This window comes from Phyllobates terribilis, unplaced genomic scaffold (genome assembly GCF_046119375.1).
Source record: "Phyllobates terribilis strain yellow unplaced genomic scaffold, ASM4611937v1 Scaffold_1__5_contigs__length_1240528914, whole genome shotgun sequence".
NCBI lineage: Eukaryota > Metazoa > Chordata > Amphibia > Anura > Dendrobatidae > Phyllobates > Phyllobates terribilis.
This window is the reverse complement of record NW_027362761.1, coordinates 6,523,511-6,595,599: the sequence shown is the minus strand read 5'-3', so window position 1 is coordinate 6,595,599 and position 72,089 is coordinate 6,523,511. Positions and strand designations below refer to the sequence as shown.

Sequence of the window (72,089 nt, the reverse complement as noted above, 5' to 3'; positions counted from 1 at the left end):
ACACGGCTCAACAGACGGTATCACCCAGGATTAGATACACGGCTCAGCAGACGGTATCACCCAGGATTAGATACACGGCTCAGCATACGGTATCACCCAGGATTAGATACACAGGTCAGCAGTCAGTATCACACAGGATAGGATTAGATACATGGCTCACCAGACAGTATCACACAGGATAGGTTTAGATACACGGCTCAGCAGACAGTATCACAGGATTAGATACACGACTCAGCAGACAGTATCACACAGGATAAGATTAGATACACAACTCAGCAGACAGTATCACAGCATAGGATTAGATACACAGCTCAGCAGAAAGTATCACACAGGATACGATTAGATATACAGCTCAGCAGACAGTATCACACAGGATAGGATTAGATACATGGCTCAGCAGTCAGTATCACACAGGATTAGATACACAGCTCAGCAAACAGTATCACACAGGATAGGATTAGATACACAGCTCAGCAAACAGTATCACAGGATTAGATACACGGCTCAGTAGTCAGTATCACACAGGATTAGATACACGGCTCAGTAGTCAGTATCACACAGGATTAGATACACGGCTCAGCAGACAGTATCACACAGGATAGGATTAGATACACAGCTCAGCAAACAGTATCACAGGATTAGATACACGGCTCATCAGTCAGTATCATCCAGGACTAGATACACGGCTCAGTCAGTATCACACAGGATGAGATACACGGCTCAGCAGTCAGTATCACACAGGATTAGATACACAGCTCAGCAGACGGTATCACACAGGATTAGATACACAGCTCAGCAGACGGTATCACACAGGATTAGATACACAGCTCAGCAGACAGTATCATCCAGGATTAGATACACAGCTCAGCAGACGGCATCACCCAGGATGAGATAGACAGCTCAGCAGACGGTATCACCCAGGATTAGATACACGGCTCAGCAGACGGTATCACCCAGGATTAGATACACGGCTCAGCAGACGGTATCACCCAGGGTTAGATACACGGCTCAGCAGACGGTATCACCCAGGATTAGATACACGGCTCAGCAGACGGTATCACACAGGATTAGATACACGGCTCAGCAGTCGGTATCACACAGGATTAGATACACGGCTCAGCAGACAGTATCACCCAGGATTAGATACACGGCTCGGCTGTCAATATCACCCAGGATTAGATACACAGCTCAGCAGATGGTATCACACAGGATTAGATACACGGCTCAGCAGATGGTATCACACAGGATTAGATATACGGCTTAGCAGACAGTATCACCCAGGATTAGATACACGGATCAGCAGTCAGTATCACCCAGGATTAGATACACAGCTCAGCAGATGGTATCACACAAGATTATATACACGGCTCAGCAGACAGTGTCACACATGATTAGATACACGGCTCAGCAGACAGTATCACCCAGGATTAGATACACGGCTCAGCACTCAGTATCACCCAGGATTATATATACGGCTCAGCAGACAGTATCACACAGGATTTGATACACGGCTCAGCAGTCAGTATCACACAGGATTAGATACACAACTCAGCAGTCAGTATCACACAGGATTAGATATACGGCTCAGCAGACAGTATCACACAGGATAGGATTAGATACACAGCTCAGCAAACAGTATCACAGGATTAGATACATGGCTCAGCAGTCAGTATCACCCAGGATTAGATACACGGCTCAGTAGTCCGTATCACACAAGATTAGATACACGGCTCAGCAGACAGTATCACACAGGATAGGATTAGATACACAGCTCAGCAAACAGTATCACAGGATTAGATACACGGCTCAGTAGTCAGTATCACACAGGATTAGATGCAAGGCTCAGCAGTCAGGATCACACAGGATTAGATACACAGCTCAGCTGACGGTATCACACAGGATTAGATACACAGCTCAGCAGACAGCATCACACAGGATTAGATACACGGCTCAGCAGACGATATCACCCAGGATTAGATACACAGCTCAGCAGGCGGTATCACCCAGGATTAGATACAAGGCTCAGCAGACGGTATCACCCAGGATTAGATACACGGCTCAGCAGACGGTATAACCCAGGATTAGATACACGGCTCAGCAGACGGTATCACACAGGATTAGATACATGCCTCAGCAGACAGTATCACACAGGATTAGATACGCGGCTCAGCAGTCATTATCACCCAGGATTAGAAACACGGCTCAGCAGACAGTATCACACAGGATTAGATACACGGCTCAGCAGTCAGTATCACCCAGGATTAGATACACGGCTCAGCAGTCAGTATCACACAGGATTAGATACACAGCTCAGCAGTCAGTATCACACAGGATAGGATTAGATACATGGCTCAGCAGTCAGTATCACACAGGATAGGATTAGATACACGCCTCAGCCGACAGTATCACAGGATTAGATACACGGCTCAGCAGACAGTATCACACAGGATGAGATTAGATACACAACTCAGCAGTCAGTATCACACAGGATAGGATTAGATACACAGCTCAGCAGAAAGTATCACACATGATAAGATTAGATACACAACTCAGCAGACAGTATCACACAGGATAGGATTAGATACACAGCTCAGCAAACAGTATCACAGGATTAGATACACGGCTCAGCAGTCAGTATCACCCAGGATTAGATACACGGCTCAGCAGTCAGTATCACCCAGGATTAGATACACGGCTCATCAGTCAGTATCACCCAGGATTAGATACATGCCTCAGCAGACAGTATCATACAGGATTAGATACACGCCTCAGCAGACAGTATCACCCAGGATTAGATACACTGCTCAGCAGTCAGTATCACCCAGGATTAGATACACGGCTCAGCAGTCAGTATCACACAGGATTAGATACACGGCTCATCAGTCAGTATCACACAGGATTAGATATACGGCTCAGCAGACAGTATCACACAGAATAGGATTAGATACACAGCTCAGCAAACAGTATCACATGATTAGATACACGGCTCAGCAGTCAGTATCACCCAGGATTAGATACACGGCTCAGTCAGTATCATACAGGATTAGATACACGGCTCAGCAGTCAGTATCACAGGATTAGATACACGACTCAGCAGACAGTATCACACAGGATGAGATTAGATACACAACTCAGCAGACAGTATCATAGCATAGGATTAGATACACAGCTCAGCAGAAAGTATCACACAGGATAAGATTAGATATACAGCTCAGCAGACAGTATCACACAGGATAGGATTAGATACAGCTCAGCAGACGGTATCACAGAGGATTAGATACATGGTTCAGCAGTCAGTATCACCCTGGATTAGATACACGGCTCAGCAGTCAGTATCACACAGGATTAGATACACGGCTCAGCAGTCAGTATCACACAGGATTAGATACGCGGCTCAGCAGACAGTATCACACAAGATTAGATACGCGGCTCAGCAGTCATTATCACCCAGGATTAGAAACACGGCTCAGCAGACAGTATCACACAGGATTAGATACACGGCTCAGCAGTCAGTATCACCCAGGATTAGATACAAGGCTCAGCAGTCAGTATCACACAGGATTAGATACACGGCTCAGTAGTCAGTATCACACAGGATAGGATTAGATACATGGCTCAGCAGTCAGTATCACACAGGATTAGATACACGGCTCAGCAGTCAGTATCACCCAGGATTAGAAACATGCCTCAGCATACAGTATCACACAGGATTAGGTACGCGGCTCAGCAGTCATTATCACCCAGGATTAGAAACACGGCTCAGCAGACAGTATCACACAGGATTAGATACACGGCTCAGCAGTCAGTATCACCCAGGATTAGATACACGGCTCAGCAGTCAGTATCACACAGGATTAGATACACGGCTCAGCAGTCAGTATCACACAGGATAGGATTAGATACATGGCTCAGCAGTCAGTATCACACAGGATAGGATTAGATACACGCCTCAGCCGACAGTATCACAGGATTAGATACACGGCTCAGCAGACAGTATTACATGATTAGATACACGGCTCAGCAGACAGTATCACACAGGATGAGATTAGATACACAACTCAGCAGTCAGTATCACACAGGATAGGATTAGATACACAGCTCAGCAGAAAGTATCACACATGATAGGATTAGATACACAGCTCAGCAAACAGTATCACAGGATTAGATACACGGCTCAGCAGTCAGTATCACACAGGATTAGATACACGGCTCAGCAGTCAGTATCACCCAGGATTAGATACATGCCTCAGCAGACAGTATCATACAGGATTAGATACACGGCTCAGCAGACAGTATCACCCAGGATTAGATACACTGTTCAGCAGTCAGAATCACCCAGGATTAGATACACGGCTCATCAGTCAGTATCACACAGGATTAGATATACGGCTCAGCAGACAGTATCACACAGAATAGGATTAGATACACAGCTCAGCAAACAGTATCACAGGATTAGATACACGGCTCAGCAGTCAGTATCACCCAGGATTAGATACACGGCTCAGTCAGTATCACACAGGATTAGATACACAGCTCAGCAGACGGTATCACACAGGATTAGATGCACGGCTCAGCAGTCAGTATCACACAGGATTAGATATACGACTCAGCAGTCAGTATCACACAGGATAGGATTAGATACACAGCTCAGCAAACAGTACCACAGGATTAGATACACGGCTCAGCAGTCAGTATCACCCAGGATTAGATACACGGCTCAGCAGTCAGTATCACACAGGATTAGATACACGGCTCAGCAGTCAATATCACACAGGATTAGATACACGGCTCAGCAGTCAGTATCACACAGGATTAGATACACGGCTCAGCAGTCAGTATCACACAGGATTAGATACACAGCTCAGCAGACAGTATCACACAGGATTACATACACAGCTCAGCAGACAGTGTCACACAGGATTAGATACACGGCTCAGCAGACAGTATCACCCAGGATTAGATACACGGCTCAGCAGTCAGTAACACCCAGGATTAGATACACGGCTCAGCAGGTAGTATCACCCAGGATTAGATACACGGCTCAGCAGTCAGTATCACTCAGGATTAGATACACGGCTCAGCAGTCAGTATCACAGGATTAGATACACGGCTCAGCAGTCAGTATCACCCAGGATTAGATACACCGCTCAGCAGTCAGTATCACACAGGATTAGGTACACGGCTCAGCAGTCAGTATCACAGGATTAGATACACGACTCAGCAGTCAGTATCACACAGGATTAGATACACGGCTCAGCAGTCAGTATCACACAGGATTAGATGCACGGCTCAGCAGTCAGTATCACACAGGATTAGATACACAGTTCAGCAGACGGTATCACACAGGATTAGATACACAGCTCAGCAGATGGTATCACACAGGATTAGATACACAGCTCAGCAGTCAGTATCACACAGGATTAGATGCACGGCTCAGCAGACGGTATCACACAGGATTAGATACACGGCTCAGCAGTCAGTATCACACAGGATTAGATACACGGCTCAGCAGTCAGTATCACACAGGATTAGATGCACGGCTCTGCAGTCAGTATCACACAGGATTAGATATACGACTCAGCAGTCAGTATCACACAGGATAGGATTAGATACATGGCTCAGCAGTCAGTATCACACAGGATAGGATTAGATACACGCCTCAGCCAACAGTATCACAGGATTAGATACACGGCTCAGCAGACAGTATCACAGGATTAGATACACAGCTCAGCAGTCAGTATCACCCAGGATTAGATACACGGCTCAGCAGTCAGTATCACACAGGATTAGATACACGGCTCAGCAGTCAGTATCACACAGGATTAGATACACGGCTCAGCAGTCAGTATCACACAGGATTAGATACACGGCTCAGCAGTCAGTATCACCCAGGATTAGATACACGGCTCAGCAGTCAGTATCACACAGGATTAGATACACGGCTCAGCAGTCAGTATCACACAGGATAGGATTAGATACACGCCTCAGCCGACAGTATCACAGGATTAGATACACGGCTCAGCAGACAGTATTACATGATTAGATACACGGCTCAGCAGACAGTATCACACAGGATGAGATTAGATACACAACTCAGCAGTCAGTATCACACAGGATAGGATTAGATACACAGCTCAGCAGAAAGTATCACACATGATAAGATTAGATACACAGCTCAGCAGACAGTATCACACAGGATAGGATTAGATACACAGCTCAGCAAACAGTATCACAGGATTAGATACACGGCTCAGCAGTCAGTATCACCCAGGATTAGATACACGCCTCAGCATACAGTATCACACAGGATTAGATACGTGGCTCAGCAGACAGTAACACACAGGATTAGATATGCGGCTCAGCAGTCAGTATCACCCAGGATTAGATACACGGTTCAGCAGTCAGTATCACACAGGATTAGAAACACGGCTCAGCAGTCAGTATCACACAGGATTAGAAACACGGCTCAGCAGTCAGTATCACACAGGATTAGAAACACTGCTCAGCAGTCAGTATCACACAGGATTAGATATACAGCTCAGCAGACAGTATCACACAGGATTAGATACACAGCTCAGCAGACGGTATCACACAGGATTAGATATACAGCTCAGCAGACAGTATCACACAGGATTAGATACACGGCGCAGCAGACGGTATCACCCAGGATTAGATACACGACTCAGCAGACGGTATCACCCAGGATTAGATACACAGCTCAGCAGACAGGATTAGATACACGGCTCAGCAGTCAGTATCACACAGGATAGTATTAGATACATGGCTCAGCAGTCAGTATCACACAGGATTAGATACACAGCTCAGCAAACAGTATCACACAGGATAGGATTAGATACACAGCTCAGCAAACAGTATCACAGGATTAGATACACGGCTCAGTAGTCAGTATCACACAGGATTAGATACACGGCTCAGTAGTCAGTATCACACAGGATTAGATACACGGCTCAGCAGTCAGTATCACACAGGATTAGATGCACGGCTCAGCAGTCAGTATCACACAGGATTAGATACACAGTTCAGCAGATGGTATCACACAGGATTAGATACACAGCTCAGCAGATGGTATCACACAGGATTAGATACACAGCTCAGCAGTCAGTATCACACAGGATTAGATGCAGGGCTCAGCAGACGGTATCATCCAGGATTAGATACACAGCTCAGCAGACGGCATCACCCAGGATGAGATACACAGCTCAGCAGACGGCATCACCCAGGATTAGATACACGGCTCAGCAGACGGTATCACCCAGGATTAGATACACGGCTCAGCAGACGGTATCACCCAGGGTTAGATACACGGCTCAGCAGACGGTATCACCCAGGGTTAGATACACGGCTCAGCAGACGGTATCACCCAGGATTAGATACACGGCTCAGCAGACGGTATCACACAGGATTAGATACACGGCTCAGCAGTCGGTATCACACAGGATTAGATACACGGCTCAGCTGTCAGTATCACCCAGGATTAGATACACGGCTCAGCAGATGGTATCACACAGGATTAGATACACGGCTTAGCAGACAGTATCACCCAGGATTAGATACACGGATCAGCAGTCAGTATCACCCAGGATTAGATACACAGCTCAGCAGATGGTATCACACAAGATTAGATACACGGCTCAGCAGACAGTGTCACACATGATTAGATACACGGCTCAGCAGACAGTATCACCCAGGATTAGATACACGGCTCAGCACTCAGTATCACCCAGGATTATATATATGGCTCAGCAGACAGTATCACACAGGATTAGATACACGGCTCAGCAGTCAGTATCACACAGGATTAGATACACAACTCAGCAGTCAGTATCACACAGGATTAGATATACGGCTCAGCAGACAGTATCACACAGGATAGGATTAGATACACAGCTCAGCAAACAGTATCACAGGATTAGATACACGGCTCAGCAGTCAGTATCACACAGGATTAGATACACGGCTCAGTAGTCAGTATCACACAGGATTAGATACACGGCTCAGCAGACAGTATCACACAGGATAGGATTAGATACACAGCTCAGCAAACAGTATCACACAGGATAGGATTAGATACACAGCTCAGCAGACAGTATCACACAGTATAGGATTAGATACAGCTCAGCAGACGGTATCACAGAGGATTAGATACACGGCTCAGCAGTCAGTATCACCCAGGATTAGAAACATGCCTCAGCAGACAGTATCACATAGGATTAGATACGCGGCTCAGCAGTCATTATCACCCAGGATTAGAAACACGGCTCAGCAGACAGTATCACACAGGATTAGATACACGGCTCAGCAGTCAGTATCACCCAGGATTAGATACACGGCTCAGCAGTCAGTATCACACAGGATTAGATACACGGCTCAGCAGTCAGTATCACACAGGATAGGATTAGATACATGGCTCAGCAGTCAGTATCACACAGGATAGGATTAGATACACGCCTCAGCCGACAGTATCACAGGATTAGATACACGGCTCAGCAGACAGTATTACATGATTAGATACACGGCTCAGCAGACAGTATCACACAGGATGAAATTAGATACACAACTCAGCAGTCAGTATCACACAGGATAGGATTAGATACACAGCTCAGCAGAAAGTATCACACATGATAAGATTAGATACACAGCTCAGCAGACAGTATCACACAGGATAGGATTAGATACACAGCTCAGCAAACAGTATCACAGGATTAGATACACGGCTCAGCAGTCAGTATCACACAGGATTAGATACACGGCTCAGCAGTCAATATCACACAGGATTAGATACACGGCTCAGCAGTCAGTATCACCCAGGATTAGATACATGCCTCAGCAGACAGTATCATACAGGATTAGATACACGGCTCAGCAGACAGTATTACCCAGGATTAGATACACTGTTCAGCAGTCAGAATCACCCAGGATTAGATACACGGCTCATCAGTCAGTATCACACAGGATTAGATATACGGCTCAGCAGACAGTATCACACAGAATAGGATTAGATACACAGCTCAGCAAACAGTATCACAGGATTAGATACACGGCTCAGCAGTCAGTATCACCCAGGATTAGATACACGGCTCAGTCAGTATCACACAGGATTAGATACACGGCTCAGCAGTCAGTATCACACAGGATTAGATACACAGCTCAGCAGACGGTATCACACAGGATTAGATACACAGCTCAGCAGACGGTATCACACAGGATTAGATGCACGGCTCAGCAGTCAGTATCACACAGGATTAGATATACGACTCAGCAGTCAGTATCACACAGGATAGGATTAGATACACAGCTCAGCAAACAGTATCACAGGATTAGATACACGGCTCAGCAGTCAGTATCACCCAGGATTAGATACACGGCTCAGCAGTCAGTATCACACAGGATTAGATACACGGCTCAGCAGTCAATATCACACAGGATTAGATACACGGCTCAGCAGTCAGTATCACACAGGATTAGATACACGGCTCAGCAGTCAGTATCACACAGGATTAGATACACAGCTCAGCAGACAGTATCACACAGGATTAGATACACAGCTCAGCAGACAGTGTCACACAGGATTAGATACACGGCTCAGCAGACAGTGTCACCCAGGATTAGATACACGGCTCAGCAGACAGTATCACCCAGGATTATATACACGGCTCAGCAGTCAGTATTACCCAGGATTAGATACACGGCTCAGCAGTTAGTATCACCCAGGATTAGATACACGGCTCAGCAGTCAGTATCACTCAGGATTAGATACACGGCTCAGCAGTCAGTATCACAGGATTAGATACACGGCTCAGCAGTCAGTATCACCCAGGATTAGATACACGGCTCAGCAGTCAGGATTAGATACACGGCTCAGCAGTCAGTATCACAGGATTAGATACACGGCTCAGCAGTCAGTATCACCCAGGATTAGATACACAGTTCAGCAGACGGTATCACACAGGATTAGATACACAGCTCAGCAGACGGTATCACACAGGATTAGATACACAGCTCAGCAGTCAGTATCACACAGGATTAGATGCACGGCTCAGCAGACGGTATCACACAGGATTAGATACACGGCTCAGCAGTCAGTATCACACAGGATTAGATACACGGCTCAGCAGTCAGTATCACACAGGATTAGATGCACGGCTCAGCAGTCAGTATCACACAGGATTAGATATACGACTCAGCAGTCAGTATCACACAGGATAGGATTAGATACACAGCTCAGCAAACAGTATCACAGGATTAGATACACGGCTCAGCAGTCAGTATCACCCAGGATTAGATACACGGCTCAGCAGTCAGTATCACACAGGATTAGATACACGGCTCAGCAGTCAGTATCACACAGGATTAGATACACGGCTCAGCAGTCAGTATCACACAGGATTAGATACACGGCTCAGCAGTCAGTATCACCCAGGAATAGATACACGGCTCAGCAGTCAGTATCACCCAGGATTAGATACACGGCTCAGCAGTCAGTATCACCCAGGATTAGATACACGCCTCAGCATACAGTATCACACAGGATTAGATACGTGGCTCAGCAGACAGTAACACACAGGATTAGATACGCAGCTCAGCAGTCAGTATCACCCAGGATTAGATACACGGTTCAGCAGTCAGTATCACACAGGATTAGATACACGGCTCAGCAGTCAGTATCACAGGATTAGAAACACTGCTCAGCAGTCAGTATCACACAGGATTAGATATACAGTTCAGCAGACAGTATCACACAGGATTAGATACACAGCTCAGCAGACGGTATCACACAGGATTAGATACTCAGCTCAGCAGACGGTATCACCCAGGATTAGATACACGGCGCAGCAGACGGTATCACCCAGGATTAGATACACGACTCAGCAGACGGTATCACCCAGGATTAGATACACAGCTCAGCAGACAGGATTAGATACACGGCTCAGCAGTCAGTATCACACAGGATAGGATTAGATACATGGCTCAGCAGTCAGTATCACACAGGATTAGATACACAGCTCAGCAAACAGTATCACACAGGATAGGATTAGATACACAGCTCAGCAAACAGTATCACAGGATTAGATACACGGCTCAGTAGTCAGTATCACACAGGATTTGATACACGGCTCAGCAGTCAGTATCACACAGGATTAGATACACAACTCAGCAGTCAGTATCACACAGGATTAGATATACGGCTCAGCAGACAGTATCACACAGGATAGGATTAGATACACAGCTCAACAAACAGTATCACAGGATTAGATACATGGCTCAGCAGTCAGTATCACCCAGGATTAGATACACGGCTCAGTAGTCAGTATCACACAGGATTAGATACACGGCTCAGCAGACAGTATCACACAGGATAGGATTAGATACACAGCTCAGCAAACAGTATCACAGGATTAGATACACGGCTCAGTAGTCAGTATCACACAGGATTAGATGCAAGGCTCAGCAGTCAGTATGACACAGGATTAGATACACAGCTCAGCTGACGGTATCACACAGGATTAGATACACAGCTCAGCAGACAGTATCACACAGGATTAGATACACGGCTCAGCAGACGGTATCACCCAGGATTAGATACACAGCTCAACAGACGGTATCACCCAGGATTAGATACAAGGCTCAGCAGACGGTATCACCCAGGATTAGATACACGGCTCAGCAGACGGTATAACCCAGGATTAGATACACGGCTCAGCAGATGGTATCACCCAGGATTAGATACACGGCTCAGCAGACGGTATCACCCAGGATTAGATACACGGCTCAGCAGACGGTATCGCAGGATTAGATACAGGCTCAGCAGACGCTATCGCAGGATTAGATCCGAGGCTCAGCATACGCTATCGCAGGATTAGATACAGGCTCAGCAGACGGTATCACCCAGGATTAGATACATGGTTCAGCAGACGGTATCGCAGGATTAGATACACGGCTCAGCAGACGGTATCACCCAGGATTAGATACACGGCTCAACAGACGGTATCACCCAGGATTAGATACACGGCTCAGCAGACGGTATCACCCAGGATTAGATACACGGCTCAGCAGACGGTATCACCCAGGATTAGATACACAGGTCAGCAGTCAGTATCACACAGGATAGGATTAGATACATGGCTCACCAGACAGTATCACACAGGATAGGTTTAGATACACGGCTCAGCAGACAGTATCACAGGATTAGATACACGACTCAGCAGACAGTATCACACAGGATAAGATTAGATACACAACTCAGCAGACAGTATCACAGCATAGGATTAGATACACAGCTCAGCAGAAAGTATCACACAGGATACGATTAGATATACAGCTCAGCAGACAGTATCACACAGGATAGGATTAGATACATGGCTCAGCAGTCAGTATCACACAGGATTAGATACACAGCTCAGCAAACAGTATCACACAGGATAGGATTAGATACACAGCTCAGCAAACAGTATCACAGGATTAGATACACGGCTCAGTAGTCAGTATCACACAGGATTAGATACACGGCTCAGTAGTCAGTATCACACAGGATTAGATACACGGCTCAGCAGACAGTATCACACAGGATAGGATTAGATACACAGCTCAGCAAACAGTATCACAGGATTAGATACACGGCTCATCAGTCAGTATCACCCAGGACTAGATACACGGCTCAGTCAGTATCACACAGGATGAGATACACGGCTCAGCAGTCAGTATCACACAGGATTAGATACACAGCTCAGCAGACGGTATCACACAGGATTAGATACACAGCTCAGCAGACGGTATCACACAGGATTAGATACACAGCTCAGCAGACGGTATCACCCAGGATTAGATACACGGCTCAGCAGACGGTATCACCCAGGGTTAGATACACGGCTCAGCAGACGGTATCACCCAGGATTAGATACACGGCTCAGCAGACGGTATCACACAGGATTAGATACACGGCTCAGCAGTCGGTATCACACAGGATTAGATACACGGCTCAGCAGACAGTATCACCCAGGATTAGATACACGGCTCGGCTGTCAATATCACCCAGGATTAGATACACAGCTCAGCAGATGGTATCACACAGGATTAGATACACGGCTCAGCAGATGGTATCACACAGGATTAGATATACGGCTTAGCAGACAGTATCACCCAGGATTAGATACACGGATCAGCAGTCAGTATCACCCAGGATTAGATACACAGCTCAGCAGATGGTATCACACAAGATTATATACACAGCTCAGCAGACAGTGTCACACATGATTAGATACACGGCTCAGCAGACAGTATCACCCAGGATTATATATACGGCTCAGCAGACAGTATCACACAGGATTTGATACACGGCTCAGCAGTCAGTATCACACAGGATTAGATATACGGCTCAGCAGACAGTATCACACAGGATAGGATTAGATACACAGCTCAGCAAACAGTATCACAGGATTAGATACATGGCTCAGCAGTCAGTATCACCCAGGATTAGATACACGGCTCAGTAGTCAGTATCACACAAGATTAGATACACGGCTCAGCAGACAGTATCACACAGGATAGGATTAGATACACAGCTCAGCAAACAGTATCACAGGATTAGATACACGGCTCAGTAGTCAGTATCACACAGGATTAGATGCAAGGCTCAGCAGTCAGTATCACACAGGATTAGATACACAGCTCAGCTGACGGTATCACACAGGATTAGATACACAGCTCAGCAGACAGCATCACACAGGATTAGATACACGGCTCAGCAGACGATATCACCCAGGATTAGATACACAGCTCAGCAGGCGGTATCACCCAGGATTAGATACAAGGCTCAGCAGACGGTATCACCCAGGATTAGATACACGGCTCAGCAGACGGTATAACCCAGGATTAGATACACGGCTCAGCAGACGGTATCACACAGGATTAGATACATGCCTCAGCAGACAGTATCACACAGGATTAGATACGCGGCTCAGCAGTCATTATCACCCAGGATTAGAAACACGGCTCAGCAGACAGTATCACACAGGATTAGATACACGGCTCAGCAGTCAGTATCACCCAGGATTAGATACACGGCTCAGCAGTCAGTATCACACAGGATTAGATACACAGCTCAGCAGTCAGTATCACACAGGATAGGATTAGATACATGGCTCAGCAGTCAGTATCACACAGGATAGGATTAGATACACGCCTCAGCCGACAGTATCACAGGATTAGATACACGGCTCAGCAGACAGTATCACACAGGATGAGATTAGATACACAACTCAGCAGTCAGTATCACACAGGATAGGATTAGATACACAGCTCAGCAGAAAGTATCACACATGATAAGATTAGATACACAGCTCAGCAGACAGTATCACACAGGATAGGATTAGATACACAGCTCAGCAAACAGTATCACAGGATTAGATACACAGCTCAGCAGTCAGTATCACCCAGGATTAGATACACGGCTCAGCAGTCAGTATCACCCAGGATTAGATACACGGCTCATCAGTCAGTATCACCCAGGATTAGATACATGCCTCAGCAGACAGTATCATACAGGATTAGATACACGCCTCAGCAGACAGTATCACCCAGGATTAGATACACTGCTCAGCAGTCAGTATCACCCAGGATTAGATACACGGCTCAGCAGTCAGTATCACACAGGATTAGATACACGGCTCATCAGTCAGTATCACACAGGATTAGATATACGGCTCAGCAGACAGTATCACACAGAATAGGATTAGATACACAGCTCAGCAAACAGTATCACAGGATTAGATACACGGCTCAGCAGTCAGTATCACCCAGGATTAGATACACGGCTCAGTCAGTATCATACAGGATTAGATACACGGCTCAGCAGTCAGTATCACAGGATTAGATACACGACTCAGCAGACAGTATCACACAGGATGAGATTAGATACACAACTCAGCAGACAGTATCATAGCATAGGATTAGATACACAGCTCAGCAGAAAGTATCACACAGGATAAGATTAGATATACAGCTCAGCAGACAGTATCACACAGGATAGGATTAGATACAGCTCAGCAGACGGTATCACAGAGGATTAGATACATGGTTCAGCAGTCAGTATCACCCTGGATTAGATACACGGCTCAGCAGTCAGTATCACACAGGATTAGATACACGGCTCAGCAGTCAGTATCACACAGGATTAGATACGCGGCTCAGCAGACAGTATCACACAAGATTAGATACGCGGCTCAGCAGTCATTATCACCCAGGATTAGAAACACGGCTCAGCAGACAGTATCACACAGGATTAGATACACGGCTCAGCAGTCAGTATCACCCAGGATTAGATACAAGGCTCAGCAGTCAGTATCACACAGGATTAGATACACGGCTCAGTAGTCAGTATCACACAGGATAGGATTAGATACATGGCTCAGCAGTCAGTATCACACAGGATTAGATACACGGCTCAGCAGTCAGTATCACACAGGATTAGATACACGGCTCAGCATTCAGTATCACCCAGGATTAGAAACATGCCTCAGCATACAGTATCACACAGGATTAGGTACGCGGCTCAGCAGTCATTATCACCCAGGATTAGAAACACGGCTCAGCAGACAGTATCACACAGGATTAGATACACGGCTCAGCAGTCAGTATCACCCAGGATTAGATACACGGCTCAGCAGTCAGTATCACACAGGATTAGATACACGGCTCAGCAGTCAGTATCACACAGGATAGGATTAGATACATGGCTCAGCAGTCAGTATCACACAGGATAGGATTAGATACACGCCTCAGCCGACAGTATTACAGGATTAGATACACGGCTCAGCAGACAGTATTACATGATTAGATACACGGCTCAGCAGACAGTATCACACAGGATGAGATTAGATACACAACTCAGCAGTCAGTATCACACAGGATAGGATTAGATACACAGCTCAGCAGAAAGTATCACACATGATAGGATTAGATACACAGCTCAGCAAACAGTATCACAGGATTAGATACACGGCTCAGCAGTCAGTATCACACAGGATTAGATACACGGCTCAGCAGTCAGTATCACCCAGGATTAGATACATGCCTCAGCAGACAGTATCATACAGGATTAGATACACGGCTCAGCAGACAGTATCACCCAGGATTAGATACACTGCTCAGCAGTCAGTATCACCCAGGATTAGATACACGGCTCAGCAGTCAGTATCACACAGGATTAGATACACGGCTCATCAGTCAGTATCACACAGAATAGGATTAGATACACAGCTCAGCAAACAGTATCACAGGATTAGATACACGGCTCAGCAGTCAGTATCACCCAGGATTAGATACACGGCTCAGTCAGTATCACACAGGATTAGATACACGGCTCAGCAGTCAGTATCACACAGGATTAGATACACAGCTCAGCAGACGGTATCACACAGGATTAGATACACAGCTCAGCAGACGGTATCACACAGGATTAGATGCACGGCTCAGCAGTCAGTATCACACAGGATTAGATATACGACTCAGCAGTCAGTATCACACAGGATAGGATTAGATACACAGCTCAGCAAACAGTATCACAGGATTAGATACACGGCTCAGCAGTCAGTATCACCCAGGATTAGATACACGGCTCAGCAGTCAGTATCACACAGGATTAGATACACGGCTCAGCAGTCAATATCACACAGGATTAGATACACGGCTCAGCAGTCAATATCACACAGGATTAGATACACGGCTCAGCAGTCAGTATCACACAGGATTAGATACACGGCTCAGCAGTCAGTATCACACAGGATTAGATACACAGCTCAGCAGACAGTATCACACAGGATTAGATACACAGCTCAGCAGACAGTGTCACACAGGATTAGATACACGGCTCAGCAGACAGTGTCACACAGGATTAGATACACAGCTCAGCAGACAGTATCACCCAGGATTAGATACACGGCTCAGCAGTCAGTATCACCCAGGATTAGATACATGGCTCAGCAGTTAGTATCACCCAGGATTAGTTACACGGCTCAGCAGTCAGTATCACCCAGGATTAGATACACGTCTCAGCAGTCAGTATCACAGGATTAGATACACGGCTCAGCAGTCAGTATCACCCAGGATTAGATACACAGCTCAGCAGACGGTATCACACAGGATTAGATACACAGCTCAGCAGACGGTATCACACAGGATTAGATGCACGGCTCAGCAGTCAGTATCACACAGGATTAGATATACGACTCAGCAGTCAGTATCACACAGGATAGGATTAGATACACAGCTCAGCAAACAGTATCACAGGATTAGATACACGGCTCAGCAGTCAGTATCACCCAGGATTAGATACACGGCTCAGCAGTCAGTATCACACAGGATTAGATACACGGCTCAGCAGTCAATATCACACAGGATTAGATACACGGCTCAGCAGTCAGTATCACACAGGATTAGATACACGGCTCAGCAGTCAGTATCACACAGGATTAAATACACAGCTGAGCAGACAGTATCACACAGGATTATATACACAGCTCAGCAGACAGTGTCACACAGGATTAGATACACGGCTCAGCAGACAGTGTCACACAGGATTAGATACACGGCTCAGCAGACAGTATCACCCAGGATTAGATACACGGCTCAGCAGTCAGTATCACCCAGGATTAGATACACGGCTCAGCAGTTAGTATCACCCAGGATTAGATACACGTCTCAGCAGTCAGTATCACCCAGGATTAGATACACGTCTCAGCAGTCAGTATCACAGGATTAGATACACGGCTCAGCAGTCAGTATCACCCAGGATTAGATACACAGTTCAGCAGACGGTATCACACAGGATTAGATACACAGCTCAGCAGACGGTATCACACAGGATTAGATACACAGCTCAGCAGTCAGTATCACACAGGATTAGATACATGGCTCAGCAGTCAGTATCACACAGGATTAGATACACGGCTCAGCAGTCAGTATCACACAGGATTAGATGCACGGCTCAGCAGTCAGTATCACACAGGATTAGATATACGACTCAGCAGTCAGTATCACACAGGATAGGATTAGATACACAGCTCATCAAACAGTATCACGGGATTAGATACACGGCTCAGCAGTCAGTATCACCCAGGATTAGATACACGGCTCAGCAGTCAGTATCACACAGGATTAGATACACAGCTCAGCAGTCAGTATCACACAGGATTAGATACACGGCTCAGCAGTCGGTATCACACAGGATTAGATACACAGCTCAGCAGACAGTATCACACAGGATTAGATACACAGCTCAGCAGTGTCACACAGGATTAGATACACGGCTCAGCAGACAGTGTCACACAGGATTAGATACACTGCTCAGCAGACAGTGTCACACAGGATTAGATACACTGCTCAGCAGACAGTATCACCCAGGATTAGATACACGGCTCAGCAGTCAGTATCACCCAGGATTAGATACACGGATCAGCAGTCAGTATCACCCAGGATTAGATACACGGCTCAGCAGTCAGTATCACCCAGGATTAGATACACGGCTCAGCAGTCAGTATCACCCAGGATTAGATACATGGCTCAGCAGTTAGTATCACCCAAGATTAGATACACGGCTCAGCAGTCAGTATCACCCAGGATTAGATACACGTCTCAGCAGTCAGTATCACAGGATTAGATACACGGCTCAGCAGTCAGTATCACCCAGGATTAGATACACAGCTCAGCAGACGGTATCACACAGGATTAGATACACAGCTCAGCAGACGGTTTCACACAGGATTAGATGCACGGCTCAGCAGTCAGTATCACACAGGATTAGATATACGACTCAGCAGTCAGTATCACACAGGATAGGATTAGATACACAGCTCAGCAAACAGTATCACAGGATTAGATACACGGCTCAGCAGTCAGTATCACCCAGGATTAGATACACGGCTCAGCAGTCAGTATCACACATGATTAGATACACGGCTCAGCAGTCAGTATCACACAGGATTAGATACACGGCTCAGCAGTCAGTATCACACAGGATTAGATACACGGCTCAGCAGTCAGTATCACACAGGATTAAATACACAGCTCAGCAGACAGTATCACACAGGATTAGATACACGGCTCAGCAGACAGTGTCACACAGGATTAGATACACGGCTCAGCAGACAGTGTCACACAGGATTAGATACACGGCTCAGCAGACAGTATCACCCAGGATTAGATACACGGCTCAGCAGTCAGTATCACCCAGGATTAGATACACGGCTCAGCAGTTAGTATCACCCAGGATTAGATACACGTCTCAGCAGTCAGTATCACCCAGGATTAGATACACGTCTCAGCAGTCAGTATCACAGGATTAGATACACGGCTCAGCAGTCAGTATCACCCAGGATTAGATACACGGCTCAGCAGTCAGTATCACACAGGATTAGATACACGGCTCAGCAGTCAGTATCACAGGATTAGATACACGGCTCAGCAGTCAGTATCACCCAGGATTAGATACACAGTTCAGCAGACGGTATCACACAGGATTAGATACACAGCTCAGCAGACGGTATCACACAGGATTAGATACACAGCTCAGCAGACGGTATCACACAGGATTAGATACACGGCTCAGCAGTCAGTATCACACAGGATTAGATACATGGCTCAGCAGTCAGTATCACACAGGATTAGATGCACGGCTCAGCAGTCAGTATCACACAGGATTAGATATACGACTCAGCAGTCAGTATCACACAGGATAGGATTAGATACACAGCTCATCAAACAGTATCACGGGATTAGATACACGGCTCAGCAGTCAGTATCACCCAGGATTAGATACACGGCTCAGCAGTCAGTATCACCCAGGATTAGATACACGGCTCAGCAGTCAGTATCACACAGGATTAGATACACAGCTCAGCAGTCAGTATCACACAGGATTAGATACACGGCTCAGCAGTCAGTATCACACAGGATTAGATACACAGCTCAGCAGACAGTATCACACAGGATTAGATACACAGCTCAGCAGACAGTGTCACACAGGATTAGATACACGGCTCAGCAGACAGTATCACCCAGGATTAGATACACGGCTCAGCAGTCAGTATCACCCAGGATTAGATACACGGCTCAGCAGTCAGTATCACCCAGGATTAGATACACGGCTCAGCAGTCAGTATCACCCAGGATTAGATACACGGCTCAGCAGTCAGTATCACACAGGATTATATACACGGCTCAGCAGTCAGTATCACAGGATTAGATACACGGCTCAGCAGACAGTGTCACACAGGATTATATACACGGCTCAGCAGTCAGTATCACAGGATTAGATACACGGCTCAGCAGATTGACGCCCTTTTTTTTTTTAATTTGAGGCAGGAGGGTAATTGGACCTTTCTGTCTGTCATGGCTTAGTCATTATCGGTGGGAGATGGTCCGTGCTCCCGCATTCTGTATCGCCCAAAATAAAGAAAGGGGTGAAACGTGTCAGGGCGCAACAGTGCAGCTGTTCCCCCGGTGGTGGAAGAGGGGAACTGCACCGATGTCGTTTGATCTTTTGACTTACGTGATCGACGGCCGGGTGCAGACGGTGCTTGTGCCCATACGCTCCGGAGGTAGAAAAGCCCCAGACATAAACTGTAGTCTAAGAGCACAGACGTGACATCCATGTAACCTAAGGCGAAGTTAATTGCTCTCACCAACCGTGATTGCCTTGATTTCAGCTTTCCATAAGTTGTCTGTTGCGGTCTCCCTTGTCTGTGCCTCTGCTGCTTGCTGTCTAAGTGCCTTCTTGCTGATATTTGCAACCTCCTGCTCTCTGCATGTTCTGCAAATCTTCCTCTTCCAGTTGTGTAGTTGTGCCCCTCATGCATAGAAATGGTGCAGCTTAAAGATGGAGGCCTTCCTCTGGGCACCAGACTGCAGCTCTCCTGTACATGTAGGGGGTGATTTGGTTGCACGAGGTTCGCCGGTTTTGGCGGTTCAGCTGAGTTGATGGAAGTATGGGGAAAATCCTGAAGTTCCTTGAGTGAAGTGGGCGCTCGTTGTGAGGTCCTGGGGAAGGCACAGTAAGAAATTGCGGGGGAGCACGCTGTGAAATCACAGGGTTGGCTCAGTAAGAGGTCGTGGGGATGGAGAATTGTGAGGACACTGTGTTGGCTCAGTAAGAGGTTGTGGGGATGGAGAGTTGTGAGGACACTGTTGGCTCAGTAAGAGGTTGTGGGGATGGAGAGTTGCGAGGACACTGCCTTGGCTCAGTAAGAGGTTGTGGGGATGGAGAGTTGTGAGGACACGGTGTTGGCTCAGTAAGAGGTTGTGGGGATGGAGAGTTGTGAGGACCCTGTTGGCTCAGTAAGAGGTCGTGGGGATGGAGAGTTGTGAGGACACTGTTGGCTCAGTAAGAGGTCGTGGGGATGGAGAGTTGTGAGGACACTGTGCTGGCTCAGTAAGAGGTCGTGGGGATGTAGAGTTGTGAGGACACTGTTGGCTCAGTAAGAGGTCGTGGGGATGGAGAGTTGTGAGGACACTGTTGGCTCATTAAGAGGTTGTGGGGATGGAGAGTTGTGAGGACACGGTGCTGGCTCAGTAAGAGGTCGTGGGGATGGAGAGTTGTGAGGACACTGTTGGTTCAGTAAGAGGTTGTGGGGATGGAGAGTTGTGAGGACACGGTGTTGTCTCAGTAAGAGGTTGTGGGGATGGAGAGTTGAGGGGACACGGTGTTGGCTCAGTAAGAGGTTGTGGGGATGGAGAGTTGAGGGGACACAGTGTTGACTCAGTAAGAGGTTGAGGGGACACAGGGTTTGCTCCATAAGAGATTGTGAGGTCATGGGGTTGGCTTCATAAGAGGTCGTGGGGATGGAGAGTTGTGAGGACACGGTGTTGGCTCAGTAAGAGGTTGTGGGGATGGAGAGTTGAGGGGACACGGTGTTGGCTCAGTAAGAGGTTGTGGGGATGGAGAGTTGTGAGAACACGGTGTTGGCTCAGTAAGAGGTTGTGGGGATGGAGAGTTGAGGGGACACGGTGTTGGCTCAGTAAGAGGTTGTGGGGATGGAGAGTTGTGAGGACACTGTTGGCTCAGTAAGAGGTTGTGGGGATGGAGAGTTGCGAGGACACTGCCTTGGCTCAGTAAGAGGTTGTGGGGATGGAGAGTTGTGAGGACACGGTGTTGGCTCAGTAAGAGGTTGTGGGGATGAAGAGTTGTGAGGACCCTGTTGGCTCAGTAAGAGGTCGGGGGATGGAGAGTTGTGAGGACACTGTTGGCTCAGTAAGAGGTTGTGGGGATGGAGAGTTGTGAGGACACGGTGTTGTCTCAGTAAGAGGTTGTGGGGATGGAGAGTTGAGGGGACACGGTGTTGGCTCAGTAAGAGGTTGTGGGGATGGAGAGTTGTGAGGAAACGGTGTTGGCTCAGTAAGAGGTTGTGGGGATGGAGAGATGAGGGGACACGGTGTTGACTCAGTAAGAGGTTGAGGGGACACAGGGTTTGCTCCATAAGAGATTGTGAGGTCACGGGGTTGGCTTCATAAGAGGTCGTGGGGATGGAGAGTTGTGAGGACACGGTGTTGGCTCAGTAAGAGGTTGTGGGGATGGAGAGTTGAGGGGACACGGTGTTGGCTCAGTAAGAGGTTGTGGGGATGGAGAGTTGTGAGGACACGGTGTTGGCTCAGTAAGAGGTTGTGGGGATGGAGAGTTGTGAGGACACGGTGTTGGCTCAGTAAGAGGTTGTGGGGATGGAGAGTTGTGAGAACACGGTGTTGGCTCAGTAAGAGGTTGTGGGGATGGAGAGTTGAGGGGGCACGGTGTTGACTCAGTAAGAGGTTGAGGGGACACAGGTTTGCTCCATAAGAGGTTGTGAGGTCACGGGGTTGGCTTCATAAGAGGTCGTGGGAATGGAGAATTGTGAGGTCACAGGGTGCCGCAGTAAAAGGTAGCTGAGATTTTTATTTTTCTTTGGTGGGAAGTTTTCTATGTGCGACTCGTCGTTCGGAGATTGAACCTCTCTGGAATTTCCGGAATTTTACATTCTTTGTGCCAAATAGATTCGTGCAGGAGATAAGAGTCTCCTCGTTTGTGCATGATGTATGGGTATACAGTCATAGCTTATAGAGGAACTCCGCCATAACATCCTTACAGCCGCGAGGCTCAGATAAGCATCCACGGGTTTTTTGCAATCCTTACACGAGTTTTATGTTGGCAGACTACGTCTTGAGGATTTTCCGCCACTTACCGGTGTGTAGCCGTTTTTGTGGTGCCCTTTGCAGTGAGGCTGTATCTGCTGCACTTTCCTGTACAGTATAACTCTTATCTCTTTTAGCCGGACGGAGGTTCACATCGCCAAAAGGTGAATTGGGCTCGAGGATTCGGTTGTAAACACATGGAGCTTTTTGTGATTCTTAGCCCAAAGGTAGGACACTGTTTATGAGAGCCTAAAGTGACTGCCACATCAGACAAAACTTTATCAGGGATCCAGAAAGGATCTCGACCAATTGTACTGGGAATCATTTTTTATTTTTTTTCATTCGGAGAAGCCATCACCCTTCCCACCGATCTTTGCAGCTCACACACTCGTGTCGCGACACTGCCCAATTCCTCACCAGTCACAAGTTAGTGTCTGGTCTGTCCCATGGTGGAGACCACGGCCACATGACGGACCTCGTTGACTGACTGACCGACCGACATGTAGTCTTATTTTTCATGTCCAGTATGACATAATGTGTGACATCCTGTAGATGAAGCCGCCGGCGCACAGGTGAACATAACCTGTGCCCAAGCCAGGCACTAGGCTATCTGCTTTTAGATGTTCTCTAGATTAGAGGCCCCGGCATGTCCATTCTTGTACAAGTACAGACAGGTGGGTGCTGTCTGGCCTCCTGTGATCCTCATATAGCTAAAGACAGAACCCCAACCCCCCAAAAAGGGGGGTGGTTTTCCAGAATGGGGGACCCTGTAGTGCTGTGGTCACCTGAATTACCACAGCACTACAAACTCTTCAAACTCTAGGACAGTCAATAACTTCCTGATTGGTGGGGGTCTGTCCGTAAAATCGCCCTGTGTGGAAGGGGTTAAGAATGGAGTGGGGCGGTGCGCACTCTCAACCTCAACTTTGTTCAGAAGGGGCTTTTCAGAGCTCTATTCTCGAGATGTGGGGGTCCCAGCGAATGGACCGCCAGTGATCGGAAAGTTATCCCCTATTCTGTGGTACAAACCATATAAACTAAATTTGCCAAAAAATCTGGCATACACATCTCGTGACAGATTTATTATTTGGAGCCTTTTTATGCCTTGCTGTAAAGTTTCTTGGGGGAATCAAAAAATGCATCAAAATTTTGGTGCAAAATACTTGCCCCAAGTAAATGGAGAGGAGGCGATCAGAAAAGTTTGACTTGTAGCAAGAGGCACTAAATGGAGGCGTCCTCCATTGTAAACCTCCTGCCGGTCTGGTGATACACTGAACTTTTAGGACTAGTAGTAATATTTGCCCCATGAAGCAGTGGGGAACTTGTAGGGTTAATACCAGTGCAGAGAATGCATTGCGGGGAGCGGGGGTCTTACTTGTTTGCCTTGAATCCATAGTGAATGTGAATTACCAAAGGAAAACCTTTATCTGGTGGAATGTAATAAGCTAATTAGTTTTTCTACTGACTTTTAATACATGAGATCCCGGGAGCTGAGAAAAGTCTCCGACATCTCATCAGGAAACATCTTCCGTCCACTCCTTGTAGTCGCGTACGATGTGTTTACAGACCTGCCTCATTAAAACCTAGAAAGCATCATAGATAACGCACAAAAAACCCTCTAAGGAATCGCTCGTATGAAAGGGAATTTATCGATAATTGTAATTGTGTGATGTGCCTTTAAATATTGTGTCTTGTCGTACACTTTGTTGCAGTATTAATAAAAGTGCCGGGTTTGTAAACGTCGTCTTCATGTGTCATCACTGGGCCTCTGGATGGCGTCACTGGGTGTATGGATGGTATAGCGTCACTGGGTGTCTGGATGGTATGGCGTCACTGGGTGTCTGGATGGCGTCACTGGGTCTATGGATGGCGTCACTGCGTGTCTGGATGGTATGGCGTCACTGTGTGTCTGGATGATATGGCGTCACTGCGTGTCTGGATGGTATGGCGTCACTGGGTGTCTGGATGGCGTCACTGGCTCTCTGGATGGCGTCACTGGGTGTATGGATGGTATGGCGTCACTGGGTCTCTGGATGGCGTCACTGGGTGTCTGGATGGCGTCACTGGGTCTATAGATGGCGTTACTGCGTGTCTGGATGGTATGGCGTCACTGCGTGTCTGGATGGTATGGCGTCACTGCGTGTCTGGATGGTATGGCGTCACTGGGTGTCTGGATGGCGTCACTGGGTCTCTGGATGGCGTCACTGGGAGTATGGATGGTATGGCGTCACTGGGTCTCTGGATGGCGTCACAGGGTGTATGGATGGTATGGCGTCACTGGGTGTCTGGATGGCGTCACTGGGTCTATGGATGGCGTCACTGCGTGTCTGGATGGTATGGCGTCACTGCGTGTCTAGATGGTATGGCGTCACTTGGTCTCTGGATGGCGTCACTGCGTGTCTGGATGGTATGGCGTCACTGGGTGTCTGGATGGCGTCACTGGGTCTCTGGATAGTGTCACTGCGTGTCTGGATGGTATGGCGTCACTGCGCGTCTGGATGGCGTCACTGCGGGTCTGGATGGTATGACGTCACTGCGTGTCTGGATGGCGTCACTGCGTGTCTGGATGGTATGGCGTCACTGGGTCTCAGGATGGCGTCACTGCGTGTCTGGATGGTATGGCGTCACTGGGTGTGTGCATGGGATGACGTCACTGGGTCTCTGGCGTCACTGGGAGTATGGATGGTATGACGTCACTGGGTGTGTGGATGTTAGGACGTCTATGGATGGCGTCACGGGGTGTATGGATGGTATGACGTCACTGGGCCTCTGGATGGCGTCACTGGGCGTCTGGATGGTATGGCGTCACTGGGCGTCTGGATGGTATGACGTCACTGGGTCTCTGGATGGCGTCACTGGGCGTCTGGATGGTATGACGTCACTGGGTGTCTGGATGGTATGACGTCACTGGGTCTCTGGATGGAGTCACTGGGTATGTGGATGTTATGATGTCACTGGGTGTGTGGATGGCGTCACTGGGTGTGTGGATTGCATGACGTCACTGGGTCTCTGGATGGCATCACTGGGTGTGTGGATGGTATGACGTCACTGAGTCTCTGGATGGAGTCACTGGGTGTGTGGATGTTATGATGTCACTGGGTCTCTGGATGGCGTCACTGGGTGTGTGGATGGGATGGCGTCACTGGGTGTGTGGATGGGATGGCGTCACTGGGTGTGTGGATGGGATGGCGTCACTGGGTCTCTGAATGACGTCACTGGGTGTGTGGATGGTATGACGTCACTGGGTCTCTGGATGGAGTCACGGTGTGTGGATGGTATGACGTCACTGGGTCTCTGGATGGAGTCACTGGGTGTGGATGGTATGACGTCACTGGGTCTCTGGATGGAGTCAGTGGGGGTGTGGATGGTATGACGTCACTGGGTCTCTGGATGGAGTCACTGGGTGTGTGGATGGTATGACGTCACTGGGTCTCTGGATGGAGTCACTGGGTGTGTGGATGGTATGACGTCACTGGGTCTCTGGATGACGTCACTGGGTGTGTGGATGGTATGACATCATTGGGTCTCTGGATGGCGTCACTGGGTGTGGATGGTATGACGTCGCTTGGTGTGTGGATGGTATGACATCACTGGGTGTATGGATGGTATGGCATCACTCGGTGTGTGGATGGTATGACGTCTATGGATGGCGTCACTGGGTGTATGGATGGTATGACGTCACTGGGTCTCTGGATGGCGTCACTGGGTGTCTGGATGGTATGTCGTCACTGGGTCTCTGGATGGCGTCACTGGGCGTCTGGATGGTATGACGTCACTGGGCGTCTGGATGGTATGACGTCACTGGGTCTCTGGATGGCGTCACTGGGTGTCTGGATGGCGTCACTGGGAGTCTGGATGGCGTCACTGGGTCTCTGGATGGTATGACGTCTCTGGATGGCATCACTGGGTGTGTGGATAGTGTCACTGGGTGATCCCTGGCGTAGTGCTCTGATGACTCTAGCTGGTGCCTTTGTCTGAGGACTCTGACTGTTGATGACTCTGTTGTAACAGAAACGGTGTTCCCAGGGCTCTGACCGCTGATGACTGCTGTCATGTTCTCATTTTACTATTAACTGGTGCCTTTTTGAGAAGACTCTGTTCACCTTTTAACTGGGATTTGATTACGATGGTTATTGACAACTGATGTTATTCTATAGGAATACTGGCCATTGATGGCTCGGTGCAATGTTCCTGGTATTCTCAGCCTTGGCTTAGTGGCACAACTAGTACCATATGGAAACAATACTAATCCAACTTGTACCGTCTTCAAAGAAAGTTTGTTGGTAATAATTGGCAGGGGACTCTGAAGACTCAGGCTGTGTCCAGAGGAGCCTGATCACTGGTGACTGAATATGATGTCAGCCCCCCCTGGATGTGGTGTCAGTCATCAGTGTTCAGGTTCCTCTGGACACTGACAGTCACAAGTGATAAAGCTCCTTTGAACGTGGTGTCAGTCATCAGGCTCTTCTGGACACTGTGTCAAAGGAGCCTGATCACTGGTGCCTGAGGCGGCGTCCAGAGGACTCTGGTGCCTGAGGCGGCGTCCAGAGGACTCTGGTGCCTGAGGCGGCGTCCAGAGGACTCTGGTGCCTGAGGCGGCGTCCAGAGGACTCTGGTGCCTGAGGCGGCGTCCAGAGGACTCTGGTGCCTGAGGCGGCGTCCAGAGGACTCTGGTGCCTGAGGCGGCGTCCAGAGGACTCTGGTGCCTGAGGCGGCGTCCAGAGGACTCTGGTGCCTGAGGCGGCGTCCAGAGGACTCTGGTGCCTGAGGCGGCGTCCAGAGGAGTCTGGTGCCTGAGGCGGCGTCCAGAGGACATGCTGCATCCAGAGGACTCTGATCACTGGGTGGCTGGCGTCGTGTCCGGAGGAGTCTAATGATCATTGGGCTTCATTTACTTTTCCTTTTAATTATTTAATCAATTTATACTGTTCTATTGATTCTGTATCTGAAAATAATTTTTCTACACACTTTTCTTGGTGCTTTCTTAGTTGATCGTTCCCTCAAATCATCATAGGAATAAAGTTATTGTGTGGGATTGTCAATAATAATATTTCTTGATGTTATTGTTCCATTCTCTTGTCACTCCGTATTTATATTTTCCATTTTCCACAGCAATAGTATTTCTTATGCCTTGAGAACTCTGCTGACTGAGGCCGCGTCCAGAAGACTCTGATCACTGGTGACTGATGCTGGTTCCAGAGAACTCGGGGTCAGTCATCAGAGTCCTCTGTTCAGTGTTATTAAAGTCCCATGGACAAGGCGTGGGTGATCAGTATGTAGATGACTCTGATCACTGAGGACTAGCGCTGTTTCCAGAGGATACTTGAGGTTACGGTTGGGCAGATACACATGCATAGTATGAAACAACTGACAATGAAACTTTTTTTCCCTTGTGACCGTACCTTGCACCCTGGTGCAGCCCGACAGATTTAGGTGAGTGATGTGTGAAGACCAGGTTCAATTTGATATTTCAGTGGTGGACGGCTCTGATCAGTCTCTGAAATAGATAAGAGATACTTGGCGCTCCAAGTAATGTAACTAATCTTTAGGCAATCTATATGTGGCACCCCAGGGGTCTGGTTTCCACAGTAATAGCAGTATTACGTCTGTGAGCAGGTGGGAGGTCTCCTGGGCAGGAATCCTAAGCATGCCACACCTCCTGCCCAGTCCTGGGAGGGGAAGAACTTCCCCTACATAAACTGGGGCTGAGGCAGGGTTAGAGAGAGGAGTTCCAGACAGAGACGGAGTCTGGTCTGGACACGCAGAAACAGGGACAGATAGACATCAGGAGCTCTGTAGGAGCCAAGGAGAAGCGCCAGGGGCTGGAGCTGTGCAGAGCTCACCCTGGGAGAAGGTACTAAAACCGGACACAGGAGTCCGAGGCTGTGGGGACTACGATATACCCAGCAGCAGAATCCATCCGGCAGGGGATTCCAGGTCCTCTGGCCATAAAAGCCCGGAGGCTCAGTCACAACGAAGGGACCAGCACCGCCATCCCGGAGCGGAGGCTAACAGGAGGCCCCAGGTCACCAGCCATACGGGTGAGCACCACACGGTATACCCAGGGACGTGGGCTACTTGTAACCACTGAAAGCAGGGTAGCCAGGAAGGGTACAGACTAACGGGAAGGCCTACAACTCCAGCTGGCCAGGGGAACTCCGGCTTACTCGCAGACTAACCAGGCCCCAACTACTAGCCAGTACTCCCGGGGGAATTTGCCTTGTACCATCAGTAAAGGCCCTGAACTGTACCCTCGCGTTTCCGTGCTTCCTTGTCGCACCGTTAGTGCTGGGACATAACACCATCGCTCCCAACATCATCCACATCCGCTGCCCTGAGGCCATACCTCTCCCGTTGGGGGTTATATCAACATTGCTGCACACCTATACCACCGGCCTCAGCGGTCTGCCCTGCAGCGGCGGTTTCATAACCGCATTCAACGGGTGGCGTAGTCGGACACTAATACCATCATACCAATAACTGCCACTTAGTTTGACCACCCTGGGCGCGGACCGGGTCACCGCCACACGAAGACTACTACCCCCATCGGATCCGGCTCCGGGTATCCCCCGCGCGCACGCGCGCCACACTACAGCACTGGCCCAGGGGGTGAGTCAACTTTGGCGTAGTCGGCAGGATTTCGTGCCCGCAACCACCGGGTACTGCGTGCCTGAAAAAGAGACTTTTATACTTACCTGTGGTGAAGTTTCCCGCCGTCCGGAGTCGTTTCCCGCCATCTGGAGCCGATTCCCGCCATCCGACGCCATCTTCTGCCTTCTTCCCGCCATCCGTGGAGTTTTCCCGCCATTGGACGCCATCTTGAGGGCGCCGCGCGGGAAGAAGAGGGGCGTGGACTCCGAAAGCCCGCGAGAACTGAAGCCCCGCCTCACGTCCGGACGTTGCGTAAGGTCCTGGAAGGAGCCCAGCGGACGCCGACGTCACAGGAGCGCGACGGAAGGTCCTCAACCCTGACGATCGACTGCGGAGCCGCGGCCTACGGAAGAGGATCATCGCAAGTTAGGCCACGGTCCACTAGGGGGGAGGAGGATGTCGGATACGGAGGAGAGCTTCACCGCCACAGCCGCCGCCAGCGCCACCGCTGCTGCGGTCATGCCTTTCACCATGCCCTATATCCCGGGGGCAGCCTGGCTACCCCAGTACTCAGGGGAGTCACATACCCTAAATTACTTCAGAGAAAGGCTGGATAGCCTCTTCCAGGTGTATCCCCTCACGGAGGCGCAAAAAGTGAGCATCCTGGTGGCCCAATTAATCGGGGCAGCCCAAAGGGAGGTAAAGTCCTGGCCACCTGGGAGGAAGAGGACTGTCAGAGACATACTAACCCGGCTGAAAGACACATTTGACACCCGCACCTCAGCCGAAATAAAACTAAGATTTTATGGGTGCAAACAACGGGCACATGAGAGTATAAGAGACTATGCGCTAAACCTACAAGAGGCCCTGAGAGCCATTAAGCAGGCAGACCCTGACAGCGTGGGAAATGAAGATAAGCTGTTGACTGAACAATTCATTGAGGGTCTACTGTGCAATGCCCACCGAACCCAGTTGCGGGCAATGGCCTTACAGGACCCTGACCTGGACTTTGCACAGTTCAAGGACAGAGCCATCCGGGTGCTCCGAGAACCGGCACCAGGTGGCGCTGTGACCCACAGGCGCCCTGCTATCACTTATCACCAGGAGACGGCGCCCTTGTCTGCAGGGCCTGTGGGAGCTGATGCGCAGGCTTTAAACAGTGACCCGGCTACAGACCTGCACCATCAGGTCCAAGAGCTAACTAAAAGCGTTGCCGCGCTAACCCGAACTGTGCAGTCTTTACAGGTTTCTACTGCAGGGAAGATCGAGCTGGCATCCGGACCGGAGGACATCCCGTGGCGCCGACCAAGGAGGACCCCACCGGCCAGAGGAAGACCCAGCGATCGATACGAGGACGGACGACCTATTTGCCGCCGCTGCAATCAACCCGGACATGTGGCAAGGTACTGTCATTTAAACGGGCACAACCTGGGGTAGAGGGCCAACCCCCAGGCATAAGACCATCAGGCCCATCAAACTGGCGTGATAAATACGTAGGGGGACGTCCAATCTTGCCTGTGGTACTGGATGGCATTCCTATGAGTGCCCTACTAGACACTGGGTCACAGGTCACCACCATCCCGTACGTGCTCTTCAAGCAGTACTGGAATGATTCGCACATAACCCGCTACCCAGACGACGACCTGAGTATCATCGCCAGCAATGGTCAGCCCGTGCCGCAGGTGGGATTCAAGGAGGTGACCATTAAAATCGGTAAAGTCGAACTGGCGGCACAAGGACTGATTATAGTGGACATAGACCGTCATGAGAGTCACCCTAGAATCACCCTAGGAACCAATGTAATTGAAAATTGTCTTGCAGAGGTGATTCTCATTTTACAGCAGGTTGCCAAGAACGCCAGTTCCGGCCAGCAGCGTGTGCTCCAAAAAGAGATCCGGGCACTGATGAAGCGGCAACAGGTGGAACTATCTGGTGGTGAGATAGGTAGCGTGAGAATGTGTGACCCGTTCCCTATTGCCATGCCCCCAAAAAGTGAGATGATGATTTGGTGCCGGGCAGCTATTGGTCTAAGAGGTAGAGACTACCAAGCAATGGTAGAACCCGTCTACTCGGACAGTAGGCCCACCATTTTGACAGCACGGGGGGTGGTCGATGTACACCATGGGAGGGTGCCCGTTCGCATCATAAATATCGGGGAGAGAGAAGTACACCTGCCCCGGTATGCCACGCTAGCTAAATTGTTCACCATAAACCAGAATTCTGTACAGGCCGTGGAACCCTTGCCTCCATCTCAACCAGAGGAAGGTAACGGCTCTAAGAAACCAGTGGGGGACTGGTGTCAGCAACTACATCTGGGTACCGAATCCACTCCCTCACACCAGAAACAAGGAGTCTATCGGGTGGTTCAAGAGTACGAGAGAGTGTTTAGTAAACACCCGTTAGACTTCGGGCGAGTAAAGGGGGTAGAACACCACATCCCCACGGGAGACCATCCTCCCATTAAGGAGAGATACCGACCCGTACCCCCTGCACACTACCAACACGCCAAGGGGATGCTTAGAGACATGAAGGAGGCTGGGGTAATCAGGGACAGCTGTAGCCCCTGGGCAGCTCCACTAGTCTTAGTGAAAAAGAAGGACAACACTATGAGAATGTGTGTAGACTACAGGAAGGTCAACCGTATCACACACAAAGATGCGTACCCGTTACCAAGGATAGAAGAGTCCTTAGCTGCATTAAAATCTGCTAACTTCTTCTCTACTTTGGATCTCACTAGCGGGTACTGGCAGGTTCCTGTAGCAGAGGCAGACCGGGAGAAGACCGCATTCACCACCCCGATGGGTCTCAGCGAATTTAACTGCATGCCGTTCGGGCTCTGCAACGCACCAGGAACCTTCCAACGGTTGATGGAATGCTGTCTGGGACACCGGAACTTCGAGACGGTCCTGTTATACCTGGACGATGTCATCGTCTATTCCAAGACCTACGAGGACCACCTGAAACACCTGGCAGAAGTGTTCGAAGCTCTGGCAAACTGCGGCCTAAAGGTGAAACCCTCCAAGTGTCACCTCCTGAAACCAAAGGTGCAATACCTGGGACACGTGGTGAGTGCTGACGGAGTGGCTCCTGACCCTGATAAGATCACCGTGATTAAGGACTGGCCAAGACCCTCCAGCATAAAGGAAGTGCGGCAGTTCCTCGGGTTGGTAGGCTACTACCGAAGATTCATTCCCGGTTTCACCAAAATGGCAGCCCCTATGCAGGACCTCCTGATAGGTCAATCTCGAAAAGCCAAAAACCAGAAGCCGCCCTTCAGGTGGGAAAAGCTGGAAGAGGAGTCCTTTTGCCAGCTGAAGATGGCCCTCACGGGGGATGAAATCCTGGCATATCCAGACTACAGCCAGCCCTTTATCCTCCACACGGACGCAAGTAACATTGGGCTAGGAGCCGTGCTATCCCAGATCCAGCAAGGAAAAGAACGAGTAATCGCTTACGCTAGCCGAAAGCTACGACCCACCGAGAGGAACCCTGAGAATTATAGCTCATTCAAGCTGGAGTTCCTGGCAGTAGTGTGGGCAGTGACCGAACGTTTCAAGCATTACCTTGCCTCCTCCAAATTCATCGTGTACACGGATAACAACCCGTTGACACACCTGGACACTGCAAGGCTCGGTGCTCTGGAACAGAGATGGATGGCTCGCCTGTCCAACTTTGAATTCACCATCAAATACCGGGCAGGACGCTCAAATGCCAACGCGGATGCCCTGTCTAGAATGCCGAACTTACCGGACGTAGGGGAAGATCCAGAAGATCTGGAAGAAGTTGAGCTCCCTGCGTTCCACCGTCATGGGATTACCCTGTATTCCCACCGTGTGAAGGACAGGCGCTCCGCGACGTTCAATCCCTTGCCCCACTACAACTGGGCGGAGACGCAAGACAGTGATCCTGCAGTCCGTCTGGTGAAGGAAATGCTGACCCAAGCCGATGCCAGTCTGGACCCAGACGCCCCAGAAGAGACTAAGCAACTGTGGAAGGAGAAAAGTAGGCTGTTCCTCTACAGGAAGAAGTTGTGCCGGAGAATGGTTAACTCTCGAACACATGAGTTGACCTGGCAGGTAGTGGTCCCCAGACGAGACGCGGCTATAATTCTGGAGGCGTACCACAACGGAGCAGGACATTTCGGGTGGAAGAAGCTGGAGTTCTTGTTGCGTGAACGGTTCTACTGGGTAGGCATGAGAGGAGCCATCGAGAGGTGGTGCAGAGACTGTGGACCGTGCCACCTAAGAAGGAAGGACCGTGCCAGCCAGAAGACTCCCTTGCAGCCCATCATCACCCGACAGCCACTGGAACTGGTAGCCCTGGACCATGTGAAACTGGCTCCAAGCAGATTTGGGTATGTCTACGCCCTCACAATCGTAGATCATTACTCCCGGTTCCTGGTGGTGGTCCCGGTCAAGGACTTAACGGCTCAAACAGCAGCTAGAGCCTTCCAGCAGCACTTCTGCCGTCCACACGGGTACCCGGACCAAGTGCTGACAGACCAAGGGCCAGCCTTCGAAGCGGAAGTCTTCCAGGAGTTCTGCAACCTGTATGGCTGCACGAAGATAAGAACAACGCCCTATCACCCACAAACTAATGGACTCTGCGAGAAGATGAACCAGGTGGTGATAGACCTCCTGAAAACATTGCCCCCGGAAGAACGCAGTCTGTGGCCTGAGAAGCTGCCTGATCTGGTGGACCTATACAACCACATCCCTGTAGGTTCTACCAACTGTACCCCGGCTTACCTAATGAGAGCGAGGCCTGGTAAGCTGCCTATCGACCTGGATATGGGAGTCCTGACGCCCGAGACACCTCGCCAGAGGCAGACTGGGATACAGGACGGCAGCAGCAGTATCGGAAAGTGCAGGAGAGCGTGGAGCGAAGTCTGTCTCAAGCTAGACAAAGGCAAGAGAAGGCTTATAATCAGTATGCTCCCGCTGTTCCCCTGGTACCTGGAGAGCAGGTCTTGAAGAGGAAAAGACGGCTCCACAAGTTGGACGACCAGTGGGAGAAGGACCCGTACACCGTACTGCCATCAAGCCATGAGAACCCAAAGATTTGCGTGATCAGTAAGGATGGAGGAGAAACCACAGCCGTTGTCTCCAGAGACCACCTGAAGAAGTGTCCCGAGCAGCTGCAAAGCCCTGAAGAAGAAGATCAAGAAAACCCTCGACCCGCAGAGGAAAGGGAAGAAATGATCAGGACTGTACTCGGAGACTTCCCCCGGTCTTGGACACAAGTAAACGGTGCTGTCGTGGTATCCGTCCTCACCTTTCTCCAGCCAGCCCCGCAAGTGCCTACAGAGGAACCAGTAGAGCTGGAAGAGCAGCCGGCCCAAGAGGCAGAAGAGTCCACACCAGCAGTACAGGAGGATCAACCCTCTGCTAGTAGTGAGCCTGCCGTGCCCCTAGTGAGCCAAAGAGTGCGCAGAAAGCTGCCCAGCCTGCCCATAACACCTCCTACACCCTGTAGTGCAGGACCAGTTAGTGAGCTCCGTAGGTCCACTAGGGTTACCAGAGGCCAGATGCCCGTACGTTGGAGAATCTAAGTTGGCTAGTTGCTTTAACTATTTTATGTTTACCTGTTTTGTTGTAGCCGTTGCTAATTATGTTTTTCAGTTACAGATTTCTTTATATGGACTGACAGGTTATGGACAGTGAGTAACCGGAACTCTGTTGTAAATATGTTTGGAGCGTAACCCAGGAATGGACTAAAGACTGTTAAAGACTCGGGGCAGGACAGACCCCTACCTGGTTACGGCTCCCTGTTCTTTGGTGAAATGGACACCCTTATTGCTTCCCGGTTACGGACACGCCGTGACCATCTCATGTATATAATTGTTATTGTTTATACCCTGTTATGTTTTGAAAAAAAAAAATATATGTTTAGTCCGGGAGTACTAAATTTCACTAGGGGGGAATGTGGCACCCCAGGGGTCTGGTTTCCACAGTAATAGCAGTATTACGTCTGTGAGCAGGTGGGAGGTCTCCTGGGCAGGAATCCTAAGCATGCCACACCTCCTGCCCAGTCCTGGGAGGGGAAGAACTTCCCCTACATAAACTGGGGCTGAGGCAGGGTTAGAGAGAGGAGTTCCAGACAGAGACGGAGTCTGGTCTGGACACGCAGAAACAGGGACAGATAGACATCAGGAGCTCTGTAGGAGCCAAGGAGAAGCGCCAGGGGCTGGAGCTGTGCAGAGCTCGCCCTGGGAGAAGGTACTAAAACCAGACACAGGAGTCCGAGGCTGTGGGGACTACGATATACCCAGCAGCAGAATCCATCCGGCAGGGGATTCCAGGTCCTCTGGCCATAAAAGCCCAGAGGCTCAGTCACAACGAAGGGACCAGCACCGCCATCCCGGAGCGGAGGCTAACAGGAGGCCCCAGGTCACCAGCCATACGGGTGAGCACCACACGGTATACCCAGGGACGTGGGCTACTTGTAACCACTGAAAGCAGGGTAGCCAGGAAGGGTACAGACTAACGGGAAGGCCTACAACTCCACCTGGCCAGGGGAACTCCGGCTTACTCGCAGACTAACCAGGCCCCAACTACTAGCCAGTACTCCCGGGGGAATTTGCCTTGTACCATCAGTAAAGGCCCTGAACTGTACCCTCGCGTTTCCGTGCTTCCTTGTCGCACCGTTAGTGCTGGGACATCCACACCATCGCTCCCAACATCATCCACATCTGCTGCCCTGAGGCCATACCTCTCCCGTTGGGGGTTATATCAACATTGCTGCACACCTATACCACCGGCCTCAGCGGTCTGCCCTGCAGCGGCGGTTTCATAACCGCATTCAACGGGTGGCGTAGTCGGACACTAATACCATCATACCAATAACTGCCACTTAGTTTGACCACCCTGGGCGCGGACCGGGTCACCGCCACACGAAGACTACTACCCCCATCGGATCCGGCTCCGGGTATCCCCCGCGCGCCGCACTACAGCACTGGCCCAGGGGGTGAGTCATATATAGTCAATAAGGTTTTGGCCCTGAGCCCTGGGTCTTCATCAGACACTAGATGATACAGAAAAATAATTATATAAAGTCAAAATACGACCACATACGTTTAAGAGTGCACAGGAAAAAACATTGATAAATCATAGATAACTGGATGTTGTTCATTGAAAGTTATACACAAAAAGATAGTTACAAAACGCAAACGACAGTGTCATTTCATACTGGAGAGAGGAAAACCCGTATTGTGAACTATAAGAGATGTTTATGTTCACCATGATCTAGAGACTAACGAAGGAAAAATACTGAACCAGGTATGATCCTATAAATGTGGCGTATATATAATATATAACCCAAGCCATATAAGTGTGCTGTAGGCATACGTGCTGCAGCCCTCACTTTAGGGAAAAGTCTGCAGCAAACCTGTCCATGTGTGACCACAGGTGCAGCATGAGGTCGGCAGCAATGAGGAGTTCTCTGTACATATGGGGGACCTCTGTCTGGTGCTGTATGTGGAGGAGCTGTGTTTGGGGGCTCAGCTTATGTGCAGGTACCTGTGGCTGCCCCTGTATGTGAGGGCGCTCAGTCTAGTTCTACATGGAGGCTTCCAGCTGTACTTATATAAATGGAAACTGTCTGAGGCTATGCCCCTCAGTGGCAATAACCGCGCAGATTCATGGGAGATGGAGTTTTTAAAACAATAAGCAAAGTAACGGCGAAGCCTTCTTGAACTACAACTCCCAGACCCGCACTTGCGTTGCGCGACTCCCCGAGGAGGACGCTTCAACCAATCAGCTGATTATTAGTTGTTGGCGCGCAAGTGTGAGGGAAGAAAGACCAATCAGAAACGTCATTTCGACATTGGATACAGGTAGCCAATCAGGAGTGTCGCCACGTCGTTGGCGCGCTTTTCTGTGAGCAGCCAGCCGATTAGAAGCGCCCTGTCTCTCGGGTCAGTGTGCCGGGCAGATAACGCGCAGTCTCTCAGCAGACGGTTTGCTCTCCGTGAGGTAAATTATGTGTAATATGAGGGGCTGCTGCAGGGCCCTGGAAAATCAAAGGGGCCCAGCGCCCACTCACTGTCTGGGCCCTGGCCGCTTCCTCGGCACCTGTTTAGTGACGCAGGCGCTGCTTGATTGCCAGCACTTCAGACATGGCCGCGCACAGTGTGCTGTGTCTGCTAGTAATGGCACGGCAGGATCGATGGCACTGCACCTTTAATTGTGCTTGTGTGTCGTCCCTGGCGCGTCAAACATGTCACGGGCACACCGATGTGCAAGAGAATGATACGCACTCATGTCGGTGCGTGTTACATGCCGCTGTCAGATTGACACAGTGGGGGCAGGGGGGCCCACAGCAAGTTACAGGTGACATAGTGGGGGGAGGGGGGTCCACAGCAAGTTACAGGTGACAGTGGGGGAAGGGGATCCACAGGAAGTTACAGGTGACAGTGGGGGGGCCCACAGGAAGTTACAGGTGACACAGTGGGGGGAGGGGGGCCCACAGGAAGTTACAGGTGACAGTGGGGGAAGGGGATCCACAGGAAGTTACAGGTGACAGTGGGGGGGCCCACAGGAAGTTACAGGTGACACAGTGGGGGGAGGGGGGCCCACAGGAAGTTACAGGTGACACAGTGGGGGGCCCACAGGAAGTTACAGGGTGACACAGTGGGGAGCCCACAGGAAGTTACAGGTGACACAGTGGGGGGCCCACAGGAAGTTACAGGGTGACAGTGGGGGAGGGGACTCCACAGGAAGTTACAGGTGACATAGTGGGGGGAGGGGGGTCCACAGGAAGTTACAGGTGACATAGTGGGGGAAGGGGGTCCACAGGAAGTTACAGGTGACAGTGGGGGGTCCACAGGAAGTTACAGGTGACACAGTGGGGGGCCCACAGGAAGCTACAGGTGACACAGTGGGGGGCCCACAGGAAGCTACAGGTGACACAGTGGGGGGCCCACAGGAAGCTACAGGTGACACAGTGGGGGGCCCACAGGAAGCTACAGGTGACACAGTGGGGGGCCCACAGGAAGCTACAGGTGACACAGTGGGGGGCCCACAGGAAGCTACAGGTGACACAGTGGGGGGCCCACAGGAAGTTACAGGTGACACAGTGGGGAATGGGGCCCACAGGATTGCATGAGGGGCCCCCTCCCCTAACTGCCTCAGGGCACTTCATATAATAAATTATATCATCGCACACTCATAAGTTGTAATGCAGTGTTCATTTATTCACAATGGCATAACATCAAACCGATTAAACGTGATTGGCGACAGAAGACGTTTCGGCCTTATTCATTGAGTCGCACTACTAAAAGAGAGGAAATACGGTGTTAAGGGTAGGAATATTAGAAATCACATTGGTTAAACAAAAAGTCCATATAATACAATATTGATGGATGTGAGAGGGGAAAAGAAGGAATGAGGGGGAGGGGGGAGAGAGAAATAGAAGCAAAGGGAGGCAGAATAAAATCACAGTTATACATATGTACATTATATACAGTGGAATCATCAAGTAACATAGAGTATGCTGTAGGGTTACCTTAAGTGGGTTCAGATGAAGGTATATGCCATAAGAGAGAAAATAGAAATCTTTAAATGGTGCTGTAATGGTAAGAGATGCATGTTAAGCGCATAGAAAATCAGGCAGGGTTTTTTTTTTAAAAGGGCAGGATCACTACCTCTTATGTCTCTTGTTTCACAGCCTATAGGTGACTTTCTTACTGGTGCGATGTGATGTCTCTACGTCTTGATACAGTGCTGGGGTCCCTGTTGTGGCTGTTTCATGTAGTAGAGAAGAGTGGTGTGGCCTTTTCCCTGTACTGCTATTCATATAGTGTGGAGGACTGGAGTAGGGAGAGCGTCCCAATTAGTAGGTAAGGTGGGGGAAGAGGGAAAGGGGAAGGCTCCTGGGAGCTGGGTACCTTGCACATCGGTGTGCCCGTGACGTGATTGCGGGTTGCCGCTGGGTGTCAGCTGATGGCCCCTGTGCCTGTCACTACGAGTAATCCCGGCATGTGGTCGGGCTTCAAAGGTGACTGTGATTTCTGCTATATTTCACCACCGGAGTGGTATCAGCAATGTAAGTTCCCTGTGTGAAATAAAATACGTAGCAGTCGCCGTCTTCTGCCGCTGTGTCGTTGCTTCGGTCCTCTTCGTTGCAGTAGAATATGGTGGGTAAATAAAAAAATAACCTGGAGTGTTATTTTAAACTAGATGGTGGCCCGATTCTAACGCATCGGGTATTCTAGAATATGTATGCAGCCGACCGGGCGCAATCAGCAGAGCCGTGTTTACATTTGGTGCCTAAATCGCTGATTGGCCGCGACCAATCAGCGAACCGTTTTAGTGAGGACCAGGGAGCGGCGCTTCCTGTGCGGCTACTTCTGCCGGGAGATGACCGGCTGTTTGCAGCAGAAGTATACCAACCGGCGGTGCCGCTCCCCGGTTCTCCCTTCACACTTGCCGTCGGGAGATCAGTGGCCCTAGCCGCTTATCTCCCAACGGTAGCCGCATGGAGGTCAGCGGCGCCGCCGGTCGGGGTACTGAAGCTGTGAGCAGCTGGGAGATGACCGGCTACCCCCGGTCATCTTCCGGCTGCATTGCCGCTGACCGCCGTGCGGCAGATGAGCCGCTAATGGCCGCCATCTTTTTCTGAAATCCCGCGTCGCTGATTGGTCCGGCCACGGCCAATCAGTGACGCGGGATTTCCTGGACAGAAGGACACACAGACCTGACAAGACGATTATATATATTAGATGATGTGTCAGCATCTCTGTGTGGTGCAGTATATAGAGGATGTGTCTCCTGTGCGGTGCAGTATATAGAGGATGTGTCTCCTGTGCGGTGCAGTATATAGAGGATGTGTCTCCTGTGCGGTGCAGTATATAGAGGATGTGTCTCCTGTGCGGTGCAGTATATAGAGGATGTGTCTCCTGTGCGGTGCAGTATATAGAGGATGTGTCTCCTGTGCGGTGCAGTATATAGAGGATGTGTCTCCTGTGCGGTGCAGTATATAGAGGATGTGTCTCCTGTGCGGTGCAGTATATAGAGGATGTGTCTCCTGTGCGGTGCAGTATATAGAGGATGTGTCGGCTCTCCTGTGAGATAAAGCCTCACAAAGCATAGTACGGGGCTTTACAGGTGGGAATGGTGCAGGCCGGGCCGCTGTAAAGCTTCAGGCGTCCACACATTACTTGTATGTCTGCCCCCGCTCCATTCACCCCTATGGGGAAGGCGACCTCGACTCAGCCCACGTCTGTGGTGGGAGGCGACACAAATGTGAATGGAGCAGAGAACACCTCACTTCTCCCATAGACATGGATGGGACCAATTGCTGGGGAAGACCCTGGAGAGATTTCCCTGCTGCCCCTAGATCTGGTTGCCGTCTGTTCAGACCTGCAGTTTGGCCCCTGTTCTGTCACTATCTGGGTGCATTGAATTGCTTGCAGTAGTTTTTACTGTCTTTGTTTTCTCATGTGTCTTACATTCATATCTATAGATTTTACATTTTCCCTTTTTTTCTTTTTTTAGAGACTCTTCATGTGTAAAGATGTCGTCGTTCTCTGACCTGAAGGACGAGCTGAACTGCCCCATCTGCCTCTGTGTGTACACGGAGCCGGTGACTCTGAGGTGTGGACACAACTTCTGCAACTCGTGTATTCGCCAAGCCCTGGACAGCCAAGTGTCGTCCGGGAGCCAACACTGGCACTTCTGTCCATATTGTAGGAAAAGGTTTACGCTGAGACCCAATCCTCACCCGAACATCACTCTGTGTAACATAGTGAAGCGCCTTCAGTCCTCACCGGGTCCATCCAAAGACGGCATCTTCTGCACCTATTGTATCACCGCGCCGGTGTCTGCTGTCATGTCCTGCCTCTTGTGTGAGGCCTCTCTGTGTAACGATCACATCGCCGTCCACAACAAGTCTCCTGAACACGTGCTTGTTGCCCCCACAACGTTTGCCCGGAATAGAAAATGCATTGTCCATAGTACATTCCTGGATTATTTCGATCCTGAAGATGCAACTTGTGTTTACTGCACGGCGCACGGAAATCATCAGACCCAGCGACACACCGGGCCCAGCGAGAGCCTGAAACTGAAAGAAGTGCTGGAGAAGCTGACCTTAGAAAGAAAGATGATCGCAAACCACGTTGAGGACCTTCTGCTCCACAGACAAAAGGTGCAGAGCACATCAGATAGCTACGCTCTCAAGACGAAGGTTTTGTTTGCAAATCTTAAAAGAGATCTCTCTACTCTGGAGATTCGCGTCCTAAAAGAGATCTGGGGGCAGGATGAGAGAGTTTCCATCTCCATCGACAGCATTGTCAAACAGCTGGAAGTAAGAAAGAACAAAGTGTCCAAGCAGATCACATTTGTCAAGAAGATCGGCAATTTTCCAATACCAAAGCCTGAGATCGATGGCCAAGGTCACATTGAAAATGAAGGAACAGACAGGGAATATCCAATCCTCCAAGAGAACTTTCACGTGGGCCATTTTAACCCGGTCCTAATTTCAGAGACTTTACGGAGAGAATTGCGTAATATTATGACTAATACCAAACCCATCTACGCAGGGTCAAGGGCCATAGACATCTTACTGGATGTGGGCACAGCCGGGCGCAGCATCACAGTGTCCAAAGACCAGAAAACGGCATCTTGGACCTCCATGAAAAAACGAAGCAAAAATCTTGGAGTTTATCAGGTGCTCAGCACTCAGAGCTTCTCGGGAAAATATTACTGGGAAGTCGAGATTTGTGGAAACTGGATTTGGAGGATAGGAGTGGCCTATCCCAGTATAGGCAAGAAAAAGCCAACGTCTAGGATCGGAGACGACGAGAAATCCTGGTGCTTGTGTCGCTATCTGCACGAGTATTCTGCAAGACACGACCAAAGGAAAATCATACTGTCTAAGAAGGTCTCAGCCCTGAGACTAGGAGTTTACCTGGACAGTCAGGCTGGGACACTCTCCTTCTATGAGCTCGGTGATCCCATCGAGCAGCTCTACACCTTCACCACCACTTTCTCTGGACCTGTCCATGCCGTCTTTTATTTAGGAGGTCGTGGATGGTTGAGAATTGGATGAACGACACGCTCACTAGAGGTTTTCGCAGATTAGTTTGGCAACAAAATTGTATGAATAGAATTGGTTTCTTGTATCCATACTCTCCAAATGTTTCTTGTGGGGGGGGGGGGGGGGGGGGACGTCGCTGGGATTTCTGAGCGGAGGACTCCTACGTTCAGTAATGCTGTTAGAAAACCACTAAATGACCCCCATCCTAGAAGAAAACTTGCCGTACAGTTCTCTGCACTTATGTCATGTTTCTGTACAGTATGTTTCCGTACAGTTCTCTGCACTAAATGACCCCCATCCTAGAAGAAAACTTGCCGTACAGTTCTCTGCACTTATGTCATGTTTCTGGTTAAAGTTATTGTTCTGTTTGCTTAAGATGTGATAACAAGGAAGGAGATTTCTCGTGGATGATTAGTGCATACGACTGCACGTGATACAAGTTGGGAGTACCCCTATAGGCCAATAATTGGCACAGAAAGTTGGACTCGTTTAACACCATTAAACTATAGGCAATGAGAGGTTAATGCCCGAGAATCCTGTTATTTCACAGTCCATAGATGGATAAATTCTGTACTGCGGATTGTAGTAATAAATGGTGTTGGGTATAAGGCTGATGTCTCCCGTCTTGTGATCTTGTTTTATGCTGAGGGTCCCTATCTGACGGCCTGTGTTGAGTTTCGTGGTCTTGTATCCCTTTCAGCTGTACTGTGTTTTACAAATGTAGTTCTGATGACGTGGAAACCAAATGCTTCATCTGTCTTAGGGGCAGACTAACGCCCGGATTGGTTGCATTTCTCCTGACCTGAACTCGACAGCCTCAAATACAGTGAGGAAAATAAGTATTTGATACGCTGCTGATTTTGCAAGTTTTCCCACCTACAAAGAATGGAGAGGTCTGTAATTTTTATTATAGGTCACTTCACCTGTGAGAGACGAATCTTGCAATGTGATTTTCTGTAGTTCTTGACCAAGTTTGCACACATTGCAGAAGGGATTTTGTCTCTTTCCTCCATACGGATCTTCTCCAGATCTTTCAGGTTTTGGGGCTGTTGCTGGGCAATATTGAGTTTCAGCTCCCTCCAAAGATTTTCTATTGGGTTTAGGGCTGGAGACTAGCTAGGCCACTCCAGTGCTTCTTATGGAGCCACTACTTAGTTGCCCTGACTGTGTGTTTCGGGTTATTGTCATGCTGGAAGATCCTCTTACTGAGCTCTTCAATGCTCTTACTGAGGGAAGAAGGTTGCTGGCCTAAATCTCGTGATACATGACCCCATCCATCCTGCCTTTTAATATGGTGCAGTTGTCCTGTCCCCTTTGCAGGCAGGCACCCCCAAAATATGTTTCCCCCACCATGCTTCACGGTTGGGACGGTTTTCTTGGGGTTGTACTCACTCTTCGAAACACTGCAAGTAGAGTTGATACTAAAAAGTTCTATTTTGGTCTCATCTTGACTACAAGACCTTCTCCCATGCCTCCTCTGGATCATTCAGATGGTCAATGGTGAACTTCAAACGGACCTGGATATGTGCTGGCGTGAGCAGGGGGACCTTGCGTGCCCTGCAGGATTATAATCCATGACAGTGTAGTTTGTTACTAACGGTAATGTTTGAGACTGTGGTGCCAGCTCTCTTTAGGTCATTGACCAGGTCCTCCGATGTAGTTCTGGGCTGATTCCTGACCTTTCTCAGAATCATCTTTACCCCACGAGGCGAGATCTTGCATGGAGTCCCAGACCGAGGAAGATTGACCGTCATCTTGTGTTTGTTCCATTTTCAAATAATTGTGCCAACACTTGTTGCTTTCTCACCAAGCTGCTTGACTATTGTCCTGTAGCCCATCCAAGCCTTGTGCAGGTCTACAATTTTGTCCCTGGTGTCCTTAGACAGCTCTTTGGTCTTGGCCATGGTGGAGGGGTTGGAGTGTGTGGACAGGTAATGAGTGCAGAGTAGGAAGGCTTCTTAAAGTAAACCTAACAGGTCTTAGAGCGCCAGAATTCTTGATGGTTGGTCGGTGATCAAATACTTATTTCATGCAATAAAATGCAAATTAATTATGAAAAAAATCATACAATGTGACTTTTCTGGTATTTTATTTTTTGATTTTGTCTCTCGCAGGTGAAATGTACCTACGATAACAATTAGATTTCTCCATTCTTTGTAGGTGGGAAAACTTGCAGTGTATCAAATACTGTATGCATATACAATGGCGGTCAGTAGTAAATTGTGTGTCCTCCTTAATAAAAGGAGCCCATTCATAAGACATCTAGTCTCGATAATTGTGGGCGGACCGGAACTAGAAGCACCCGGCCATACAAAGCCCAGGAATCCCGCTGCGGAAAAGTTTTGTCTTTCACCCTCTCGGTTTGTCCTTTTCTGTCTCAGTTCCTTACAGCCAGGACGGAGAGCTCTGCTGCAGAATCAAGTGTTCAGCCATGCTTAATTAATCAGCGGCAAGAAGCAAATTTATCTGGATTATTCCTTACAATCTAAACAGGTTCCGGATAGTATCCGAACGGAGGAAATTAACCTCCACCACCAAACTCAATCAATATAGTAACAACTAGTGTGGGATATATAAATCCAAACCACCACAAAGAGTAACTAAGGTTTAAAATATATTTATTGATATTCTTTAAAATTAAAGATATAAAAACAGTGGATAACCCATACCACAGATGTAGGGTGTTAAACCATGAATCATTACAAAAGGTATAAATACATGCTACTGCTTGGCAATATATTTGGGAGGGAAATGATACTGAATAGGGCCCTAATGTGCATAGAGAAATATCCTATTTAACAGGTGAACAGATCAATCCACATCAAAAAGATATACACATGCATAATAGATAAGAGCCAACATTACCTTAAGCCAATGTTTGTATGAATGAAAGCATGGTAAACAGTGGGTTATCCAGTGTTTTTATATCTTTAATTTTAAAGAATATCAATAAATATAATATATTTTAAACCTTAGTTACTCTTTGTGGTTGTTTGAATTTATATATCCCACACTAGTTGTTACTATTATTCCTTACAAGACAGATTCTCCTCTCTCGCCGCGGAAATGAAAGTGTGGAGCAATTAGAGGGAAAACCTGCCGAGAACTCCTCTCCCCGATCTTGGGCGAATACACAGAACCTGCAAGCTCTTGGCAGCCGGGAAGCGCTGGGATGGCATAAAACATGAATATAATATGAGGATGTGTAATAATGAGGGTTACATATCCCCAGCACCTGGAAGGGGATGCGATTGACTTACTGTCGTGATACAAAATCATGAAAAAAATGCTGAAATGCAGCCATCACTAACCGCGACACTTTTTTTGGTACATTTTAGTGCATATTCCTGGACACTTTTTCCTAATGACCCCTCTTCCTTGGCGTTATGTACGTTGGTGATAAAACACCATTTATTTTGCATATCGTGAAGTCCCTTTTGTTTTGTAGTATTCATTGATATTTTCTTGCACCCAATTCTTCAAAATAGAGCACATGGGTCATGAATTTTGCACAAAATAAAAAAAAAATGCTCTTTTACCTTAATCTTTTAGCCCATTTTTCTGCCTTTTTTAGAGCAAAACGTTGCATGTGCCGCTGTATAGTTGAATTGGAAAAAATTTCAGACTTAAATTACGGAGAGGGACTGAAGTGTATGTATTTGCACAAATAGTTTGTGACTTTAAAGTCACAATTCATGAATAGACCACAAACATGGAAAATAAACACTCGCATTGGCAAACTTAAAACAAACATAAAATGTAAAGAAGAATTTGGTGCAAATCAAAAGCTGGTTAAAAAAAACAAATAAATTGGGCCACATAAGGCTGGCTCCCTTCATTCAATTGTACTGTCCTTCAGGCGTGAGGGAACAATATGGGGGGAATAGTATAAGCAGACAATATGGGTTGGGGATGTGTGTGGGGCCAGTATGGGGATTGAAAAGTGTGAGGGGACAGCGCTGGGGTTGAAAAATGTGAGGGGCATTATAGGCAGGGACAGGCTGAATGGTGAAAAGCGTGAGGTGACTGTATGGATGGGAGAAAAGTTTATGGTGACAGTATGGGGAGGAGTTATTCGGATCAGTATGAGGGAATAGTGTGCTGACAGTAGGGGGAGAAAGTGTTAAGGGAACAGTAAGGGGGAGAAATGTGAGGGGAATTAGTATGAGACTATGGGACAGTATGGGGTTGAAAAGATTTTGAGAATACAATATAGAAACTGGATAGTGTGAGGACACCATATGGAGCGGACAGTATACTGAGGGGAGATTTGTGAATAAGGGGCGCAATGTGAGACCGCGTGAAGAGGGAATCCAATATGGAAAGGACTGTGGAGGCCATGTACCCGAAGAGGTAGTTTGTGGTCATATTTTGTGCAGGGGCACAGCAGTGGTTTTGGTGATGTATTTCTGTACTGATGCTGGTTCTCATGATGTAATCATGTACTGATAGTGGTTATGATGCTGAATTTCTATACTGTTGGTGTTACGATATTGTTGCTGTTTTTGTACTGTCGGTGGTTCTGTATTCATGTACTATTGGTTTTAGTGAAGTATTCATGTACTGACGGTGGTTCTGGTGCTGTATTTCTGTGCTATTATTGCTTCTGATTCTGTGCACAAATAGCAATTCATATCTTGTTCGATAACATGATACATAGCCATTTTTGATAAAAGTATGGTGCTGTCTGACAAGTTAAAGATTACTACATCTCAATTTTTTAGGAGTATTCATTATAAAATTAGCCAAATCCTAACGGCTTGTAATATCCTCATTGTCAGGATTCGGTTCCAGTTATCAGTACGTGACCACTCCTATGTGATTTTCATACTTCTGGTTATGCCAAGTAGTTTCTCTTTAATGAAGCTGGGGCTGAAGTATTTCACTGCATGTGATTGTAAGTGTGCAAATCACTTATGAGCGGTTACATGACTACTCAAAGCGCTTAAGCTGTTTATATGGGGGAGGGATGGCGCCAAACTGAATTTTTGCCCTGGATTCTGCATAAGACATGTATGGTATTTTTGAGCAAATAGTAAATTGCTAGGTCAGAGCATTCAGCATGGATCTCTGTAAAAAAAAAATGTGAACTGAACCTTCAATGCACCACAAATTTGACTCTTGAGACAAATGGAGAGCGCAGTCTGCACGTTCGGACACGGAGTTCCCTTTACCAGAAAAGAGATCAAACCTCTGCCCTTTTGGACTTGCTTTCGCTCAGTAAATGGAGGTACATCTAAGTCCTGGATAATGACGTAATGTCTGTAGAAGCGATGACCGTCCCCACTGATGGTTCTTACAAATGTAAGAGAAGCAAATGCTTTATTAGAACAGATTTACAGGTAACTTCTGAGGACGCGCGGCTCCTCCGATTATATATTACTCTTAATACTGGATTTTCTATTTTTCACAAGGTGCAGAATCCTCTTCGTGCAACAGAAAACAGTTCAGTCCACGTGAGAACCAATTAACCAGAAAGGCATCTAAATCTGCAACAGCAGCGCCACCCCGGCCAGGACCCATTTCGAGGGGTTCTCCTTGGTCTTGAGGTTGAATGTCCACACGTATGTAGGTCCTCTCTGCCGCGTCTTGTACACAGGACAGGCGTAGACGTTGCGGGTGTCCTGTTTATCCACAGGGATTGCCTTGATGAAGATGACCGGCATCGCTGGAGTCAAGTCTTTTAGCCGCGCGTTTGTGATGATGCTGGTCTGTAAGGGGAAAAGATGGCACAAATTGTATGAGTGTATTAATGGTGCACTGGAAGTATCCTGTTAAAACTAAGCTGCTGCTTTACGGAAAAAACAGCGCCATCCGCCTGTGTGGCTGTGTGTGGTACTGCAGCTCAGGACCATTCAAGGGAACAAGCCTGCAGAAAGGCAGAGAAATGAGCTGTGACCCTTCTAGGGGTGGACTATTTCAGTTTTTATTAGATCGTTTTTTCATTAAGTAGCGAATAAAATGCACATAAAGATTTATCATTCTTTTTAAGGAAGAGGAGGAAAAAAAAAAATCACATCTGATTTATAAATCACCATGGAAACAATATCCAGAGAACGCGACTTTATATATTCAGCTCCGACACCCAAAAGAAGCGGGTCCCACTCCGAGATAAATGATGTGATAAGGCCGAGACGGATGTGCGGAGACGCCGATTTCTGGCTCTTAAGCACAACAGATATTGTAATGATAAATGATGGTGTTCAGACGCCGCCGGGTGCGCTTCGTTAATGTGTTACCAGCCGATGGATCTTTAAATAGTCGGGTTTTATTTCTTCTTGGGAAATCTGTCAGATTGTTATAAATAGTCGGAGCAGTGAATTGTCTGGATTTGCCCGCGGATCACCCTCCGTCCGCGGATTGTAAGACGAATGCGATATTATGAGCTTTTATGTACAGTAAGTAAGGCTCAGTCCATCCACATCGGAGTCCTGGGCACCGGTTCTTCACCTTCTGAATTTTTATTGCTTAATTTTTGCATTTAGAAAGAAAATGAACAAGTTCCTAATAGTCTCTCTCAAACAATTTCTACCAATTTGCTGCTGGAGAGGGTATAGAAGTACTTGTATCTCTGTATACAGGGAGCTCCCCCTAGTGGTGGCTGCAGACAGGATCTTATGTATCTCTGTATACAGGGAGCTCCCCCTAGTGGTGGCCGCAGACAGGATCTTATCATGTATCCCTGTATACAGGGAGCTCCTCCTAGTGGTGGCCGCAGACAGGATCTTATCATGTATCTCTGTATACAGAGACCTCCCCCTAGTGGTGGCTGCAGACAGGATCTTATCATTTATCTCTGTATACAGGGTGCTCCCCCTAGTGGTGACTGCAGACAGGATATTATCATGCATCTCTGTATACAGGGAGCTCCTCCTAGTGGTGTCTGCAGACAGGATCTTATCATGTATCTCTGTATACAGGGAGCTCCCCCTAGTGGTGGCTGCAGACAGGATGTTATCATGTATCTCTGTATACAGGGAGCTCCCCCTAGTGGTGGCTGCAGACAGAATCTTATGTATCTCTGTATACAGGGAGCCCCCCCTAGTGGTGGCCGCAGACAGGATCTTATGTATCTCTGTATACAGGGAGCTCCCCCTAGTGGTGGCTGCAGACAGAATCTTATGTATCTCTGTATACAGGGAGCTCCCCCTAGTGGTGGCTGCAGACAGAATCTTATCATGTATCTCTGTATACAGGGAGCTCCCCCTAGTGGTGGCCGCAGACAGAATCTTATGTATCTGTGTATACAGGGAGCTCCCCCTAGTGGTGGCCGCAGTCAGAATCTTATATATCTGTATACAGGGAGCGCCCCCTAATGGTGGCTGCAGACGGGATCTTATGATATATCTCTGTATACAGGGATCTCCCTCTAGTGGAGGCTGCAGACAGAATCTTATCATGTATCTCTGTATACAGAGAGCTCCCCCTAGTGGTGGCTGCAGACAGAATCTTATGTATCTCTGTATACTGGGAGCTCCCCCTAGTGGTGGCTGCAGACAGAATCTTATCATGTATCTCTATACAGAGAGCTTCCCCTAGTGGTGGCCGCAGACAGGATCTTATGTATCTCTGTATACAGGGAGCTCCCCCTAGTGGTGGCTGCAGACAGAATCTTATGTATCTCTGTATACAGGGAGCTCCCCCTAGTGGTGGCTGCAGACAGAATCTTATGTATCTCTGTATACAGGGAGCTCCCCCTAGTGGTGGCCGCAGACAGAATCTTATCATGTATCTGTGTATACAGGGAGCGCCCCCTAATGGTGGCTGCAGACGGGATCTTATCATATATCTCTGTATACAGGGATCTCCCTCTAGTGGTGGCTGCTGACAGAATCTTATGTATCTCTGTATACTGGGAGCTCCCCCTAGTGGTGGCTGCAGACAGAATCTTATCATGTATCTCTGTATACAGAGAGCTCCCCCTAGTGGTGGCTGCAGACAGGATCTTATCATGTATCTCTGTATACAGAGAGCTCCCCCTAGTGGTGGCTGCAGACAGAATCTTATGTATCTCTTTATACAGGGAGCTCCCCCTAGTGGTGGCCGCAGACAGAATCTTATGTATCTGTGTATACAGGGAGCTCCCCCTAGTGGTGGCCGCAGTCAGAATCTTATATATCTGTATACAGGGATCTCCCTCTAGTGGAGGCTGCAGACAGAATCTTATCATGTATCTCTGTATACAGAGAGCTCCTCCTAGTGGTGGCTGCAGACAGAATCTTATGTATCTCTGTATACTGGGAGCTCCCCCTAGTGGTGGCTGCAGACAGAATCTTATCATGTATCTCTGTATACAGAGAGCTCCCCCTAGTGGTGGCCGCAGACAGGATCTTATGTATCTCTGTATACAGGGAGCTCCCCCTAGTGGTGGCTGCAGACAGAATCTTATGTATCTCTGTATACAGGGAGCTCCCCCTAGTGGTGGCTGCAGACAGAATCTTATGTATCTCTGTATACAGGGAGCTCCCCCTAGTGGTGGCCGCAGACAGAATCTTATCATGTATCTGTGTATACAGGGAGCTCCCCCTAGTGGTGGCCACAGTCAGAATCTTATCATATATCTCTGTATACAGGGATCTCCCTCTAGTGGTGGCTGCTGACAGAATCTTATGTATCTCTGTATACTGGGAGCTCCCCCTAGTGGTGGCTGCAGACAGAATCTTATGTATCTCTGTATACAGAGAGCTCCCCCTAGTGGTGGCTGCAGACAGGATCTTATCATGTATCTCTGTATACTGGGAGCTCCCCCTAGTGGTGGCTGCAGACACATGATAAGATTCTATCTCTGTATACAGAGAGCTCCCCCTAGTGGTGGCTGCAGACAGAATCTTATGTATCTCTTTATACAGGGAGCTCCCCCTAGTGGTGGCTGCAGACAGGATCTTATCATGTATCTCTGTATACAGGGAGCTCCCCCTAGTGGTGGCCGCAGACAGGATCTTATGTATCTCTGTATACAGGGAGCTCCCCCTAGTGGTAATTGCTGCAGTTAGTAAGCAGTTAATCACTAGTTACCAGCTTGTCCCAGTAAAGCAGCCTGTTGGCAGTCAGCCCGTCCATTCCCCATCTTCTCTTCATTACACAGCAGATTTCTCCAGAACTTGATGCATATGGAGAACGGCTGCACCTTCCATTGATCCGTCCGCTGTGTTGTTTAGGGATCACTCGCTGATAATTAAGCGCACATTTACATTTTCTCTGGTATTCAAGCTGCTTTTTTAATCCATATAAATCAAAGCCGGATTATGTCTTTTTGCATTTTGCGCTTCATCTTCTTCTCGAATGACATCGAGGCCTTGTTCTCGTACGGAGGAGAAGTCGCCGCTTCCATTGTCTTTATGCTGAATCTCCGTTGACCTTGTAGACTGTCTTCTGGTAATTGGCGCACGGGCTCTGCGCTCTCACCCACGTTCAAAGACTAGCTACTCGATCTAAAAAGCCGGTGGCGGGCGGCACCGCTAATCGGCAGATAATGTGCCAGACGGACCCACTTTGATCAGTCTTTCAAAATTGTAATGAAGTTTCTTGAAGATCTTTGGCGACAGCAGAAGAAAGGGGAAGGCAGGAGGGCACGGCCGCTGCTTCTCCCTCTCCCGTCTCTGATGTCAGACCAACGATTCCCCAGAAGAGTTTTAAAGTTGTTTTAAGGTCGTCGCTTTTAGAGAAAACTTTCTGAAATCGCCCTTAGGCGACCTGCTGGCGCGGAGCTTGTACGGCGGCACCCGGGGAGACCCGATGGCGCCATACTGTGGTGTCCTCTGCTGCCTCCATACAGCACAGTATTAAGGAGGTCCTCTACATTAGAAGCAACACTCCCTAATACCTTATTTACTGTATTTTATGGTTTTCGGATGAAACTGGGAGGTGAATGTTGCGGCCTGTCTTTGTGTTTAACCCATTACTTGGGTTCCATTAAGGTTCTTCTCATGTCTTAGGGTATGTTCACATGGTGCAGTTATATTGCATTCCTGTCCCGGGTGTGTCATAGGTGACAGACCGTTTTTTTTGTATTTAAGGAGGTATGCAAATTGTATGTTAACCTTCGTCCTTACTTCTCCGGTAATGAGGAGCAACGGGTTGGCATTGTGATCTCTCTACTGCAGGGAGATCCTCAGTCAAGTCATGGGCGTTTTCGTAACCGCAGGACTCTGTCTCCAATCTGTGGAGGGGTTTTTCGGAGCTCTGGCCCTCATCTATGATGACCCTGACCGAGTCGCCGTGGCCGAGTCAAGGCTATGGTCCAGAGGAAAGGATGTGGGTTTCAGCGTCAGAGGTGAACGCTCCCAGATTGGTTCACTCATTCCACACCTCTTTATGAGTAGCCTCCGGACTCTCAGGAAGAGGGGGGGGGGTACTGTCACTGGTGTGTCAGAGGTGATGAGTCGCCCTGCAGTGGGAGATCTCTACTTTTGGCATTGTAGACAGCTTCTTAGATAATGAGATAAGAGGCTGTCTTTAGGACCGAGCGGCTACCTCCCTCTGGTAATTAGCTCTCTGGCCTGGGTGTATATATACCTGGTGTTTCTAAGAGGGAGTCGCCGGCTATATCCATTTCTGCTTGTGAGGCTTAGCAGGAGCATTACTTCATCCTCTCTGGAGCTTGAGGCCGTGTGCACACTTGGAGTTCAGCTAAAGCTAAGCCATTTCCCCTGTTTTGTCCACCCTTGTCTATACAGTTTAGTGGAGGTTGACTAGTGCTCATCTTTTTCCATCCCTAGCCGTGGCCTTACACCAGGGAGAGTAGGGCGAGGCTATATAGGGTCGGTAGTTGAGACAGGGTGACACTAGACCAGACTAGGATGTCCCCCCCCTTTCCCCTCTGTGTTGCACTAAGTCTTCCCCCACACCGGGCGTGACAATTCCTTTGCTAACAATCACAGTTTCATGGTAATTCTGTGGAAATAACTGTAAAAATGCAACCTCAGCACGACATGTAAAGTCCATGAACTCCAGTCATGTCTAAAGCTACATTCACACTTCTTCTGGCTTCCAGTTTTCTCCCTTCACTGTAGGGCACGTGCACCCGTAGCGCTTTATGGGATCCTGAGTAACCATTTGGGGCTGCTGAGAGTAGAAGCCAAATAATTGCTGCTTTGTATGTGACTGGAGCGCCGGCCAAGTATATATTTTGTGCTGTTGACTTGATGAGACGCAGCATTACCTGTGTGTCCCAGCGTGCCCCCTCCATGAACAGTCCGTGGACGTAGGCTCCCTCTCGTGGAGGACTGCTGAAGTCCTCTCTGTTCTTGGTCACATCGCACTGCAGCGTTATCTTATCGAGCGGCCATTCGTTCTTCCTGGTCATAGACTGCATAATGGCTGTAAGGAAGGACTGGGGGTTAAAGAACCCGGCCAGCCAGACGGCGGAGGGCAGAGCCAAGTCTCCCGTCCAGGTCTCTAACTCCTTGATACGGCTGAGAAGGTCGACGAACCAGCCTGCAAGACCTGCCATGGATGGGTAGGCTCTCTTGGTCCATGAATCGGGCACCATGTCCAGGAAGATGGCGTTCTGTAGATTCTCCATGTCGCTGGTCATGGAGAGTTCACCCTGGAGGACAAATAGAACGAGAGTGACGGGCAGGTTTGCTACAAGCCTCTAATTCTTACACAATGTAAACTTAACAATTTGCAGTAACATTTTGGTTGTATTTTGGCGTACGGTGCGGCAGCTCCAGCCTTTTACCTTCAGCCCTAAATTTAGCTCCTTCAGGGAGCGTCTGATCTCTCTAGTCAGCATGTTCATTCTCTCGCACTCCTGGAAGGCGACCACTATGTACGGCGTCCTCTCCTCCACCTTCGCCATCAGTTCTGTGATATTAAACTCTTCAGGGAGTTTCTCCAGGATCTCGTCCAGCGTGGCCTTCCCCTGCTGAGGAAGCACACACAAGGTTCACGCTGTAGTTTGTGGGTCCCAGGAGGAACGGATAGGCGACTGGTCCAGTGCCACCGCCCTATTACTGCCCACATTAGCTGCGGAGAGGCTCAATATCCGGACTGGCTCCAAGCGTCCACCATTGGGAGGATATTCTCCTCCCTTTATAATAATGTTCTGAGATTTCCACTGGTGGCTTCTAAGCTTACGGATATCAATCCGCCATCCACTAATACAGACAAGCGCAGTGTGAGTTTACCATATCACCTCTACAGCAGCTGACCAAGCACAGATCCTACACAGTGGAGAGGACGTGATCATTAGCACCGCATGTCACACTGCTCCAGGTCTGGAACAATGAGTCAGGGCGGTAGTGAAGGATACTGGGACCCTTTTCATGGCTCATACGCTCTGCGGTATTGTGTGTGCCGGGATAAGACAGATTCAGGGTCGCTCAGATCTCTGACATGAGACGCTCGCAACTCAGTCACCGCCTCTTGGTATGAACACTACTGCTCTGACTGGAGTGCGCAGAGTCAGGCCTCGATCATTACCCCTCCGTGAGTCATGGCCTAATATTAAATGTGTCAGATGAGGCCATTTTTGGTCTGGGCCTCAGAATCTGTTGACTGGCTTCTTCATCCGGTCCTATGTGCAATATTCTTACCTTCTCCTCTCGGGTGACACCGCCACCCTCGCCCATGCTGCTGTCCCGGGGCTGCATCTCCAGGACGGTGCGGAACAACTTCTAGGACGTCTGAGTCAGGAAGCCGATCTCTGCGTTGGGGTGCAAGCCGTACAGGTACGGAGACTCGGCTGGAAGGACGTCATCGATATACTGGGAAGAGAAGCAGGAGAGCGCTGTAATGGCAGAGATTGAGGACATCGTCTGCCACAAACTCAGTGCGGACCCCATTTCATGAATCGTTATCGATGGCCTTTTTTTTGTTCCTGGTAATGACAACCGTGCTGAGTGACAACTGGTGTCAGTTACTCTCACCACCCGTCTCCATAATACCTTGTGGTAACCGTTGTAATCCATGTTTCCGGGGAGTGGGAACCCCGGAGCCAGAAACAGCTCGCCTTCCATCATTTCTGGCTTTATGAACTCCTCCAGATACGTCCTGCACAGCCGCCGGTCCCAGTTATCCGTGATGTGACCTCCGTACATGATCTCACCAAACAGATAACGCAGGTCGTCATAGGGGACCTGAAACACAAAGTAAATGGGGCGTAAAGGATGCTGGACAGACTACGGGCGGAGGAGGCTCAAATAAAAAGTCAGGGAGCTACACGCCACTCACACTGCGGCCTGGCAGAAGATGCCATAACACTTATGGACTTCTGCCATAGCTAATGTAATGTTTAAAGGTGGAATTAACCTTTTAAATCACGCGGTGATGGGAGGGGGGTTGCTTCTTCTGCTCATTCACATATTATGGGTCTTGAATAAAACATTATTCTACCGCCAATAAGGCCAGTAGTCCGACCCGTCCTCCGTGCACCTGCCTCGCTGTCACTTTACATTTAGCAACGAGATTTTATTTTGCTGAAGGCCTGAAAGTATGAAATCAGCGTGGCGAGACGCCATCTATAGGCCGGTCCGGACGTTGCCAGTGACGTGTCATCACCTTTAGCTTTCCCATGTGGAGCCCCGGCTCTTACCTTGGCATTGGCTTCCAGATAGTTGTACAGCACGTTGATTGAAATTGTGAGGTCTCCGGTGTTAAAGGGATAGGAGCGGTTCCACCCCTGGGGTCCGAACTTTCTCCTCTCGGCCACCACGGCGTAGAAGTAACACAGAGCGAACAGGATGCTCTTGAACTCTGTTTCGCGAGCACACATCTCCAGAGTGTCCTGTATGTGAGAGCAGAGAAGAACATGGGATGTCACCGTCTTACCCCTCGAACATATTTTTGGTCCTCTCTGATAGATGGACTCTCTGAGGTTATGACGTTACCTGGTTAAAGTTATCCAGAGCTTTGTGCAGGTTGGCGTGCATGCCAGTCGGAGGCTCGTTGGTGATTTTGATGGAGTTTTCGAGGATGCCCTGAGGAATGATGTAACCCTCGGGGGACCCGGCGGGCTCAGCGCTGATGAACACGCGGAAATTTGGGTGGCTTCCTTCACTGTGATGTTCAAGCTTCTTCTCCAGCGTGCTCAGCCACTTGGCCACCAGATGAATGTTCTGTCATAGATAATGCACAAGTCAGACTGATGAGGGCACAGGACCGGGCCGCCGACAGGTCTGGGATATTGTCATAAATACCATAGACCGTGAACGGAGTGGCTGGCCTTTTCTCTAATCATCCTCCACCTCTACTTGTCTCCCTCCTCTCCTCATCCTTCCCATCTCCTCATCCCCTACTCTCCTCATCCCACTCCTCTCCTCTTTCCCCTCTTCTCATATCCCTTCTCTAATCATCCTCCACCTCTACTTGTCTCCCTCCTCTCCTCATTCCCCTCCTCCTCATCCCCCTCTTCTCCTTATCCCCTCTTCTCATCCGCTCCTCTCCTCATCCCCCTCTTCTCCTCATCCCCAACTCTCTTGATCCCCTTCTTCTCCTCATCCCTCTACTCTCTTCAGCATCTCCCTCTTCTCCTTGTTCCCCTCATTTTCTCATTCCCCTCCTCTTCTCATCCCCCTCCTCGCTTCATCTTCTTCAACTCCTCATCCCATTCTTCCCCTCATCCCCAACTCTCATTTCCCTCTTCTCGTCATCCCCCTCCTCTCCTAATCCTTCCCATCTCCTCATCCCCCAACTCTCTTCATCTCCCTCCTCTCCTCATCCTTTTCATCTCCTCATCTACCTCTTCTCATCCCCTCCTCTCCTCATCCACCTCTTTCTCTCATCCCTCTCCTCTTTCTCCTCTTCTCGTTCCCCTCATCCCCCTACTCCCCTCCTTTCCTCATCCCCTCTTCTTCTTATCCTTCACCTCTCCTCATTCCCTTCCTTTTCTCATCTACCTCATCCCCCTCCTCTTCTTATCCCTCGCGTCTCCTCATCCCCTCATCTCATTCTCCTCTTCTTCTCATTCCCCTACTCTCCTGATTTCCCTCCTCTCCTCAATCCCCTCCTTTCCTCATCCACCTCTTATTCTCATCCCCTTCTTTTTCTTATCCCTCTCTTCTTCTCATCACCCTACTCTCTTCATCCCTCTACTCTCCTCATTCCCCTCCTCTCCTTACCCCCCCTATTCTCTTCATCCTCATCTTCTGCTCTCCTCATCTCCCTCTTCTCATTGTCCCTTCTTCGACTCATCCCCTCCTCTTCTCATGCCCCTTCTCTCTTAATCTCCTTCCTCTCCTCATCCCCCTCTTCTTTTCCTTATCCCCTTTTCTCCTCATACCCTTACTCTCTTCATCCTCCTTATCTCCTGCTTTCCTCATCCCCCTCTTCTCATAGTCCCCTCTTCTTCTCATCCCCCTCTTCTCCTCATCCACTTTCCTCATCCCCAACTCTCTTGATCCCCCTCCTCTCCAGGATTAGATACACGGCTCAGCAGACAGTATCACACAGGATTAGATACACGGCTCAGCAGACAGTTTCACCCAGGATTAGATACACGGCTCAGCAGACAGTATCACCCAGGATTAGATACACGGCTCAGCAGAAGGTATCACCCAGGATTAGATACACGGCTCAGCAGACGGTATCGCAGGATTAGATACACAGCTCAGCAGATGGTATCACACAAGATTAGATTCACGGCTCCGCAGTCAGTATCACACAGGATTAGATACACGGCTCAGCAGACAGTGTCACACATGATTAGATACACGGCTCAGCATTCAGTATCACACAGGATTAGATACACGGCTCAGCAGACAGTATCACACAGGATTAGATACACTGCTCAGCAGACAGTATCACACAGGATTAGATACACGGCTCAGCAGACAGTATCACACAGGATTAGATACACGGCTCAGCAGTCAGTATCACCCAGGATTAGATACACGGCTCAGCAGTCAGTATCACCCAGGATTAGATACACGGCTCAGCAGTCAGTATCACCCAGGATTAGATACACGGCTCAGCAGTCAGTATCACACAGGATTAGATACATGGTTTAGCAGTCAGTATCACCCAGGATTAGATACACGGCTCAGCAGTTAGTATCACACAGGATTAGATACACGGCTCAGCAGTCAGTATCACAAAGGATTAGATACACGGCTCAGCAGACGGTATCACCCAGGATTAGATACACGGCTCAGAAGTCAGTATCACACAGGATTAGATACACGGCTCAGCAGACAGTATCACACAGGATTAGGTACGCGGCTCAGCAGACAGTAACACACAGGATTAGATACGCGGCTCAGCAGTCAGTATCACCCAGGAATAGATACACGGTTCAGCAGTCAGTATCACACAGGATTAGAAACACGGCTCAGCAGTCAGTATCACAGGATTAGAAACACTGCTCAGCAGTCAGTATCACACAGGATTAGATATACAGCTCAGCAGACAGTATCACACAGGATTAGATACACAGCTCAGCAGACGGTATCACACAAGATTAGATATACAGCTCAGCAGACAGTATCACCCAGGATTAGATACACGGCGCAGCAGACGGTATCACCCAGTATTAGATACACAGCTCAGCAGACAGGATTAGATACACGGCTCAGCAGTCAGTATCACACAGGATAGGATTAGATACATGGCTCAGCAGTCAGTATCACACATGATTAGATACACAGCTCAGCAAACAGTATCACACAGGATAGGATTAGATACACAGCTCAGCAAACAGTAACACAAGATTAGATACACGGCTCAGTAGTCATTATCACACAGGATTAGATACACGGCTCAGTAGTCAGTATCACACAGGATTAGATACACGGCTCAGCAGACAGTATCACACAGGATAGGATTAGATACACAGCTCAGCAAACAGTATCACAGGATTAGATACACGGCTCATCAGTCAGTATCACCCAGGACTAGATACACGGCTCAGTCAGTATCACACAGGATGAGATACACGGCTCAGCAGTCAGTATCACACAGGATTAGATACACAGCTCAGCAGACGGTATCACACAGGATTAGATACACAGCTCAGCAGACAGTATCATCCAGGATTAGATACACAGCTCAGCAGACGGCATCACCCAGGATGAGATACACAGCTCAGCAGACGGTATCACCCAGGATTAGATACACGGCTCAGCAGACGGTATCACCCTGGATTAGATACACGGCTCAGCAGACGGTATCACCCAGGGTTAGATACACGGCTCAGCAGTCATTATCACACAGGATTAGATACACGGCTCAGCAGACAGTATCACCCAGGATTAGATACACGGCTCAGCTGTCAGTATAAACCCAGGATTAGATACACAGCTCAGCAGATGGTATCACACAGGATTAGATACACGGCTCAGCAGATGGTATCACACAGGATTAGATACACGGCTTAGCAGACAGTATCACCCAGGATTAGATACACGGATCAGCAGTCAGTATCACCCAGGATTAGATACACAGCTCAGCAGATGGTATCACACAAGATTAGATACACGGCTCAGCAGACAGTGTCACACATGATTAGATACACGGCTCAGCAGACAGTATCACCCAGGATTAGATACACGGCTCAGCACTCAGTATCACCCAGGATTATATATATGGCTCAGCAGACAGTATCACACAGGATTAGATACACGGCTCAGCAGTCAGTATCACACAGGATTAGATACACAACTCAGCAGTCAGTATCACACAGGATTAGATATACGGCTCAGCAGACAGTATCACACAGGATAGGATTAGATACACAGCTCAGCAAACAGTATCACAGGATTAGATACACGGCTCAGTAGTCAGTATCACACAGGATTAGATACAAGGCTCAGCAGTCAGTATCACACAGGATTAGATACACAGCTCAGCTGACGGTATCACACAGGATTAGATACACAGCTCAGCAGACAGTATCACACAGGATTAGATACACGGCTCAGCAGACGGTATCACCCAGGATTAGATACACGGCTCAGCAGACGGTATCACCCAGGATTAGATACAAGGCTCAGCAGACGGTATCACCCAAGATTAGATACACGGCTCAGCAGACGGTATAACCCAGGATTAGATACACGGCTCAGCAGACGGTATCACCCAGGATTAGATACACGGCTCAGCAGACGGTATCACCCAGGATTAGATACACGGCTCAGCAGACGGTATCGCAGGATTAGATACAGGCTCAGCAGACGCTATCGCAGGATTAGATCCGAGGCTCAGCAGACGCTGTCGCAGGATTAGATACAGGCTCAGCAGACGGTATCACCCAGGATTAGATACATGGTTCAGCAGACGGTATCGCAGGATTAGATACACGGCTCAGCAGACGGTATCACCCAGGATTAGATACACGGCTCAGCAGACGGTATCACCCAGGATTAGATACACGGCTCAGCAGACGGTATCACCCAGGATTAGATACACGACTCAGCAGACGGTATCACCCAGGATTAGATACACAGCTCAGCAGACAGGATTAGATACACGGCTCAGCAGTCAGTATCACACAGGATAGGATTAGATACATGGCTCACCAGACAGTATCACAGGATTAGATACACGACTCAGCAGACAGTATCACAGGATTAGATACACGACTCAGCAGACAGTATCACACAGGATGAGATTAGATACACAACTCAGAAGACAGTATCACAGCATAGGATTAGATACACAGCTCAGCAGAAAGTATCACACATGATAAGATTAGATATACAGCTCAGCAGACAGTATCACACAGGATAGGATTAGATACAGCTCAGCAGACTGTATCACAGAGGATTAGATACATGGTTCAGCAGTCAGTATCACCCTGGATTAGATACACGGCTCAGCAGTCAGTATCACACAGGATTAGATACACGGCTCAGCAGTCAGTATCACCCAGGATTAGAAACATGCCTCAGCAGACAGTATCACACAGGATTAGATACGCGGCTCAGCAGTCATTATCACCCAGGATTAGAAACACGGCTCAGCAGACAGTATCACACAGGATTAGATACACGGCTCAGCAGTCAGTATCACCCAGGATTAGATACACGGCTCAGCAGTCAGTATCACACAGGATTAGATACACGGCTCAGCAGTCAGTATCACACAGGATAGGATTAGATACATGGCTCAGCAGTCAGTATCACACAGGATAGGATTAGATACACGCCTCAGCCGACCGTATCACAGGATTAGATACACGGCTCAGCAGACAGTATTACATGATTAGATACACGGCTCAGCAGACAGTATCACACAGGATGAGATTAGATACACAACTCAGCAGTCAGTATCACACAGGATAGGATTAGATACACAGCTCAGCAGAAAGTATCACACATAAGATTAGATACACAGCTCAGCAGACAGTATCACACAGGATAGGATTAGATACACAGCTCAGCAAACAGTATCACAGGATTAGATACACGGCTCAGCAGTCAGTATCACCCAGGATTAGATACACGGCTCAGCAGTCAGTATCACACAGGATTAGATACACGGCTCAGCAGTCAGTATCACCCAGGATTAGATACATGCCTCAGCAGACAGTATCATACAGGATTAGATACACGGCTCAGCAGACAGTATCACCCAGGATTAGATACACTGTTCAGCAGTCAGAATCACCCAGGATTAGATACACGGCTCATCAGTCAGTATCACACAGGATTAGATATACGGCTCAGCAGACAGTATCACACAGAATAGGATTAGATACACAGCTCAGCAAACAGTATCACAGGATTAGATACACGGCTCAGCAGTCAGTATCACCCAGGATTAGATACACGGCTCAGTCAGTATCACACAGGATTAGATACACGGCTCAGCAGTCAGTATCACACAGGATTAGATACACAGCTCAGCAGACGGTATCACACAGGATTAGATACACAGCTCAGCAGACGGTATCACACAGGATTAGATGCACGGCTCAGCAGTCAGTATCACACAGGATTAGATATACGACTCAGCAGTCAGTATCACACAGGATAGGATTAGATACACAGCTCAGCAAACAGTATCACAGGATTAGATACACGGCTCAGCAGTCAGTATCACCCAGGATTAGATACACGGCTCAGCAGTCAGTATCACACAGGATTAGATACACGGCTCAGCAGTCAATATCACACAGGATTAGATACACGGCTCAGCAGTCAGTATCACACAGGATTAGATACACGGTTCAGCAGTCAGTATCACACAGGATTAGAAACACGGCTCAGCAGTCAGTATCACAGGATTAGAAACACTGCTCAGCAGTCAGTATCACACAGGATTAGATATACAGCTCAGCAGACAGTATCACACAGGATTAGATACACAGCTCAGCAGACGGTATCACACAGGATTAGATATACAGCTCAGCAGACAGTATCACACAGGATTAGATACACGGTGCAGCAGACGGTATCACCCAGGATTAGATACACGACTCAGCAGACGGTATCACCCAGTATTAGATACACAGCTCAGCAGACAGGATTAGATACACGGCTCAGCAGTCAGTATCACACAGGATAGGATTAGATACATGGCTCAGCAGTCAGTATCACACATGATTAGATACACAGCTCAGCAAACAGTATCACACAGGATAGGATTAGATACACAGCTCAGCAAACAGTATCACAGGATTAGATACACGGCTCAGTAGTCAGTATCACACAGGATTAGATACACGGCTCAGTAGTCAGTATCACACAGGATTAGATACACGGCTCAGCAGACAGTATCACACAGGATAGGATTAGATACACAGCTCAGCAAACAGTATCACAGGATTAGATACACGGCTCATCAGTCAGTATCACCCAGGACTAGATACACGGCTCAGTCAGTATCACACAGGATGAGATACACGGCTCAGCAGTCAGTATCACACAGGATTAGATACACAGCTCAGTAGACGGTATCACACAGGAATAGATACACAGCTCAGCAGACAGTATCATCCAGGATTAGATACACAGCTCAGCAGACGGCATCACCCAGGATGAGATACACAGCTCAGCAGACGGTATCACCCAGGATTAGATACACGGCTCAGCAGACGGTATCACCCTGGATTAGATACACGGCTCAGCAGACGGTATCACCCAGGGTTAGATACACGGCTCAGCAGACGGTATCACCCAGGGTTAGATACACGGCTCAGCAGACGGTATCACCCAGGATTAGATACACGGCTTAGCAGACAGTATCACCCAGGATTAGATACACGGATCAGCAGTCAGTATCACCCAGGATTAGATACACAGCTCAGCAGATAGTATCACCCAGGATTAGATACACGGCTCAGCAGTCAGTATCACCCAGGATTAGATACACGGCTCAGCAGTCAGTATCACACAGGATTATATACACGGCTCAGCAGTCAGTATCACAGGATTAGATACACGGCTCAGCAGACAGTGTCACACAGGATTATATACACGGCTCAGCAGTCAGTATCACAGGATTAGATACACGGCTCAGCAGATTGACGCCCTTTTTTTTTTTAATTTGAGGCAGGAGGGTAATTGGACCTTTCTGTCTGTCATGGCTTAGTCATTATCGGTGGGAGATGGTCCGTGCTCCCGCATTCTGTATCGCCCAAAATAAAGAAAGGGGTGAAACGTGTCAGGGCGCAACAGTGCAGCTGTTCCCCCGGTGGTGGAAGAGGGGAACTGCACCGATGTCGTTTGATCTTTTGACTTACGTGATCGACGGCCGGGTGCAGACGGTGCTTGTGCCCATACGCTCCGGAGGTAGAAAAGCCCCAGACATAAACTGTAGTCTAAGAGCACAGACGTGACATCCATGTAACCTAAGGCGAAGTTAATTGCTCTCACCAACCGTGATTGCCTTGATTTCAGCTTTCCATAAGTTGTCTGTTGCGGTCTCCCTTGTCTGTGCCTCTGCTGCTTGCTGTCTAAGTGCCTTCTTGCTGATATTTGCAACCTCCTGCTCTCTGCATGTTCTGCAAATCTTCCTCTTCCAGTTGTGTAGTTGTGCCCCTCATGCATAGAAATGGTGCAGCTTAAAGATGGAGGCCTTCCTCTGGGCACCAGACTGCAGCTCTCCTGTACATGTAGGGGGTGATTTGGTTGCACGAGGTTCGCCGGTTTTGGCGGTTCAGCTGAGTTGATGGAAGTATGGGGAAAATCCTGAAGTTCCTTGAGTGAAGTGGGCGCTCGTTGTGAGGTCCTGGGGAAGGCACAGTAAGAAATTGCGGGGGAGCACGCTGTGAAATCACAGGGTTGGCTCAGTAAGAGGTCGTGGGGATGGAGAATTGTGAGGACACTGTGTTGGCTCAGTAAGAGGTTGTGGGGATGGAGAGTTGTGAGGACACTGTTGGCTCAGTAAGAGGTTGTGGGGATGGAGAGTTGCGAGGACACTGCCTTGGCTCAGTAAGAGGTTGTGGGGATGGAGAGTTGTGAGGACACGGTGTTGGCTCAGTAAGAGGTTGTGGGGATGGAGAGTTGTGAGGACCCTGTTGGCTCAGTAAGAGGTCGTGGGGATGGAGAGTTGTGAGGACACTGTTGGCTCAGTAAGAGGTCGTGGGGATGGAGAGTTGTGAGGACACTGTGCTGGCTCAGTAAGAGGTCGTGGGGATGTAGAGTTGTGAGGACACTGTTGGCTCAGTAAGAGGTCGTGGGGATGGAGAGTTGTGAGGACACTGTTGGCTCATTAAGAGGTTGTGGGGATGGAGAGTTGTGAGGACACGGTGCTGGCTCAGTAAGAGGTCGTGGGGATGGAGAGTTGTGAGGACACTGTTGGTTCAGTAAGAGGTTGTGGGGATGGAGAGTTGTGAGGACACGGTGTTGTCTCAGTAAGAGGTTGTGGGGATGGAGAGTTGAGGGGACACGGTGTTGGCTCAGTAAGAGGTTGTGGGGATGGAGAGTTGAGGGGACACAGTGTTGACTCAGTAAGAGGTTGAGGGGACACAGGGTTTGCTCCATAAGAGATTGTGAGGTCATGGGGTTGGCTTCATAAGAGGTCGTGGGGATGGAGAGTTGTGAGGACACGGTGTTGGCTCAGTAAGAGGTTGTGGGGATGGAGAGTTGAGGGGACACGGTGTTGGCTCAGTAAGAGGTTGTGGGGATGGAGAGTTGTGAGAACACGGTGTTGGCTCAGTAAGAGGTTGTGGGGATGGAGAGTTGAGGGGACACGGTGTTGGCTCAGTAAGAGGTTGTGGGGATGGAGAGTTGTGAGGACACGGTGTTGTCTCAGTAAGAGGTTGTGGGGATGGAGAGTTGAGGGGACACGGTGTTGGCTCAGTAAGAGGTTGTGGGGATGGAGAGTTGTGAGGAAACGGTGTTGGCTCAGTAAGAGGTTGTGGGGATGGAGAGTTGTGAGAACACGGTGTTGGCTCAGTAAGAGGTTGTGGGGATGGAGAGTTGAGGGGACACGGTGTTGGCTCAGTAAGAGGTTGTGGGGATGGAGAGTTGTGAGGACACGGTGTTGTCTCAGTAAGAGGTTGTGGGGATGGAGAGTTGAGGGGACACGGTGTTGGCTCAGTAAGAGGTTGTGGGGATGGAGAGTTGTGAGGAAACGGTGTTGGCTCAGTAAGAGGTTGTGGGGATGGAGAGATGAGGGGACACGGTGTTGACTCAGTAAGAGGTTGAGGGGACACAGGGTTTGCTCCATAAGAGATTGTGAGGTCACGGGGTTGGCTTCATAAGAGGTCGTGGGGATGGAGAGTTGTGAGGACACGGTGTTGGCTCAGTAAGAGGTTGTGGGGATGGAGAGTTGAGGGGACACGGTGTTGGCTCAGTAAGAGGTTGTGGGGATGGAGAGTTGTGAGGACATGGTGTTGGCTCAGTAAGAGGTTGTGGGGATGGAGAGTTGTGAGGACACGGTGTTGGCTCAGTAAGAGGTTGTGGGGATGGAGAGTTGTGAGAACACGGTGTTGGCTCAGTAAGAGGTTGTGGGGATGGAGAGTTGAGGGGACACGGTGTTGACTCAGTAAGAGGTTGAGGGGACACAGGTTTGCTCCATAAGAGGTTGTGAGGTCACGGGGTTGGCTTCATAAGAGGTCGTGGGAATGGAGAATTGTGAGGTCACAGGGTGCCGCAGTAAAAGGTAGCTGAGATTTTTATTTTTCTATGGTGGGAAGTTTTCTATGTGCGACTCGTCGTTCGGAGATTGAACCTCTCTGGAATTTCCGGAATTTTACATTCTTTGTGCCAAATAGATTCGTGCAGGAGATAAGAGTCTCCTCGTTTGTGCATGATGTATGGGTATACAGTCATAGCTTATAGAGGAACTCCGCCATAACATCCTTACAGCCGCGAGGCTCAGATAAGCATCCACGGGTTTTTTGCAATCCTTACACGAGTTTTATGTTGGCAGACTACGTCTTGAGGATTTTCCGCCACTTACCGGTGTGTAGCCGTTTTTGTGGTGCCCTTTGCAGTGAGGCTGTATCTGCTGCACTTTCCTGTACAGTATAACTCTTATCTCTTTTAGCCGGACGGAGGTTCACATCGCCAAAAGGTGAATTGGGCTCGAGGATTCGGTTGTAAACACATGGAGCTTTTTGTGATTCTTAGCCCAAAGGTAGGACACTGTTTATGAGAGCCTAAAGTGACTGCCACATCAGACAAAACTTTATCAGGGATCCAGAAAGGATCTCGACCAATTGTACTGGGAATCATTTTTTATTTTTTTTCATTCGGAGAAGCCATCACCCTTCCCACCGATCTTTGCAGCTCACACACTCGTGTCGCGACACTGCCCAATTCCTCACCAGTCACAAGTTAGTGTCTGGTCTGTCCCATGGTGGAGACCACGGCCACATGACGGACCTCGTTGACTGACTGACCGACCGACATGTAGTCTTATTTTTCATGTCCAGTATGACATAATGTGTGACATCCTGTAGATGAAGCCGCCGGCGCACAGGTGAACATAACCTGTGCCCAAGCCAGGCACTAGGCTATCTGCTTTTAGATGTTCTCTAGATTAGAGGCCCCGGCATGTCCATTCTTGTACAAGTACAGACAGGTGGGTGCTGTCTGGCCTCCTGTGATCCTCATATAGCTAAAGACAGAACCCCAACCCCCCAAAAAGGGGGGTGGTTTTCCAGAATGGGGGACCCTGTAGTGCTGTGGTCACCTGAATTACCACAGCACTACAAACTCTTCAAACTCTAGGACAGTCAATAACTTCCTGATTGGTGGGGGTCTGTCCGTAAAATCGCCCTGTGTGGAAGGGGTTAAGAATGGAGTGGGGCGGTGCGCACTCTCAACCTCAACTTTGTTCAGAAGGGGCTTTTCAGAGCTCTATTCTCGAGATGTGGGGGTCCCAGCGAATGGACCGCCAGTGATGGGAAAGTTATCCCCTATTCTGTGGTACAAACCATATAAACTAAATTTGCCAAAAAATCTGGCATACACATCTCGTGACAGATTTATTATTTGGAGCCTTTTTATGCCTTGCTGTAAAGTTTCTTGGGGGAATCAAAAAATGCATCAAAATTTTGGTGCAAAATACTTGCCCCAAGTAAATGGAGAGGAGGCGATCAGAAAAGTTTGAATTGTAGCAAGAGGCACTAAATGGAGGCGTCCTCCATTGTAAACCTCCTGCCGGTCTGGTGATACACTGAACTTTTAGGACTAGTAGTAATATTTGCCCCATGAAGCAGTGGGGAACTTGTAGGGTTAATACCAGTGCAGAGAATGCATTGCGGGGAGCGGGGGTCTTACTTGTTTGCCTTGAATCCATAGTGAATGTGAATTACCAAAGGAAAACCTTTATCTGGTGGAATGTAATAAGCTAATTAGTTTTTCTACTGACTTTTAATACATGAGATCCCGGGAGCTGAGAAAAGTCTCCGACATCTCATCAGGAAACATCTTCCGTCCACTCCTTGTAGTCGCGTACGATGTGTTTACAGACCTGCCTCATTAAAACCTAGAAAGCATCATAGATAACGCACAAAAAACCCTCTAAGGAATCGCTCGTATGAAAGGGAATTTATCGATAATTGTAATTGTGTGATGTGCCTTTAAATATTGTGTCTTGTCGTACACTTTGTTGCAGTATTAATAAAAGTGCCGGGTTTGTAAACGTCGTCTTCATGTGTCATCACTGGGCCTCTGGATGGCGTCACTGGGTGTATGGATGGTATAGCGTCACTGGGTGTCTGGATGGTATGGCGTCACTGGGTGTCTGGATGGCGTCACTGGGTCTATGGATGGCGTCACTGCGTGTCTGGATGGTATGGCGTCACTGTGTGTCTGGATGATATGGCGTCACTGCGTGTCTGGATGGTATGGCGTCACTGGGTGTCTGGATGGCGTCACTGGCTCTCTGGATGGCGTCACTGGGTGTATGGATGGTATGGCGTCACTGGGTCTCTGGATGGCGTCACTGGGTGTCTGGATGGCGTCACTGGGTCTATAGATGGCGTTACTGCGTGTCTGGATGGTATGGCGTCACTGCGTGTCTGGATGGTATGGCGTCACTTGGTCTCTGGATGGCGTCACTGCGTGTCTGGATGGTATGGCGTCACTGGGTGTCTGGATGGCGTCACTGGGTCTCTGGATGGCGTCACTGGGAGTATGGATGGTATGGCGTCACTGGGTCTCTGGATGGCGTCACAGGGTGTATGGATGGTATGGCGTCACTGGGTGTCTGGATGGCGTCACTGGGTCTATGGATGGCGTCACTGCGTGTCTGGATGGTATGGCGTCACTGCGTGTCTAGATGGTATGGCGTCACTTGGTCTCTGGATGGCGTCACTGCGTGTCTGGATGGTATGGCGTCACTGGGTGTCTGGATGGCGTCACTGGGTCTCTGGATAGTGTCACTGCGTGTCTGGATGGTATGGCGTCACTGCGGGTCTGGATGGTATGACGTCACTGCGTGTCTGGATGGCGTCACTGCGTGTCTGGATGGTATGGCGTCACTGGGTCTCAGGATGGCGTCACTGCGTGTCTGGATGGTATGGCGTCACTGGGTGTGTGCATGGGATGACGTCACTGGGTCTCTGGCGTCACTGGGTGTATGGATGGTATGACGTCACTGGGTGTGTGGATGTTAGGACGTCTATGGATGGCGTCACGGGGTGTATGGATGGTATGACGTCACTGGGTCTCTGGATGGCGTCACTGGGCGTCTGGATGGTATGGCGTCACTGGGCGTCTGGATGGTATGACGTCACTGGGTCTCTGGATGGCGTCACTGGGCGTCTGGATGGTATGACGTCACTGGGTGTCTGGATGGTATGACGTCACTGGGTCTCTGGATGGAGTCACTGGGTATGTGGATGTTATGATGTCACTGGGTGTGTGGATGGCATCACTGGGTGTGTGGATGGTATGACGTCACTGAGTCTCTGGATGGAGTCACTGGGTGTGTGGATGTTATGATGTCACTGGGTCTCTGGATGGCGTCACTGGGTGTGTGGATGGGATGGCGTCACTGGGTGTGTGGATGGGATGGCGTCACTGGGTGTGTGGATGGGATGGCGTCACTGGGTCTCTGAATGACGTCACTGGGTGTGTGGATGGTATGACGTCACTGGGTCTCTGGATGGAGTCACGGTGTGTGGATGGTATGACGTCACTGGGTCTCTGGATGGAGTCACTGGGTGTGGATGGTATGACGTCACTGGGTCTCTGGATGGAGTCAGTGGGGGTGTGGATGGTATGACGTCACTGGGTCTCTGGATGGAGTCACTGGGTGTGTGGATGGTATGACGTCACTGGGTCTCTGGATGGAGTCACTGGGTGTGTGGATGGTATGACGTCACTGGGTCTCTGGATGACGTCACTGGGTGTGTGGATGGTATGACATCATTGGGTCTCTGGATGGCGTCACTGGGTGTGGATGGTATGACGTCGCTTGGTGTGTGGATGGTATGACATCACTGGGTGTATGGATGGTATGGCATCACTCGGTGTGTGGATGGTATGACGTCTATGGATGGCGTCACTGGGTGTATGGATGGTATGACGTCACTGGGTCTCTGGATGGCGTCACTGGGTGTCTGGATGGTATGTCGTCACTGGGTCTCTGGATGGCGTCACTGGGCGTCTGGATGGTATGACGTCACTGGGCGTCTGGATGGTATGACGTCACTGGGTCTCTGGATGGCGTCACTGGGTGTCTGGATGGCGTCACTGGGAGTCTGGATGGCGTCACTGGGTCTCTGGATGGTATGACGTCTCTGGATGGCATCACTGGGTGTGTGGATAGTGTCACTGGGTGATCCCTGGCGTAGTGCTCTGATGACTCTAGCTGGTGCCTTTGTCTGAGGACTCTGACTGTTGATGACTCTGTTGTAACAGAAACGGTGTTCCCAGGGCTCTGACCGCTGATGACTGCTGTCATGTTCTCATTTTACTATTAACTGGTGCCTTTTTGAGAAGACTCTGTTCACCTTTTAACTGGGATTTGATTACGATGGTTATTGACAACTGATGTTATTCTATAGGAATACTGGCCATTGATGGCTCGGTGCAATGTTCCTGGTATTCTCAGCCTTGGCTTAGTGGCACAACTAGTACCATATGGAAACAATACTAATCCAACTTGTACCGTCTTCAAAGAAAGTTTGTTGGTAATAATTGGCAGGGGACTCTGAAGACTCAGGCTGTGTCCAGAGGAGCCTGATCACTGGTGACTGAATATGATGTCAGCCCCCCCTGGATGTGGTGTCAGTCATCAGTGTTCAGGTTCCTCTGGACACTGACAGTCACAAGTGATAAAGCTCCTTTGAACGTGGTGTCAGTCATCAGGCTCTTCTGGACACTGTGTCAAAGGAGCCTGATCACTGGTGCCTGAGGCGGCGTCCAGAGGACTCTGGTGCCTGAGGCGGCGTCCAGAGGACTCTGGTGCCTGAGGCGGCGTCCAGAGGACTCTGGTGCCTGAGGCGGCGTCCAGAGGACTCTGGTGCCTGAGGCGGCGTCCAGAGGACTCTGGTGCCTGAGGCGGCGTCCAGAGGACTCTGGTGCCTGAGGCGGCGTCCAGAGGACTCTGGTGCCTGAGGCGGCGTCCAGAGGACTCTGGTGCCTGAGGTGGCGTCCAGAGGACATGCTGCATCCAGAGGACTCTGATCACTGGGTGGCTGGCGTCGTGTCCGGAGGAGTCTAATGATCATTGGGCTTCATTTACTTTTCCTTTTAATTATTTAATCAATTTATACTGTTCTATTGATTCTGTATCTGAAAATAATTTTTCTACACACTTTTCTTGGTGCTTTCTTAGTTGATCGTTCCCTCAAATCATCATAGGAATAAAGTTATTGTGTGGGATTGTCAATAATAATATTTCTTGATGTTATTGTTCCATTCTCTTGTCACTCCGTATTTATATTTTCCATTTTCCACAGCAATAGTATTTCTTATGCCTTGAGAACTCTGCTGACTGAGGCCGCG

At 48.9% G+C, this 72,089-nt stretch overlaps 1 protein-coding gene and 1 pseudogene across 2 annotated transcripts; one reads left to right on the top strand and one right to left on the bottom strand.

Moving 5' to 3' along the window:
• Positions 1 to 37,619: 37,619 nt before the first annotated feature.
• Positions 37,620 to 42,902, top strand: LOC141165483 (E3 ubiquitin/ISG15 ligase TRIM25-like). 2 transcript variants are annotated; one of them, XM_073651094.1, is made up of 3 exons: positions 37,660 to 37,736; positions 39,430 to 39,601; positions 41,259 to 42,902. In XM_073651094.1, the coding sequence occupies exons 2-3, from the start codon at positions 39,462 to 39,464 to the stop codon at positions 42,808 to 42,810; spliced, it is 1,692 nt and encodes a 563-aa protein (XP_073507195.1). In that variant the 5' UTR covers positions 37,660 to 37,736; positions 39,430 to 39,461; the 3' UTR covers positions 42,811 to 42,902. The 2 variants fall into 2 exon arrangements, with proteins under 2 accessions (XP_073507204.1, XP_073507195.1); XM_073651103.1 differs by lacking the exon at positions 39,430 to 39,601 and having other exon boundaries at positions 37,620 to 37,736; positions 41,259 to 42,901.
• Positions 42,903 to 48,225: 5,323 nt separating this feature from the next.
• On the bottom strand, positions 48,226 to 71,747 carry LOC141173723 (dynein axonemal heavy chain 9-like; annotated as a pseudogene).
• Positions 71,748 to 72,089: the final 342 nt, after the last annotated feature.

Excerpts from the sequence above, each read along its gene's own strand:
- LOC141165483 (XM_073651094.1), top strand. The coding sequence starts at position 39,462 with ATGTCTCTACGTCTTGATACAGTGCTGGGGTCCCTGTTGTGGCTGTTT. Across the intron at positions 39,602-41,258 it reads GAGAGCGTCCCAATTAGTAG|AGACTCTTCATGTGTAAAGA; the intron begins GTAAGGTGGGGG and ends TTCTTTTTTTAG.